The sequence below is a fragment of the Scardinius erythrophthalmus genome (genome assembly GCF_964197995.2).
Source record: "Scardinius erythrophthalmus genome assembly, chromosome: 11".
Classification (NCBI taxonomy): Eukaryota; Metazoa; Chordata; class Actinopteri; order Cypriniformes; family Leuciscidae; genus Scardinius; species Scardinius erythrophthalmus.
This window is the reverse complement of record NC_138231.1, coordinates 8,145,471-8,217,559: the sequence shown is the minus strand read 5'-3', so window position 1 is coordinate 8,217,559 and position 72,089 is coordinate 8,145,471. Positions and strand designations below refer to the sequence as shown.

General features: G+C 39.1%; 2 protein-coding genes across 7 annotated transcripts in view; one reads left to right on the top strand and one right to left on the bottom strand.

The window, feature by feature from the left end:
* The window catches only part of gopc (golgi-associated PDZ and coiled-coil motif containing), a 17,748-nt gene extending 2,221 nt beyond the window's left edge, over positions 1-15,527 (top strand). The window contains exons 2-11 of one of the 6 annotated variants that reach the window (XR_014031134.1): positions 3,342-3,506; positions 6,001-6,024; positions 9,880-10,055; positions 10,176-10,341; positions 10,835-10,930; positions 11,041-11,205; positions 12,128-12,302; positions 13,230-13,703; positions 13,830-14,186; positions 14,296-15,523. Coding sequence is in view for 2 of the 6 variants with exons in the window: in XM_081379552.1 (XP_081235678.1) it covers positions 3,342-3,506; positions 6,001-6,024; positions 9,880-10,055; positions 10,176-10,341; positions 10,835-10,930; positions 11,041-11,205; positions 12,128-12,302; positions 13,230-13,348 (1,086 nt within the window). In the remaining 4 variants the exon portion in view is untranslated. Of the gene's footprint in view, positions 1-3,341; positions 3,507-6,000; positions 6,025-9,879; positions 10,056-10,175; positions 10,342-10,834; positions 10,931-11,040; positions 11,206-12,127; positions 12,303-13,229 lie in introns of all 6 variants that reach the window. The other 5 variants (XR_014031132.1, XR_014031133.1, XR_014031131.1 and 2 more) reach the window with 5 other exon arrangements.
* Positions 15,528-16,780: 1,253 nt separating this feature from the next.
* Positions 16,781-47,178, bottom strand: dcbld1 (discoidin, CUB and LCCL domain containing 1). The gene is made up of 15 exons (XM_081378759.1): positions 46,899-47,178; positions 42,940-43,158; positions 40,454-40,597; positions 39,777-39,828; positions 39,130-39,202; positions 33,453-33,586; positions 31,137-31,177; positions 28,124-28,315; positions 25,340-25,452; positions 24,001-24,157; positions 23,827-23,919; positions 23,219-23,303; positions 22,176-22,225; positions 21,390-21,509; positions 16,781-19,068 (listed from the first exon to the last, which is right to left on the bottom strand). Exons 1-15 carry the CDS (start codon positions 46,972-46,974, stop codon positions 18,524-18,526), a joined length of 2,094 nt encoding a protein of 697 aa, XP_081234885.1. The 5' UTR covers positions 46,975-47,178; the 3' UTR covers positions 16,781-18,523.
* Positions 47,179-72,089: the final 24,911 nt, after the last annotated feature.

The window sequence follows — 72,089 nt, the reverse complement described above, 5'->3', positions numbered from 1 at the left end:
GATAATTAGTGTCATGTCTGTGTGTTGATGGTTTCAGGCTTCTCAAGAGACCAGATCGTGTCATCTGCTTTTCCCACCACTTTTCAAATCTGTTAATGGCTCTTTAGTCTTTATCAAAGCTCACAGTCCAATTTGAAAAGCAGTATTAGGCTACCTTCCACAGGGGAAAATGAATCGTCTTTGCCATGGAGGAATCTCTTGAGTCCAGGATAGAAAATTCAAAATAACATGTTTTTAATGGTGGTGACTCACAGGTATATTTGTGTGGGAGGCTGAATTTCTTTCTGAAAAGGTAGTTTAGCACACGGACCCACCTCTTCACCGGCGCAGCTGAGCAGAGCAGATAAAAACCCTGCTGTACAAGAGGAGAGTAGGATGTGACAGTGAGGATCACAGCTTCCTGTCCTTATAAAAGCACTGTGGCGAGTCTATACCATTCCATGGTATTCATTTAAATGGTAAGATACTTCAAAGTACTGCAAAGAATACCATGGTATTAACATGGTACTTATCCAAAAACCTCAGCATTGGAACGATAACTTTAACGGTAACTATAAAGGCCCTTTCACACCGGATGCGTAACGAAAAAGCGAATAGTTCGTGTGCGAATAGTTCGCATCAAAACCATTCACATCAGCCGCGACGCGAATTTGCGACGTCTGTGACGTTCAGAGAGCTTCAACATTCCAAAACTTTCGCGCGAATCGCGCCGACAGCTGAGAAAACATGGACACTTCATCATCATCATCATCATCATCATCATCCAGTCATAGTCATAGCATCCAGTGAAGACGAGCTTTTCATTTTATTTAAAAGACAGAAAAGAAGGTTTTGGGTGCACCCAATCTTACAGAACAGAAAGTCTGAAGGGGAGTATGCTTATGTGCAGTTTTTTTTTTTTTTTTGCGTCTTCAACAGTGCGTTTTGTAATGTAACTACACATTACATGTAACACACGAAGTAAGTTAAAAATCATTCGACTAGAAATATCACACAAAGAATGTATAGTATAGCCTACTAAAAGCAGCCCTAAATAGTCTCACTGCATTTTGTTACGTGTTCAAAGTAAACACGGTCTCTGTCTCTATCTTAATAGTGTTAGCTTTCTATCCCAAATGTAGTTTGGCCTGCTAGCCTACACAGCACAGGACTATCACACAACACACTCACAGTCGTGATAACCGGTTGGTTGGCAATGCTACGCCACACATTGTCTTTCAAATCGTTGTCCTTGTAGTATGTGAATTGGCTGAAGCCTATTCTGTCGCCGCAAAAGTAAAAAAAAAAAATCGACATCGAAGCGAAAAAAATAAAAGTCGTTTTTTCGCCTCAGCACATTCGCGTTCGGTGTGGAAGCGCTCATTACACAAACAGCTGATCAAAAAATAAACCCATCGCGCGAATTATTCGTGCGTCAAAATCGCGTCCAGTGTGAAAGGGCCTTAACTGTTAGCGTCCATACATCAATGCCCTAAAATATCTGTGTATTCTAAGCGCGAGCTGCTCGTATGGTGGTTTCTGATTGGCTGTCAAGGTTTTTTAACATTCATCAGCTGGGAAATGTTTTTTCCTGAAAGTGATTCCAATGATATCTTTTCTCTGTCCTGTTATCGGTATAGTTGTAGTGTGGACTCTACTATTTTTGTATTTTAAACTTTTTTTCGGAACAATATCGATATTTATAAAATCTTTATAGTTATCTTGGTGTGAATGTGCCTTAATATTGTAGTACATTTTTGTTAGTTAATATACCAACATTATGTCTCATCATGAAACTGCATTCTTAACCCATTTCACTTGCGTAATGTGACACATTGTTGAAAGAAACAGGATATTAAATGGGTATGGGCCACTGTGGTCGATTAGTCATCCAAATGTTTGTCTTATATTTATTGTTGTTTTAGTGGTGGATACTGTGCATTAGCTTCTAGAAAGTTTGCACAGCGGAAACCTTTCTAAAAATGGAAAGACTGGCAAACGCCGCCAGAGAGAAGTCTGTTGTTTCACTGGAAGATCAAGTTATGACACTTTGCTAAATTATGAGGTCAAAAAAAAAAAAAAGGAAACACGCATAGATGAGAACTTTTAGAACTTTTCAGTATTCAGTAAATAGGGTCCATTTTGATTTTATGCTACTACTCCTGTGATGTCATTTTTCCAAAGTACCCACCCAAATATCTTTACTGAACACCCTGTCTGAAGGCTGATACTGTGTAAAAGGTCTCGGCCTGCGACAATGAGCCATTTTTCTCTAGTTAAATGCTGCATCGCAAACACCAAACTCTTTTGAGGTACTTTGGTGCCTTCGTTTTGAGTCAGTTACATTACATTTTTTTATTCAAATAGAAGATATTCAGTTTTGCCTGCTGAAATGTTGTAATGTTGTAAAAGATTGGGACGGGAAGCGATGGGAATCTGAAGTATTCTGAAGGGCCATTGGGTTCAGATTCACCACTCTCGCTGCTTTCGATTTGAGTACAACGGTACTGAGTCTGACAGATAAATGAATATTCTCTGATGCATCACTGCTAAATATGAGAGTCCCTCAGCTAACGTTGGCTATTCAGTAGAGGCCGGGCACATAAATAAATCAGTGGATTTTCTACAAGAGGACTTTTATTTCTGTCCTTGATGCAGCTTCACTACTTAAGCTGCAATGCTGGAGGATTGGGGATGGGGGACGGGATCACATAATTCATTGTGGCTGTGGTTTTTAATGGGTGTGGCAGATGAGAATATGAAAATTAATGAACCATTTTGAAAAAAAAACGCTTGTTTATGTTTCGGATGAACTAAATGTCACGTGTTCTTTGTACAGATTGTTTACCATATCTGACTCAAATGCATTGTTATTTTGTTTTTCGAACCGGAAAAAAATTGTTTTTACAAACCCAATCCGAACATCATTCATACACATTTGTAATCCAATTTTTCTAATGAAATCCGAACTGGATTTCAAGTAGTTATTTTTAATTATCATTCAGGACTGAAACATCTTACACAAAGCCTTTCAATTAACTTACTATGTAACATCCTCTCTTTTTAAAATGACACCTACAAGCTAGAGTCGTTCACATGGGAAACATGGCTCAACATGTAGGAAGACATGCACTGTTTGCTAGGCCACTGTCTAGTATTTCCCTTTAAACTAGAGTCTGTTAGGATAAACATTTGTTTTCATTTTCATGTTTTTCCCTCCATTTTTGTTGATCTGTATGTCTTTACTTTTCTAGATCAGTGAAGGATCTTGCAATACTTCATATGCAGACACTGAGTCAGCGCAAGACTCAGCATGATTCTTGGATGGCTAGTTAATAATACTCTGTGTGTGTGTGCTTTAGGCTCAGCTGGTGGACTTGCGGTCGGAGCTGACGGATGTCCAGGCGGAGAAGGTCGTGGTGGAGCAGGAAGTTCATGAACAGCTTCTGCAACTCCACGCCATGCAGCTCAAACTCCAAGCCAAAGGCGGCCAGGCGGTCGACTCAGACTCTATCAAGGACAGGATGGTGGGCACAGCTTCACATTACTACAAATGTAGCAGAACTGACTGGGTTTTATATATAGATGAGTTACTAAAAAACTGCCCTGTGAGTACCTAGATAGCATTAAAAGGATAGTTCACCCAAAAATGAAAATTCTGTCATTTACTCTACTTTTTCCAAACCTGTATGAATTTCTTCTGCTGAACACAAAAGAAGATATTTTGAACAATGTCGGTAACCAAACTGTTGATGAGCCCTGTTGACTTTCATAGTATTTTTCCCCCCATACTATGGAAGTCAATGGGGTCCATCAAATGGTTGGTTACCGACATTGTTCAAAAAATCTTCTTTTGTGTTCAGCAGAAGAAATTCATACAGGTTTGGAAAAACTTGAGGGTGAGTAAATGACAGAACTTTTATTTTTGAGTGAACTATCCCTTTAAGGCCATTTGGATCTTCAACTCAGTATGTTTGCAAAAGTATGTGGACACCTGATCACTGAACATCTCATTCCAAAACTATTGGCATTTATAGGGGCTTTCACACTAAGAAGTTATAGGAACTTAGTTCTAGGAACTAGCCACCAGGATGAGAACTAAATGTTCCCCTAGGGCCGTTTTCCTGGTTGCATTTGCACCATCAGTAGGAACTCTGAAGCGATGTAATCCGTCCTTGTTGTTGTGACTTTTATTTTGACTGCGCTGAGAACACCAGAGCCTGAGCACACAGTGCTCCCATTCTCCGTCTTCGTTAGTTAATGATTTGTTCAACAGTCCTGTCTAATTCGTTATTTATTCAAAGAAAGTAAATAGTATATAAAAAAGTATTAGCGTTTGCCGTGTGGTTGATGTCCAGTGTTGCTAGCTGAGCAGAAATACATAATCATGCTTCGCTTGGTCCCCTCAAAGTCTCATTGGATTTTCTCCTTAGCGTAAAGGTTGAGCGCTCTTTCTATCACTGTTTTCCATATTTGTCGAGATAGTTCTCAGAGTAAATAAATAGGCTATAACAAATTTTTTTTTTTTAATGGCGAATGCTGGTGTTTTCATGTGTGTTCGACCAATCAGCGTACATTTACATCATTAGTAGTTCCTATTGTGCTGGTTTAGATCCTACTCTGAAGTAGGAGCTAATTTAGTTCCTCCCAGTTCCTGAGGTGCAAACACGCAAAAAAGCGTTTAGTCCTGCGTCCTGCCATTATTTCTAGGAACTATGAAAAGGTTCCTCTGGCGCGAAAGCCCCGAATGTGGAATTAGAACCATTATAATGGCCTCCACTCTTTTGGAAAGGTGTTTCATTGATGTGACACTGACTGATAGAGGAATTTGCTTCCATTGGGGTGTCAGTGGAGTCTAGCAATGATGTTTAGTGATTAAGACTAAGTAGTTGAGTGAGGTTAAGAACAGGCCAATCGAGTTCTTCCAGACCCATCTCAAAGGAGTATTACTAGACAAGCAAGGAGCCTGTTTTGCAGACAGAAATGTTGTCATAGCATTTGGCAAACAAACCACATACTATCAATGTGTGTTCTGTGCTGTAGGTTTCGTTTTCCATTCATTTGTTAGTATGTTGCCTAGATGAATATGCATATTTCCATGATACACAATATGCAAATAGCAGATAAGATTTTCTAAAGATTACACTTAACAGTGTTATACATACATACATACATACATATATACATACATACATACATATATAAATATATACATATACATTTGAAATAGATTTTATTGTCATTTTATTGTCTTTTAATCAATTGAATGTGCTCCTGCTGAATAATAAAATATAGACTAATACCATTACATAAAAAAAATCACTTTTATTAACATTCTAACTCAAGCTTTCGACGGCAGTTTGTAAGTCAACAGTGAGTATCAAAGCTGCAGACAGTGTTTGTGCCCTTCATGCTTCAGCACTCGGCTGTCCTGTTCTGTGAACTTCTGTAACTGACCTGTCATTGTTCCTAGACTTTTTCACTTCACAGCAGCATGACTAGCCGAGGGCAGAAATCTGCAGTAGCACCTCACTGCAGTACACGAGATCCAGGGGGCGGAGTTGGATCCAGATTTAAGGGGTGGAGATGGGTAGGTTTAGGAGGTATATGTAAGATGGGAGGAGTTGGATCTGGATCCAACTCCTCCCCCTGGATTTCATGTTCTGCAGTGAGGACCGTCTCGAAATCTGAGGAAACGACTTGTATGTCTGTTGAGATTACATGTCTGTATGCTTGAGTTTATCCAGCCGTCAACAACGGTAGTGACCAGAACTACTTAGCACGTGTCCACATACTTTTGTCTATGTAGCGCAGCTGTGACATGTGATGGTGTAATTGCAGTATCTTTGTATGATCAGCTGTAATGAACACTAACAGGCTCTGGTTTGGTTGGCACTCTGCTGTGTCTTCCTGACTTAACCCTGTTGATGTAAGGAGAAATGATGAAGCTTCACAACCGGCTTTCCTGTTTAACCCTGCGTCTCTAACTTTTGACCCTCTGTTTTTCTTCTCAATCTTAAGCCTGTTCCCTCAGTGGAGGACAAGGTAAGTTTCGCATTGTTTTGAATCTGTGTGTCCCATCTAACTCTTCTATTTGCCTGTCAATGCTTCTGCTGTCTGTTTCAACCATCCCTAATGAAGACCTATGTTCTCTTTGGCCGCATTTGCGCTGCAGGTCTTGATGCCCAATTCCGATTCGTTGACTATATCCGTTTTTTTTTTTTTTTTGAAGAGCCAATCAACCCGGTCTTTCTTTTAAAAGTGACCCATATCTGATATCTGCATCTTCACTATACACTTGGTGAAACAACCCAAGGTAGACATACTGACCCAGAAAAGCTTAGGCCGAAAAGGAAGTGAAAACGGTGCAATGGATGTAGATTAAATGATAGTTCAAGCTTCCTCACCATTTTTAAAGGTCTGCAAACATTGGTCTCTTAAAGCTACACTGTGTGATTTTTACCCCCATCTAGCGGTGAAATTGTATGTGACTACCCAGTGAATATTAGTTTCTGTTCCTCTCAATTCCGAGGGCGTTTTCACTCCTACGGTGGCCGTATTATTCCAAGATTAAAATGGCTTCCAGTTATCGACTTCGTCCATGACAATAATAAACAATACGTCTAAAATGAATAAAACTACAGGACAGATGTCAGGAGGTAAACGTCACCCTTGGAATCGGCTATCCCAGCATAATCAGATTAGGCTAACGTTACAATGTTTACAAAGTAAAAGCAATTAAAAATAACTAAAATTTACAGTGCCCTTTTTTTTATATAGCTTAAAAAATTGCGCCTTTAAAAGTTACTCCATTATTGACTATGGTCTTGCTGATTTGTCTGTCGCATTCAAGTTTTAATTCTCTCTTTCAAATGTGAGTACACACACACACACCACACTATCTTTCAAATCTGCCGGCACTCGCGAGCTCGCAAGTAATCTCCCCCTCGCATTCGTCACGGTGTCACTGAGTGAAAAACGCAAAAGGCGAAGCTTGAATTTACTGGTATGTCCCTCTTTGGCTAATGTAGATTCAAGATGGAGGGGCAACATGGCGACCAGCATTCCAACCAAGGGTGCAGCGATTTGTATTATTTTGAAGCACCCCCGGACGCCGCCATTGGCTAACGGAACCCCACCTGCTGTTAGCATCCCATTGACTCCCATTCATTTTGGCGTCACTTTGACAGCGAATAACTTCACATCTGAGGCGTTTAAAGACTCCATTTGTCCATTATTTATTTCTAAAGAAACACGAAAATGTATAAAAGGCTCCATTACCTTGTAGCTTACGTTATGGCCCTGTAGAAGCAGTTTTTGTAAAAGTAGGCTAACGATTGCGTCACAGCCACGCGACTCTCTGTCGCACAGTAGGAAATTACCGTATGGACAGGAGGAGAAGCTCGCGGGCAATCGGGAGGACGTCGAGGCAAAATGACAAAGTAATTAATCAGAACACCTACAAAAAGTTTCTCCTGCTCCAAGATCATGGACAGCTCCTACTCACGCTCTCCGTCTCTGCGAGTTTCGGAAGGGAATGATTCAGATTGATCTTGGCACAGCCACTAGAAGACAGACGGTTTGCTCACGTCACATCTACGTCGTCGAGCTCAGTTTGAGTCTGCGCAGTACGCTGGACCCCCAGGAAGTAAAAGTTTCTAATGGGCTTCACTTTGTCTCCGTTGAATCCAATGGGGTCGCTGTGTCCATTTCTTTTACTGTCTATGATTCCAACCCCTCACCCGTATGTACTTTCAATGGCAGATTACAAACTTAAGAGAATACTTTATTACTTGAAAGAAGTAAATATACATTAATGAGCACATATATTTTTGAAAGAACTAAGTGTTTTTTGCTAAGAATCAACTAAAAAAGTTACACAGTGTAGCTTTAAGGTGGAGAAAAAAGAGGAGAGCCCTTGTTGCAGCCTGGGCATTGAAAAGAGTCACGTGATCGCCACCGTTGCTTTTTCAATGACGTATGACTTGAATTGGCAAGGGGAATATCCGATCTGTTTAATGATCACATGAATGAGGCCTGAAACCGATCTGAGATCATCGGAATCCATGAACATTTTTCCTGCTTACACACTCGTGGGTCATATCCGATCTGTGCCACATGTGGAAAATATCGGAATTGGGTCACTTGAACCATGTAATGCAAACGCGGCCTTGTGTTGAAGATTAATTTCAAGAGGTGCACAGTATATTTGAGGCCTATACCTTATCCGTTGATAAGTAGTAGAATTACATCCTAAAATTTGAACTGATAATGTGATTTTTTTGTAATGCGCACATAAGTCATATCCAGAAAGTATTTTTGCCAAATAAATATGTAGTGTCATTCTGTGCAAATTTCTACATCTATGCAACATGTTCCAATGTGTTTGGGTTAGGGTTTAGAGCTGCACAAGTTGGGGAAAAAATTAAAATGTACATTTTCTGATAAAAGTTGTGATTAAAAAAATTCCGGGTTTGCTGTGCTTGTTTGTAGGGCTGTACAATTTGGCCAAAGTTTTGTGATTATATATAAATATTATTATTACAAAATTTAAATATGAAAATTAATAAATACAAATAAAAGAAGAAATATTGCTATTGTAATAGTTCACTTCAAAATAATAGTAATAATTAGTTTATTTTACATTTCAACTGTAAACATACAATACGAATATTTATGGCTGTATTTAATTTCTTCATTTTTAAATGTTGAACCATTGTACATTAATTTTGACAGGGAGCTTCTCTATTGTTGATAATTGCTTCCCAAGTTTCGGTAGATGGTTGGTGCACATGCCATTCCCAAATTCACATTAAAGCAACCCAAACTCAGTGCAGATACAGAGATGCGCTGAGTCCGAAATCGAATACTTCCCTACTAGATAGTATGCGAAAAACACTACTCCAAAAGAGTAGTATGTCCAAATACATAGTATTCATAAATACATAATACATAAAACAGTAGGCGAAAAGTAGCTGGATGACCTACTACTTCCACTGAGATTCTGAAGTGTGTGTTCGAATAAGTGAACACTATACTATATCCCATGAGGCCACGGGAGAGGATTTATGAATGACATTCGGAACTGACGATGGAAGGTCACATGATAATGACAACAATGTGTCCGTGCCTTTAGTTATTGGCACAAGCTGATTATTATCAGCCATAAGCTTCAGTATAGGTGCATAGCTACTGCTAGATGTTTTTGTTTTACTCCAGGGGTTGTAACAAATGAAGAGGAGCCATTCATACGCAAGTCTGTTCTATTAGCTTTCCATGATTGGCTGGATTCACGTCACAATTGGCAAACTTGTAGTAACTATGATGTTAAATCTACATTTGTTACAATTCTGAGTCTATAGTATGTGCACACATTAAGTGGTATGTTTTAAAGGAATAGTTCACCCAAAAATATATTTTTCTTAAAAAAAAACATTGCTTCACTTCAGAAGGCATTTAATAACCTGCTGGAGTCGTATGGATTACTGTTACTGTTACTGTGGAGCTTCAAAAACTGCATTACAAATCTAGGATATTGTCTAATTTAAATCTGATTGTGTTCGGCTGAAAGAAGAAAGTCTTGTAGGAGTACATGTAGGATGGCTTGAGGGTGAGTAAATTATGGGAGAATTAAAATTTTTGGGTGAACTATTCTTTTAACTAGTGTGTTTGTCTGGTGATCTCACTTCACCTGTGTGTTATTTGTACTGTTGTGAAGTTGTTGTTTTTGTGGTCATTGTGGTGACGTAGGTCCTCTTGGGCAGCACGTTGACAGTGGTTTGATGTTACTCTGCTGGGATGACTTACCTCAGTATACACACATGGTCAGACCACCAGCACACCACAGAGTATGGGTGCTCAACTGCTCACCTCTTGTCTTTGTTGGATTACATTTCACAGGAGAAGGAACTGGAGGCCAGTAAGAAAGAAAAAGTGAAGGAGGCTAAGTTGGAGGCAGAGGTGAAGATGCTGAAGAAAGAGAATGAGGCCCTCCGCAGGCACATTGCGGTCCTACAGGCTGAGGTGTATGGAGCCAGACTGGCGGCAAAGTACTTGGACAAGGAGCTGGCTGGGAGGTAAGGGACAGCATTGTTCTTCTGTTCGGGTTGACCACTGTGTGGGTTTCATGTGGCGATATCTTGCACACAAAGAGCCGAAGTGGTTGGTAAGAGGAGTGCTTTTTTTTTATTATTCAGGGTGCAGCAGATCCAGTTGCTCGGGCGAGACATGAAAGGACCAGCTCATGACAAACTGTGGAACCAGCTTGAAGCGGAGATTCACCTGCACCGCCACAAAACAGTGATCCGAGCCTGCAGGGGGCGCAATGATCCCAAGAAGCCCTTGCCATCACCTGTGGGGCATGTAAGACAGAACATTCATTTCGTTTACAAGTTGGCGATATTGCATACACAAGGCGAGCTAGTTAAATCAGAGTAAACTTTGAATATTCAAGAGAATAATTTGCCTGTAGTGTATTATTTATACCTAAAATCAAAATCAGAAGTTAATAATGTAATTTCTTGTGTTGTAATTACATTCTTATTTATTTTTATCTTTTAAAATAAGAAATAAAATGTATTATATATAAAAAATTAAGCCTATTTTAAGCAGTTAAGATTTTATTAAGATATATTTGAAATATATTAAATATAAAATTAACATTTTTCATATTTAAATATTAAAAGTCAATGAAATAAGCTTATTTATTTATTTATTTATTTATTTATTTATTATAATTATTATTATTATTATTATTATTATTATTATCATCATAATTATTTATTTTTTTAATTTTGAGATTAACTTTTCCATGTGATTCACCCTTAGTGTGTTCTCTATATATTTACCTCTCCAGGAAACAGATTCTCTGAAAAAGACTCAAGGAGTCGGCCCGATACGCAAAGTGGTTCTGAGCAAAGAAGATCATGAAGGACTTGGCATCTCCATTACTGTGAGTTCAACCTTTGATCCTTTTGATAGTGAAATAGGCATGATTTTATTTAATGTTTGTTCCAAACTCAAAGTCCCGATTTAATGTTTGCATTCCTGAAATTAATACAGGGTGGGAAAGAGCACGGTGTTCCCATCCTCATCTCCGAAATCCACCCCACCCAGCCTGCAGAGCGCTGCGGAGGACTGCATGTGGGAGATGCCATCTTAGCCGTCAACAACATCAACCTGAGAGATGCAAAGCACAAAGAGGCCGTCACCATCCTCTCACAGCAGGTGAGACACACACACACACACACACACACACACACACACACACACACACACACACACACACACACACACACACACACACACACACACACACACACACACACACACACACACACAGACTCTCTTTCGGTTCAGTTTGCAGCCTGACGAGGGGCCTGTCTGATCAGGCTTAGCGTGTGACCTATAACTTATCATGAGAACCATGTTTCAATCCCATTCTCAATTGAGTTATTTAATTGGGCTTGTAAGGTGTTATGAAGGATTTGAAGAGAACATGCTGCGTTAAAGGAATAGTTCACCCAAAAATGACACATTAACACACCATCATGTTGTTCCAAACACATTTGACTTTCTTTTTTCTGTTGAACACAAAAGGTGGCCACTCTTTTCAGTTCAATGTAAGGGAATGAGGACTTGGGTCTGTCAAGCTCTAAAATGACAACAAAATCCACCATTTATATGACTCAAGTCTTCTGAAATCACATGATAGTTTTGTGTGAGCAACCAACTGTTATATTTACTCACTTAAAGGGATAGTTCACCCAAAAAATGTAAGTTGTGTTATCATTTACTCACCCTCAAGTTGTTCCAAATGTTCCAAAATTCTTTCTTCTGTTGAACACAGAAGAAGATATTTTGAAGAATGTTGGTAACCAAACAGCTGATGGACCCCATTGACTTCCATAGTATTTTTTTCTCCATACTATGGAAGTCAATAGGGTCCATCAACTGTTTGGTTACCGACATTCTTCAAAATATCTTCTTTTGTGGCCAACAGAAGAAAGAATCTCACACAGCTTTGGAACAACTTGAGGGTGAGTAAATGATGACAACCTTTTTGGGTGAACTACCCCTTTAAGAAACATGCATACAGACACCCACACTTCCAGACAATAACACATTTGGGGGGGGGGTTTCTCTGCAGAGGGGGGAAATCGAGTTTGAGGTGGTTTACGTGGCTCCAGAAGTGGACTCTGATGACGAGAACGTGGAGTATGAAGATGACAGCGGACACCGCTACCGTCTGTACCTGGACGAGCTGGAAGAGGGATCAGGAGCCAATCACAACAATGGCACTGCTGACCCCGCCTCTCTACAAGGCAAGTCCATTGAATTCATTCATTTTCTTCATGGCAAATGGGCCAAAACTGAACAACAATTAGTTTTACAGCATTTATTAATACATGTAAATGTATAAATATTCTATTATTCATTGTCAGTTCATGTTTGTTTATAAAACATTCATATTTTAATCTGTCAGTTTATAAATATACTATTGTGCTATCTCAACTCATACTATTGTTTATTGTCAGTTCATGTTTGTTCATAATATATTTATATTTTTGATCTTTGATGCTGATAAGGCAATAAGTAATTATTATATAAATTAATAAATAAATGATACTATAATAATAAAGTTGATTTAAAATAAATCTTGAAAGATTAAAATGTATAGTTAATATTAACATAGATGAATAAATACCGTAATATTATTATTATTATAAAAAAATATTATATAAAAATATACAGTACTGGTCAAAAGTTTGAGGTTGGTAAGATTTAATAATGTTTTTGAAAGAAGTCTTCTGCCCACCAAGGCTATTTATTTGATCAAAAATACAGTAAAATCAAGTTTTATTTTGGAATATATTTAAAAATGTTACATTTTGCTCCTGTGATGTTTTGAATTTTCAGCATCATTACTCCAGTCTTTATTGTCACATGATCCTTCAGAAATCATTCTTATAGGCTTATTTGGTATTCTTTTCCAGGATTCTCTGATGAAATCAAAGTTTAAAAGAACAGCATTTATTTATTCTTTTGTAACATTATAAATGTCTTTACTGTCACTTTTCATCAATTTAAAGCATCCTTGCTGAATAAAAGTATGAATTTCTTCAAATAAATCAAATAAACTTTTGAACAGCAGTGTATGCAATCCTATTGTTACAGTCTCATTCGTTAATGGTTTAAAGAAAATTGTGCAGTTTATCTAAACTGGCCATCCGTTTTCTTTCTCCTTCCAGCTGTAGGGAAGCACTTAGTGAACAACAGAACAGAGAATGGAGATACCGGCTTGTCCAGTGAAAGCCCTTCAGACGACAAGATCTCCAAGACAGCAGAGTCCGCGGAGAGCTCCTCTTAGATCTCCAGCCTACGAGAAGAGAGAGGACGGAGAGCTGAAAGAGATTAAGACTGCACATGTATAATATGTAACATACGAGATTCTTCTTGTTTTATGCCGTACGGAGAACAGACTGCTTCGACGTCCACTGGAGATGGATGAACCACTGAGAAACACTGAGAGAAGAGGAACTAATATTACTCGGTGGCCACAAAGGATTGCTTGCGAATGTACGTCACCATGTTGGTTTATAGTTGTAAAGAAACACTTGACGGGACAAAATGGCGATCTACGTGGATGACTAAAGCGATCGGATGGAATTATATGGTGTAAGAGTTTCGATTCTTGACTTCCTCTTTTGTGCAACCCTCCATAGGTGAGCCGAATCTGAGCTCGGATGTAGAGCTTCTACTTTAACGATTCACGTTTCCTCTCTAGTACTGTATGCTCAAAGTGTATGTTCATGTAAAACATTGTTTTTAACCTTTCTCTTTGAACCTAGTGTGAGCTGGTGCTGCTCTAAATCAAAGGCGAACAGGATGATGATGTTACTTCCTGTTTTGCGCAAAGGGTGGACATTAAGTGACGGGAGAGAAACAACACAGCGTGTCGTAATAACAGTGCACATCCACGTGTGATTTACGTTTCTTTGCTTTCCACACATACAGCAGTGGACAAGTTTAAATGTGCCATTTGATTGATCTAGAATGAGTTTCATAGGAGAGATATCCAGGTCATATTTTCATATTTAACACCCCCATATAAATTCTCATCACTGTAACATGCAAATTTTTAATTCAGGAAAACTTTACCCTCAAAGTTCAGAAGTTGCTGTCAAATCAATTAATCATGATTAATCGCATCTAACATAAAAGTATGTGTTTATATAAAATATTATATATATACACAGTATAAAGGCACACAAATATTTACAAACTTTTTTGATGCGATTAATCACAATTAATCAGTTTCACAGCACTTATATACATTAACGTTTGCATACGAGTAACTTTTGTAATGTGAAAAAAATTGTGAGCTACTGACAATTGGGGAAAAAGGGTGAATGTGCTTATTTCTCATAATAACAATATTAATTAATTGCCCTAAAATCAAACCTCTTTTCCTTTATTTAAAGAAAATGACCTATATTTTTAGTTTTTATTTTAGAGTGAAATATGACTTGGACCTTTCTTGGTTGTTTTTTTTAATGAGATGTACCCATCTGCAGAAGTATTTGTGAGTGTCTTTGCTGAACAATGTCTTGATAGTGCCATTGGAACCTACTGTATTAACGGTGTCTTTAGAAAAGATACTGATATTATCTGGTTAGGGAAGTGGACTTGCATTTTTACACAGCAATGTAGCATAGCGTTATTTAATCCAAGCCAATCTTTATATCCTGTCAAACACATAAAAGGGTACAGAATCAAGAACAACTATTCAGTCTCAGAATGCCTCAAATCATTACTGTATAAATGACTAGAAGAGGTTCCTATAATCATCAGTGTTGCTTTCCTATCATTGAGTTATTTAACATATCACTTTCTTCTCTCAATAGCATCTTCAGCTTCAGCCATCTAATGCTCCAGTCTAAATGTCTGTACACTGATTACTATATATTTAACTGAAACATGGGCTGCATAGCAATAAAACAATTCCCAAACACGTGCTTTACTCTGTTGAAAGGGAAAATGCTTTAACAAGGTGGTTAGATGGTCTACGGTTTTCAGCAAGGAAGCATAGCTTGAGTGTTAAATATTAAATACTCATAAGTATTTGCTTATATCACACATTTAGTCTAATATTAATCATCCAAGTATATTGGTCGCAGGTGTGTATAGCTGTTATGCAGATGAGGGCAGTCGGGACAATCTTATCAGTATGTGGGCTGGTTTAGTGGACTCGTGTTACCTTCATTTTCTTGTTACCGATTAGTTGATCTGGGAGATGATGCTTTCCACACTGCCAGTGCATGGCATAGGACAGATGCAACTTTGACCTGAAGAAACATCTCCCCTCTTTTTAGCCAATTCTTTTTTTCTTTCTGCCCTTCTGGTTTGTGATTTAATTTTCTGTTAACTGTTTTTCCGGTGTCATAGGAAATGTGCTTCAGAAACATTGGAGTTTGGGAATAAATGTTTCACATGTAGTTAATATATGAAGTGAAATGTTTCAATAAACTTAAATTAATTGCCCAGAGCATTGTGTTTTGTTGAGGTGTTGGTTACCGGGCGTTATTATTACAGATGAGTTGCAGTACCTCATTTGAACACGAGGGGGCAGTACGGCTCGACAACAAATTCACAGCATAAAGTTTTTTCAAACTTGGGTTTACTAGATTATTCATCATTTTTTAGAAAATCATATTAAAATGTATGAAATATGATACATCAGGCTTTTGAGGAATGGATATTAGTATCTCTCAATCATTATGTTTCATTGCTTTAGGCCTTTATGTTTAATTGCTTTAGGCCTATATGTTTAGCCCTCCCGCAATAAAAACTACAGAACTTTCATAAAACTAAGCATTTAATTATCATTTTACCATATTATTGGAAAATGTAGTGACAACTGATATTTATGTATGTAGTCCTATGCAGTTTCCTCCTCGAGTATGAGCTGAGCTCCATATTCTCTTAGATTAAATTATGATACTTAAACAAAACTAAAAAAAACATATATATATATTTTTTTTACAATCTATGGCCTAAACCCATTGAAACAGATTAAACCACGTGACCACAAGATCAAAGGTTGTCGCAACCTATTTTTTACAGTCTATGGTCGCAACTCTCTTTCAACGCAATGGCTCATGTTTTTAACGAAGACTCGGCTCATTAATATTATCATATGACTGGGCGTTTCGGCAAGGTAATGAAAGCAACGTGATATCGACCTTATTCATATTCATAACCTAGCAGGATTCGTTTTTTTTCTACGCGCAGGTGCAGGTGTAAACGGATCACGCACCCTGGCGTGAACTAGGCCTACTATCATCAGCCCACACAAAGTTCGGCTTCAAACAAAGACCTCACACACACAAAACACAAAGCTGTTTTACTAGTTTATGGCTCCAATAATATTTCATGCAGATGAATAGCATTTTATAGCCTAATGTAACAATTAAAATTATGGTTAAGAGCTGCTCTTTCCACCTGTTTGATTGCATGCGCATCTATACCAGTAGGTCGGGCCAGCGATTCTCTAATGTTACACACTTTGGGTGGAATGTGATACAGTGCGCCTGAACGGTAGATTTAAACAGCAGGGTCACCATCAGCTGCTGCCCCATAACTAACACCCCACCGTCACATTCCTGATCACTCTCCCACTGGGACACCTCTTGTGTGACATGCTTTCACCAAAAACTTACATAATCGTGTTGATTGCTCCCATTTTTTAAAAGACATTCACATATTTTAAGGCAAAAGACCATCACAGGACAGACTAAAATGCTGGTTCTTTTAATCAGGGTTTAGACGAGCACAAACAAAGAACTGAGATTCTCAGTGGCAAAGCACTTCAGCTCACCAGCATGGCCAGATCCTCATGGGCATATCAAACATTAACCATCAAGCACATCCCCCAAAACATTTCACAGAAATTAAGACCTGTCAGTAATCTTTCACAAGGATTGTCCTTTAAACAGCAGCAACTCCCAGATCTTTTGGATGCTTAAAAGGAAAGTTCACTCAAAATGAAAATGCCGCCATCATTTACTCCAAACCAGACTTTATCTCTTCCGTGGAACACAAAAGGGAAATGTTGAAGCTTTAAAAAAAAAAAAAAAAAAAAGACGTTTTATGAGAGCTTGAGAGACTCTCCCTTCAATTTTATTGGAAATGCTTTCTTGATAATTTCTCCTCATGTGTTCCACAGAAGAAAAAGTCATATGGCTTAGGAATAAAATGAGAATGAATAAACAATTTTTGGGTGAACTAAATCATTGACAGCACAAAGTGACATCTCATTTAGCTTTTTAGCTAAATACACATTTCAAAACTGTACATACATATGCATACAGACAATCCAAATAAAAACAGGATCTGATAAGAAATTTTAGTCTGTTATTGCTCAATTTGCACATGGAACAAGGGGCGTCCAAAACCACGAAATCAACATCAATATTCAGCATGGAAAAATGATTAGATCATCTGAGATTCAACATTGCTAATTGCACACAGCAGAATGAGACGGAAAACAATCCAAAATGGCTGAATCTAACAACCCTTAGACCCAGTATAGATTAAAAACAAGCAGGATGTCAAAATCAGATCATCATTTCACTTGCATTATGGGAACAAGCCATTTTTTCTTTCATAAACAAAGTTTGCTTCCATTTTAGATTGCGTTAGGCTTTTTAAAATAGTATTTTCACCTCATTTCATGTGTTTTGATTGGTGTAGCGCTAGTTCAGACATTTAGGTCACCTTTTATGAGAAGGACCAAAGTAACTGCACAGGAACTTTGAAGTTCCCAAAGATCTCCTACTTGCACCAGGAGAGCTTCTGATCTGCTTGCTATAACATCTTATTTTCTACCTGTAGACCTTTGCTGATTTTCAAACAGCTTTGTATCGTCACAATGTTGGTAGTACAGCATCTGTAAATGAATGGTGTATACTCTTTCTCCATGTTACCTTCACCCAGATCCCCCCATTTGTCCGCCAAAAGTCCAGAAGACAATGCAAAAAGTGTCAAAAGTCTTGATTTGCAGACAAATAAACAGGTATTTCATGGTGCAGGACACATGGAGAAAGAGCACACACTGGTCATTTACATATATTACCGACTTTAACATATATTACCGACATCATAATACAAAGCTGGTTGAAAATCTGTGAAGAGAAGAGCATAAGAATGGTCACATTGTAGTATACATGAAAATCTGGCGTACATTCACAGTTTGTGTCTGAGTAGGGAACAAAATCTCTGCATATTGCATTTGATTGAAAATAAAACTGGAAAAAACAGGACAATTAAAAATAAAAATAAAATCATCATTCGTCAAGACAAAGTATCTCACATATACAAAAAAAACCCCGTTAAATTACACAAACTGATCACGGCCTCCGCTGTCCTTTACAACTGCAGAAATACAAAAACAAGGAGTCCCTCATACACAAATAAGTTAAGAAGAGTCTGGAGGTGATTTTGTTGAGTCAGGTAAATCAGGAACATCACAGTATGGTGGTTCTCAGCTTCCCTCTGAGCTGCTGCCCTCCGGGTCGGGTCTGAGTCCAGAGAAGGGCAGTCTGACGCAGTCTCTCGGAGTGGAATAGCACTCCTGCTCTGGGGACTTAATCTGGGGTCTTTGGTACGCCGAGCAACTCCCGTTCTTCACGACGGGCTTCTGGATTTTAGGGCTGTCGTAGATGTCCTCTGGGTAATTCCCCCTGTCTAGTTTGACTTGGGGAGTCTGGTAGCCCCCAGCCAGTCCTCCGATCACTTTCCTACAATTACTGCCCTCTACTGCTCGAAACGACGGGCTTTTGTTCAGTACCACCCCTGGGACGCTGTAGCTGGGGTCTTTGCGGAAGGTGTGGCGCTCGATGATGGGCGTGGCGTACTCTGGCTCCTGATTGGTCAGTGGCAAGGCGTACTGGATGCCCGTCTGCAGTTGGTCGTAGTGAGAAGTAGCCTCGCTGTCCTTGTCTTTGTCATCGGTGTCCATGGGCCTAAACGTCGAGCCTTTTCGAGACACGGTGTCCGTGCCAAGCATGAGTGGCTGCTGGTATTCGTCTTGAGAAAAAGAAGAGAGGAATAGTTAGTACTGGAATAGTTACCCTAAAAATGCCTCAACGTTCATTTTATTTGGCTGTGTTATTTTAGTATTATTAATATACTATTTTAGTACTTAATTTTTAGAAATGTTATGTGCTTTTGTCATTTCTATTAGTTTTCTTTAAAAAAAAAAATTATATATATATATATCATTATTTGTATTTAAAATAAGAAAATGAGAAATTTTGCATTGGCCACTAGCTGAAAAATAAGTTTAAAACTAAATTAAGTAAAATGAAAACAAAAAAAACATATGTAGACATAAAAAAAATAGTTAAAACCAAAATTTTACTAAAATTAAAATGAAAACAGAAAATACAAATATATTCTAAATCTAATCTAAAATATTAACAAAAACTATAACAAAATATCAATGATACTAAAAGTAACACTTTTTTTTCAGTTTAAAATGACGCTGTTTATTGTTCCATACTCTTTACAATGAAACTCAGTAGGGTCCAATGTTGTTCTGGACCCCATTTTATAGATGAAAACAGTTCTTTAAAATATATTAAAATATATTATTTTGTGTTCCACAGATGAAAGAAAGTCATACAGGTTTGGAATGATATGAGGGTGAGAAAATAAACTTCAATTTTTGAGTGAACTATCCCTTTAAGCTTGCTCCATGCCACCATAAACCATGTTTTTCTGTTCTTTGGTTTATTGTCTAGCTATCCTGAAACATACCTGGCTAACCAATAAGCCATGATCATAAATATGGGACCATAAACTCTTATGGCATCAAACATAAAAGAAAATGTTATAGCAAAAAGGAAATCAATGAAACCGTTTCAGTATTTGCTCAAAGGGACTCCAAGTTAAGCGGCAGGCTTGAAATCGGAGCGCCTGTAATCTGTCTGACGTCTTGCACAAACCTTGAATCATCAATAATTACAGCCTTGGAGGAGAGTAGGGGGAAAACTGACAATTAAATATCAGCGAGCGTTTCCATCTGGCAAGCATTCAGGCTGTTACAACTATTTCAATAAGGTTTTTTTTACTCCCTTGGCACATTGGAGGATGAAAAATGGCCTCACAAGTTGAACTCCTTTATAATCAGCCAATAAAAAACTCAGCTGGAGAAAGTGTGCCGTCTCCTCTCAGACTTCAGCTGCGGCCAGAAAAGCGAAACACTCTTTGAGTCCATATTTCCAATTGAACACAATATCCTAACAGAGCATGACAAGCAATAAAACAAATCGATATATCAAATCTCTTATTTTAAATAATTTTGCTCAGACTATGACAAGCAAACTGTGCTATGAGATATTTTATTGGTCACTTGGGTTCTATTACAGTCCCGTCTCAGATGCTTGTTAGGGAGTTTTAACATTTAACTGACTAGAAACTGACTAGTAGAAACTAGAAACAGTTAATATTGTGAAATATTATTACAATTTTTAAAAAAAAACTTTAAAATATATGTTAAAATGTAATTTATTCCTGTGATGTCAAAGATGAATTTTCAGTATCATTACTCCAGTCTTTAGTGTCACATGATCCTTCAGAAATCATTCTAATACGCTGATTTGCTGCTCAAGAAACATTTATTATACTATCAATGTTGAAATCAATGTTGAAGTCGTGCTGCTTAATATTTTTGTGGTAACTGTGATTACTTTTTTCAGGATTCTTTAATGAATAAAGAAAAAGAATAGCATTTATTTGAAATCAGAATCTTTTGTAAGATAGAATGTCTTTAGTGTCACTTTTGATCAATTTAATGAATGAATAAAAGTATGAAATGTGACCCTGGACCACAAAAGCCAGTCACATGGGTCAATTTTTTTAAATTGAGATTTATACATCATCTAACAGCTGAATATATAAGCTTTCCATTGATGTATGGTTTGTTAGGATAGGACAATATTTGGCCGAGATACAACTATTTGAAAATCTGGAATCTGAGAACATTAAGAAAATCGCCTTTAAAGTTGTCCATTTATGTTCGTGATTGCGCTGCATTCACTCACAAAAATAAATGTTTTATATATTTACGGTAGGAAATTTACACAACATCTTCATACTTAATATCCTAATGATTTTTGGCATAAAAGAAAAATCGATAATTTTGACCCATACAATGTATTGTTGGCTATTGCCACAAATATACCCGTGCGACTTGTGACTGGTTTTGTGAACCAGGGTCACAAATGTGCAACAGTCTTCCAGCAGCTTCCTCAACACATGTCCGATCATCAGAGAGGACAGAAAACATGCTTGATACTGGATGGGACACTGTGTAAGAAACTAAATCAAATTCGGTCAATCTTTACCTGCCATTTCCCTGGTTACCAGGTCCAGCTTCTGGATGGGCTCTTTCTCAGAGCTGTATTTGATGGTGAACTCAGTGGACTGGTGTCTGGCGAACGGCTGTTTTATCTGTCTCCAACAGCCTGTAGACAAGAATCATTTATCTGTCAGCCAGTCTCTGAAAGATGGTTTTATCTCAGAGCGAGTCCAGCAGCTAAGCCTTAAATTATACATGTCTGAAAGGGCAGAACACAACATATATATAGGGAAGGGATCCGTCATGGTGACTTAAGAACATTTTTTAAGACTTGGAGAATAATAAAGGTTAAAAAACACATGGTGCAGTCACGTTTTATTAATGCAAAGGTGTGCATTGCATGATTTTCTGCATTTTATGTTATTCTGAAACCAATGTTAAAGGAAAAGTTCACCCAGCAACTAATATTTTGACATTATTTACTCACCTTCAAGCTGTTATAAATCTGTACGACTATTTCTTGGGTGGAACACAAAACGAGCTGCTCTTTTTCATACAACTAAAAAAATATGTGGAGACCAGTGGCTCCAAAAACAAAAGCACCATAAAAGCAGCCCATGTGCCCTATTCCAGATCTTCTGAAGTTATTAGATAGCTTTATTTATAAAAAGAGACATACAATCATAGATGATCACAACAAACAAAGTCTGTTTGATATACAAAGCTATCATACTGTTCGATTGTATGGAAAACAGCAGTTTAAAATGTTCTAATTTTGGATGAAATATTCCTTTAAGTGTTCAGGCCAGTTGAGTTAAAGCGAATGTTTTACCTGTATGATGCGTCTCTGCAGAGCCGTACGTGTTCTCCTTTGTCTTCTTACTGTGGGACAGTGAAAAACATCAGCGTCAGAGACACAGGTAGCAGATTCTAGAGTCTCTCCCCACCTTCATCACTCTTAAACAAGAGAAGATGCCTTGCTATTCCCTTGAAACATGTCCATAAGAGGTTTTCATTCATCCATCCTCATTTCCCCACAATGCCCCTGTCCCTGAGCTCTCTCTCGGGAGACTAATGCAGCTGGCACATCTCCTGACACTGACCTTTGACCCTCAACCCTGAGTCTCCCTATTCTTTACGGATCTAAATATCGCTGCAATGTGTTGCTGTGGAATCACAACATGCTCACTCATATCAGCTTACACTCGCTCTTTTATTGACACCAGTGGCTGTGGAATCTATTAGGGCAGGCTGGGAATCACTGGTGTGCGCACATCCGCGATACCGAGACTGTCTGTTGTGTTTGATAACAGACGGTACCTGAACTGAGATAAGCCTGCTGTGCTCCAATAAATCTTACCATATCTGACCCTACCTCCCTCTCAAGTCAGACACAACACGGAAAATACCGACAAAATAGTCATAACTTTCATCATTAGGTCAGTTTTGATTTCAGGTTGACTTTTAAAGAACATTTTACTTTGTTTATGCACATTTCTGGTCTTACAGTGCACAAGTTTTTTTGTAAACTTCTTGTTGACACAGGTAGATCATAACAGAGGTCATTTACATCCCGAAAAGCTTAAAAAGCCATATAGATGCATGCACAATTCTGCGGAGATGACGAGTCAGCATCGTCAACTTCATCACTGCAACCGAAAAAAACTAGTTCATTAATAAATGTAATTATTAAACTGTTAAGAGTCTCCCTGCTGTTTTTTCACGGCACATTCATAATAATTACTTTTGCCGGTGCGCTGTGGCAAGCTTTATACGTGCGCTGATAATGATATGTAGGCAATTAAAGGCTCATTATTATCCCTTGAAAATATATATCAATATGGCAACTAAAAATAAACTATAAAATTGACTTACTTGTATAGCATTTTAACCAAGCAGATTCCCGCCAGGATCAGGACCACAAGAAGAATGGTGGGCACAATTATCACAACCAAATGAACTACAAAGAGAAGAAAATATGAGATGTACAAGTCAGGGATGAGGAAGAACAAAAAAAAAAAAAGATCCTTTGTATAATATATGATAGAACAAAATAATAGACTGAAAACTACAACAAAACAGTACAAATATAAAAATTAAGATATTCTATTGTAGTTTTTGTTAATATTTTGAATAAGAATTTAAAGTTTGTAGTTCATTTTAGTAACTGTAGTTTTGTAAAACTATGTCTAGATTTTCTTTAAGTTTAAGTTTATTTTAGTACTTTAACTTAAACTAAAAAATGAGAAATGTTGCCTCGACAATGAGCTGAAATAAAATAAGTTAATATTTTTTATGATGTGTTTACGGGTTTAGTCAACGATAATAACCCTGAGGTAGATAAGGGCAACCAATATACTGAGAGAAAAACAATTGTCGAAATTTGAATAAGGTTAGGGAGGAAATATGGCACATTCTCAGACATTTGTCCAGTACTTCTGTATTAATCAACGAGTGATTAGAGTGCGTTCTTAAAACCGTACCAAGATTAGCCTGAGAGGGCACTGGTTTGGTCATGTCATTGAGAATGGGCTGTGTAGGCTGGGCGTCCAGTGTCACCTGAGACGACGAATTCACTACATGAGGAAAAACTGAGGTTTAGTGCACATTTAATATGAATAATGAAATTGTAAAGCCTTTGTGTGTCTGACACGCACCTGGGATGGGTTTAACATAAGGACAGCCCAGTAGCTGCACTCTCATGGCAATTATTCTGTGCCACTGTTGAGGTACGACACGAATGCTTCGTGCCACGATGGAGGGATGGAAGGTGTTGCGCGTTTGGTGGAGGCTGTCAGTATTTCCTTCAAAAATCTAAGGTGAAATACAACACTGCAACATTAAAAACGTGAATGATACACACTGTAGAACTGCACGATTCTGGAGAAATTAAGAATCACGTTTTTTTTTTTGGTTTCAAACAGAGATCAAGATCCTCCTACAATTCTGAAAAGACAACTAAACAAAATAACATGTAAATTAGGTTGTGACAAATGCTGCAGTCTATTTAAAATGAATAATTGAATGATTCAATGACTCACTCATAAATACTTCATTGTTTCATTACTAAATGAATCAGGGTTTCTTGAATCTCTTTTTTGAATGATTCAATCACTGTTTATTTTAACAGTCACTTGTCGCCACCTAGTGGCAAAACGATGTAATCCTTATTTGAAGCGCCATCAATGTTACTTTCAAAAGGTGATTTGCTCTTTTATGATCTCTTCCATACACCGTGTTTATATCTGAACTATAAACATGTATCCCCGTTCTTCTGTGATAATATGAATATTTGTAACAGAAATAACTATACTGTGTGGTTGAAAAGCTGTTTCATACATAAACATGACATCTGCTCTCTCTGGCTCAGCGCAGACGCAGATCTGAATGTTCTGGTGTGATTTTGTCAGTTTTAATAGACCCAGGCGAATCGTTGTCGTTTAGGAATGAACTGCGTGGATGTTTAAATTGAAATCATGATCTTTTGAATGATAACTCGTGCAGCTCTAATACAAAAAAAAATCTAAATTGACATTATTGACTCTTCATAAATGTCTCTGGTCTCATTGTGATTCATTATTTATTCAAAAGAAAATTCATACATTTTTTGCAGCTGAAGTAATATTTTTGATGCCATTTGGCCAGAGATACACATTATGCAATTTATTTATATTTATATATATATATATATATATATATATATATATATATATATATATATATATATATATATATATATATATATATATATATATATATATATATATATATATTTATATTTATATATATATATATATATATATATATATATATATATATTATATATATATATATATATATATATATATATATATATATATATATATAATTATATATATATATATATATATAATTTCCAACTATTTCCTTTCCAAGTACCTTATAGCAGAAGTTAAAATGCCATTTATGGTTGTATTAAATGTATGATGGTGGAGTGATATAAATACAAAGTCTTACCATATCATCAGAGTTATTGTACTGGACAAATGTCCGCCAGCGGTTCCTCTCCTTGTACTCGATCTTGTAGTTTTTCACAAAATATTCGATGGTCAAGCCTTTTGTCAGAATGCCTATGAAACAAAAACATGACCCCGAATTATCTCGTTTGAAAAGCACAAAAAACTAGCGTTCAGTTAAATGTCTAGTCACACAGCTTTTCTCCTCAAATGCTCCAGAGGTCATTCTCCTGATACAGTGATGCAAGCGCTCAGCCAGCTGAGGAATGTGACAGCATGTAGACTAAAGACTTCGCTTCAGAGTGCGGCCCGTCATCTGCATCACAGTGGAAACCTGCGGTCGGCCTCTTTCGGTTACAAAACACATTCCTGAGGGAAACACTCAAGTGGCATGTTCCCAGCAGACACAGAAACACCAACTGAAGACCCCGAGCTCTGTTATTACTTCCTAACATTAACTACATCACAGACGCGAGGACACCACCGTGATCATAAGAGCAATTCAAAGTGTGAAGCTGTGAGATTGAAGTGTGATGACATGAAAGTTGAGAAAGGAAGTTACTCATCATCAGAGAAAAGCTTGAAGAGTTCAAAGAGATTATAGTCACTATATAAAGAAGCAAAGGTAAAGGATCAAAGCTACAAAACGAAAGAACCATTTTTAAGACAGTGATGCCCCTTCTTGTGGTCAAAGAGGGATATACTGAAAACTAAACAAGCAGTTAAAGTGGAGTATAAAATGCATAATTGCGGTTCTAAATTGTAATTCTCCCACTTCCTTGTGAAAAATAACTACTCAAGATCAGACATTCGACGCTGGTGAGAAGTGTCAATTGATGTTATTTCTAAAATGGCACCTACTAAAGTAACATTCCATTGGTTGTTTTGGAGAATTACAAGTTGTCTGGAATACAGCATGACTGAAGCGTTTTGTGTTGAGAAGTCGGATAATTTCAGTATATCCCATTCTGAATACCAGTTTTATCACCAAAATCCTACAGATTTAGGATTTTGACAAAGTTTGGGGTCGGTAAGATTAATGTTTTTGAAATAAATCCCTTATGCTCACCAAGCATTTGTTTATTTGATCAAAAATACAGTAAAATTGTTAAATACTAATGTGCTTTTAAAAATATTTTAAAATGTAATTTATTCCTGTGATGCAAAGCAGAATTTTCAGCATCATTACTCCAGGCTTCAGTGTCACATGATCCTTCAGAAATCATTCTAATTTGCTGATTTGGGGAAGCAATAATATATTTTTTGGAACCCATGACACATTTTTTTCAGGATTCTTTGATGAATAGAAAGTTCAAAAGAACAGCATTTAATTGAAATAGAAATCTTTTGTAACATTTTAAATGTCTTTACTGTCACATCCTTGCTGAGTAATGATTAGTAATAATTTCATTCAAAAGAAAAAATCGTACTAATCCCAAACTTTTGAATGACACTGTGCATTACAGTAATTTTACCATGTTCAAGGGTGGTCCTAATAGCTCCCCTTAACCGTGGTAAAATGGCTTTTTGTGGCTCATTGCTTGCATTAACCATACTCTCAACAGCAATGTATTTATCTTGAGGAAAAAAAACATGAATTTTTCATGCTTGTTGACAAAAGCTCTCTTAGAAAGCATTGTGTGAATGCAGAGCGGTGAACCCCACAGATAAAGACATGCTTTTTCTCTAGTTTTATTTAGCCTCACAAATGTACGCCATCGCCACAATGATAACAGTGCTTCCTCTTTTAAGACGGGCCGGTTTCACTCAGGGTCATCATGTCCGAAAGCGCAGATTCCCTACAGGAGACAAAGTGAGCATTCTTTTGCTCCTTGAGCTGTATGAAATTAACTCGGTTGTGCTGTCTACAAACAGTCATGCTCAAAATAAACGCATGTCCGGCGTGTTCCTAAATTTAAATGTGTTTTTGTAAGAGGGTTTGTATGTGTGATGAATGGACACAGAGAGGGCCTTTCTGCTTTTAAGCAATACCAGGAACTGTTATGCAGATACCAGTTAGTTGTTGGGGGGGGGGGGGGGGGTGTTGTCGGCGCTCATGTGCTCTGGGTGTGTAATGCTCCTCGGCACTCCAGAGCCGATCACGAGAAAGACCTTTTGTGTGGATAATTACACCACTTAACACCCTCTGGAAACATTGGGTCTTTCGGACATGTTTGTGTGCGTGTGTTGGGATCTGAAGGTGTGTTCAAGCCATGTCGTAATTATGGAAATTATGAGATTGACTAAAAAAAGCACTCGCATCCTCACTTAACTCTTTCCCCACCATTCAAGTGTTAGGTAGAGCTGGGCAATATGGCCAAAAGTATTAGCACAAATATATTTCCATATCATACAATATCAATATTTATGCATAAAGGACCCGGAATGCATAAAGCTAGAAATGTTTATTTTTTAAAGCAGAAGCTCTGTTCTTTCTTTTGATATATTTACTATATGTGATATATTGACGCTGACGGGCAACTTTTTTAGTAAATGCTGGTGAGGACAAAATTAATTTTGGAGAGCTCTGACTTGTACCACGTGACCACTGTACCACCTGACCACTGTATAACGTCACGGGTTGTCATCTTGTAATTAATTATGACATACAGCCTATTCAATTTTGTGCATTTCGTGCACATTCAATTATGTCCCATCATGCAAGAAATCAAACCTGCACATTGAGGAGGTGTCAAAGAGGAAGCTGGCACAGTCAGGTGACCCATAGATGAACAATCTCATAAATAAGTAAATGAGATCAGGTTATGAAAGTTACAAGTATTACCCGTGATTCTCCTCTTTTCTCCAAGATCAATCTGTAGCCACTGTGGATGGTTACGGTTGAGGTCATCAGAGATACCCCGTTGGGTGCTGCTAGGGGACCAGTCGACTTCAGACCCATCGGAAGAGATGTTGTGTGATGACAAGCTTGTAGAAGAGCCCACTGGATGAAGAAGAACTGTCTGTTTGCTGCAATCTGTAGGAGAGAGAGAGCACTGTAGTCAAGAACACATTTCAAATTAAGCATTTACACTATTTTTCAAAAGTTTGGGGGTCTTTAAGATTTTTTTGAAAGAAATTAACAATTGTATTTATCAAGGATGCATTAAACAAAGATTCATGAAAAAAATATGTGAAAGTCATGAAAATCACAACTGTTTTTAACATTGGTGATAATAATAATAATATTTTTTTCTTGAGCAGCATTTTATAATGATTTCTGAAGGATCATGTGACACTGAAGACTGGAGAAACAATGCTAAAAATTCAGCTTTACATCACAGGAATAAATTACATTTTAAAATATATTTAAATAGAAAACAGTTACTTAAATAACAATGTTACTGTGTTTCTGATCAAATAAATGCATCAAAAATTGTTAGCCTAAAATACTTCTTTCAAAAACATAAAAAATAAATAAAATACCAACCCCAAACTTTTGAATGGTAGTGTAAGTGTCAGATATCTTGGTGATGGTAACATATTAATGAATTCCAAAAAAAAAAAAACTTTGATAATATAAGACAACAACAAACAAACAAACAAAAATTCATTAAGAACATGAAAAGAGTCATGTTAGTTATAGTTGTGTCTAGTGCTTTCTTTTGACATAATAAAACGCACATGTGGAGCAAAAACTCAGTTACGTGTACATTGACTCAACAGGAAGCCCTGAGCTCTTAAAATACCCACCATGTGTACAGTTAAATGGAGACGTATGTGCTATGAACACAACAATATTACAATAAAAGAGGGGGGGAAGGCTCCCACTTCCTTTAAAGAGAGAAAAACAGGGCCAATACATCCTGTTGCTTAACCCTGATTTGGCTAACACTATCACATTCCACACATTTAGCATATGTGGGCAGAGGAAACTCAGGAAGGGGACAAGGAGAATCCCAGCAGGAGGTCGGAAAAGATCCTCCGATTGAAGTTTCTGCATACTCATAGGTACAGTGGGATCCAAAAGTCTGTGAACACTAGAGAAAATGCTTCTGTTTTTCTTTTCAAATGTTTTAATTCTTTTTTATTATTACCTAGAAATAGCAAGGAAACTTAAATATTGTATAATAGGCCTAATATCAATGTTTCTTTGTTCAAAATTCTAAAACTCTTTACTTCCAGTTTTAAACAGGATTTTCAATCTCAGAACTTCAACAGTTTCTGAACTTCACTGTACACACGTTTGAGTGTTTAGCAAGACGCATAACGTCATAAAATTGATACCTCAGCTCCCTTGTCACATACTTTTTGTGAGTGTTAGCATCTAGCTAGGGGGTTAGTGAGGGTAGCGTAGCAGTCATTGCTGGGTGCACGGCTGTGCTTTAAGATAATTGGATTAATGGGAATCAATTGATACGCATCGACTGGTGTCCACAAATCTATCAACGCCTATCCTCGGGAACTCATGCAATACATCAACAACGCACACTGAACACAGGTCCACTTCTGACCAGAAGAGATTAGGGTCACATCGATCAGTTAAGATACTTCCATAAATCTATAACAACAACTGACTAAAGCTTGTGTGTGTATCACTAAAGCAAACAGTAACCAGACAATGTATCCAGGTTGTCAGAACGAAATAATGTAGCGGACTACTCTAGTAATGAGAGAAGGTTAATGGGTTTGACAAAATACAGATTTTAGGGTCCCTTTTTATTGATTACAATTTAGAATTTAAAAAAGTTGCATCCCACAGGAAGATGATTTTGAATTGACCGAAATGCAGGCATGCAACAGTCACACAACAGTGGAGCTGCATTAGTCCAAGGAGTTATTTTAACTAATCCTGAGGAATTAATGTATTTTGTGAACATAATAAAAAACTGGATATCTCTGGATTTACAAATCCTTGGGAACTTTTGGAATAATGCAAGTACACAAATGCATTAAATATATCACATTGTGCAAGTGGTTTTTGAATATTTTATTACAGAAATCGTACCTATTGTACCTTTAAATTAATCCACGTGACTCCAGTGAATTTAACTCAATTTTATGAAGCAGCGCGAGTGATTTGATTGCGCAAAAACACAATGTACCATTTAATTTACAAAATATTATTCTCCAACGCACATTCACGCAACAATGTCTGCTCTCGTGTCAACACAACACGCATGCAATGTGGTGCCATCGTGAATGCGAGTAGGAGATTAATATTTTGTAAATAAAGTGTTTGCACAAAAAAAAAAAACGTAATTTACTAAAGCACAAGCGTCGCTTCATAAAACTGAGGTTAAACAACTGGAGTCACATGGATTACTTTAATAATGTATTTTCTAACATTCTGGAGCTTGAAACTTGTAATTGTGTAAGCTGTCAACAGAAAGCTCTCAGATTTCATTAAAAAGATCTTCATGTGTTGGCGCATGCATACAATATAGCATCCGGCGTGTGAATTTGATTCATCAGCGCGTCCGCACAGGTAAATGACAACCGGTCTGTGCCGAGCTCAAACAGCCAGAGAAAAACAAACTCAGGAGATAAGATATTCCCACGCCTTCCATTCACCCTGATACAGAGCAAACAGGGCTTTGCATATCCGAACTGGTAAAAAAAAAAAAAAAAAAAAAACCTGTTAGGCTGCCACATAGTGATTAGGCTAACTTCCTTTTTTGCAGAGGTGCAAATATACCAGTCAAACAAAACTGTAACACACAGCGGCAGCAGGAATTAACAGCAGGTGGCGAAAACCAATCAATGTCACCACGGTCCAGGAAATAATAGGATTAATCCCACACCAGTATGTGGACTCAGTTCACATCACCACTGAACCATAAAACAAAAGTGCTTACCGTTTGTCACAAACGTGAAGAGGGTTTCAGACAATGAGCCACTGAAAGACAAGGAAAAACACAGATATCAGTGAGCACTGAGCGTTTTAGACACAAAAGATCATTATTACAGAGATTAATTAAGGCCCTGTCATGTGAAAGTAACGCCTACAGAGGCCAAGAGGGAGATTCCCAATTTCAGAGGATCTCCCTCACTGGATCCCGCATCTCCCCCTCTGACAGGAGAATTGGGGTACATCTGGGCCGGTGAAAAGAGCAGTGTGGTGGTAATTATAGGGGAACAGGCTGGGAAATTGCATCTCTGTCAGCCATTACTTAAAAACCTGTCATTTTCACAGGCTTCCTGGATGTGAATACTTTTTTATTACTTTTATGGCAGTTCAGCAAACTGTTTCAGAGTTCAGGGTACAAAGCGGTTTACGACAGTGTGAACGAACTGAAATGGGATATATAGCGGATGCTGTGCCAACAACAACAACAAGTCTGAAGCCTGGAAATACAAGCAATAAACTGCTGGCGACAGAAATATAATCTAATAAAATCAACGACAAAATGAATCAAATGCTGATATCAGAGTCGACAGATTGAAATAACTGTTTAAAAAGCGCACGCAATAAAACATACGAAAGCCTGATATCAAAACCCTAGCAATGTAATTACAGGAACTGATATTGATGGTTGTTATTCAGTTACGTAAAGGCAGACCCTGAAAACTGTTACATCATTAGCATAATCATCTTAGAGTGCAAATTATGGATTTAGTTTGACTAATCAATTGGTTTAAGAAATTAATGGCCGGATCCGGCGGACTGCGGTAAACCTCGGGATAAACAGAGAGACTAATATTAGCGTAGACGCCATTCTTCTTATGATGTAACGAGTACATCAGGATTTAAGGGAATGTTCCTGGTTCCGGCTGACCTAATCTTTGCAGCCTAACATTGAATTATACAAGTTTATAATGTGTTATGTCTGCTAGGTCAAAGAGAGGTGTTTTTAGTCTAGCTTTGAACTGACAGAGTGTGTCTGCTTCCCGGACAATGGTAGGAAGACTGTTCCAGAGTTTTGGTGCTAAATAGGAAAAGGATCTACCGCCAGCAGTCGATTTTGATATTCTAGGTATTATCAACAGACCGCCATTTTGAGATCGCAATAGACGTGAAGGACTATAATGCGTTAAATCTTTATAGATGGTGCAGAAATCAAAAGCTTGTATTATAATTTCTGCGTCCATTGCAAATTGCGCTGTTTTTACTTCCATTTTGTTTTCCCAGATCAGTACGTCGACCTTGGGATGTTTCACCAAGTGTATAAGTGTAAATCGGATATGAGTCACTTTTGAAAGATGATGCAAGTTAGTCATCAAAAAAATCGAATATAGTGAACAAATTGGAATTGGGCATCAAGATCTGCAGTGTAAAGGCGGCCTTAGCTTAGTTTTAGGGAGCCATGGCCTAGCACAAGCACAGGACATATTAAACCATACTGGTCATTTGGCTGACACCAGTTTGAGTCTGACCTGCTCATTTCATGATCCCCCTTTTCTTCCTCTCCTGTTTTCACCTAGTACTTTTCCTTATAAAAATTTATAAAAGTGCCTTATAAAAGAAAGAATGTAGTTATCTGGATAGCATGGATTTGTTGTGTTAAGGTTTCAAATGGATCATAGGAAGTATCTCTGGCTCTAGAGAGCTGCCCGTTGTCCTCTTAATAAATCACTCCTCAATGGCCACTTCAAACCCTCCTCAGAGACTATAACGAGAGGCAATCTCGATTTCTTTCTCAACCTGCCCCCAATTCCCTGGTGACAAATCTGTAAAAGACCAGCAGTCCAGACAGTGTTCCTGACATTAGGTACTACCTAAACCGTCCATCACGCTAAAGAAGGCAGGAATCGCCACTTAATAATAACTGCTGCACGGCTAGAGAACAGACCAAGGTCACATTCAGCCACAGCCGTTATAGTTGAAGCACCAGACTAAGACATGTTATGACTTGTCAGGGGAATTTGTAAGACAGACTATTTAAATTTTTCTAACTGTAATCTAACCGTTTTCCCTGGCAAATTTACAACAACAAACAAACATGTTGACAGAAATGCACTTAAGATGGATGATCTATGAGGCAACAGTTGCGTTTTGCCCCATAGACTTCCAAAGTAAATGCACAATTGTCAACTTTTTTTTCTTTTCATGTACAAGGAAAGCCCACATGCTGATGTCAAACCCACCTAAAAATATAAAGGCAATCATGATAAAATCTGAGGCTTCAAGCTTCTATCATAAAGAAACAACAGAAACCACTGCAGTAACTCACTCTTTTGACTGGATGCCGTTAGCTCTGACCGCAGGGTAGTGACTGAGCCCTCGGCGCTCCTCCACTGTGATTGGTCCTCCAAACTGGTCCATGATGACCCCAGCATGCACTGCTGCTTTACACAAAACTGATGTCTGAAATGGAAAGTACAGAGAGCACTCAGACAGACACAATAATGAAGGGATAGACCGAGACTGGCCTGCAAGACTTAACATGCATGTTTTCTATTATAATATAATTTAAAATATAATTTATTTCTGTGATCAAAGCTGAATTCAGGCATTGCTCCAGTCTTCAGTGTCACATGATCCTTCAAAAATCATTCTGAATGATTCAGAAATCATCTGTGTGATATTCATTTCATTGACAAGATTAATAGTGCATTGATGTTGTGAACAGTGTCAGCTACAGTACCATAAAACACAAATCTGAACACTATTAGCACAGACATTAATTCAGTTTGCTCTGGTATTTCATAATTATTAAGACAGACCACCATTGAACATTAAGCATGCATGTTTCTAGTCACAACATAGATTAATTTAAAATTTCTGACAGTGGTGGGCTTTATAATTTCGTCGTGAGGCAGCAATTACAGTAATTGTAGCAGCCAGTGGAAATGTTTAGCATTCCTCAGCTACTGGCGCTAATGCTAGCGCTTTGTCACAGTAAATGCCTATGCATGAATAACCTTTCTAAAGTCCCTTTTATTTAACAGGCTAAGCCAGGTAACAGCCATAGTGGGATAAAGGATCTTTCAACACTGTAAAACTGTAATATTAAGCTTTGACCCTGACAGAGTCAAACATTTTGGAATGTGTATATCTGGAATTTTTCACTTGCTTATCTGCAATATGACAAAAAACATCCCGTGTTCACATTAAGAACATAATTAAGCAGATTTTTGTGACGTTTATGGTCAATCTGCCAAGATGTTTTTCAGAAACGATCATTGATTGTCATTCAAAATAACAATCATTCATCAAATAATTTGTAATAATAATAATAACAAACAACATCTATCATTTCATCCCCTATATGAAGATAAAATGAATTACAAAAATACTGCCGAGAAAAAAAAAGGCCACTTAAAAAAGCTTGAGTAAAATGACAGACTATGGCATCAAGACAGAGAAGAGCGTACAGTCTCTAAGGTGGTTAGATGCTCTAACACTGAGCCCATTAGCCACTTGCAAATCATTACTGTGATGAGGTTACAAAAGACGTATTGCGAGTTATCAGCAGAAACAGCTGCTCTGCATTCAGACTGAGATGCTTCATTAACCTGAACATGCCTCCTCCAGACAGGGCCATAAATACAGCCCTATCTAACTGCTGCAGTCTCTACCTTTGATTTATGACACATTAAAGTTGTGCTGTCCCATGCAAAACTCACTACCGCAATGCAACACACTCATTTGATGAGTTGCTATGTGATTGGCTAGTAAGAAACCACACAGAGCACCCAAGCAAAGTAAAAAAAAAAGCCCTACCACAAGTCTACGGGTGCATCTCAGTCAGCTCCCTAGCTTCCTAGGTCGTGAACCAGTATCTCGTGCACACTAATTGTAAGGACAGGACCTTGACTACACATTGAAAGTTGGCTCACATGATTTATGTTTCAAGCTTCAGAACTTCCATTAAGGGAACATAGTGAGCATCGATGCTCCCTGGATTTCATGGTGCATTGTGTGAGACTTATTAGGGAGTGAACATTTCAGTGCACTGAGAGAATTTTACGATTGAGACGGCCCTTAAAATGGCCGACTTCCTGATCAAAGCTGATTAAGACGCACCCTTAGATATTCAATTCCACCTTCAAAATAAGCCTAAACAATCTTTTTAAATATTTTAACACTGGTGAGTGAGTGAGCAAGAGAGTGTATATAAATACAAATAATCAAAGCTAAAGCTGCCTTTACACTATTTCCGACATTCGCATGCAATAATTGCTTTTTTTTACCTAGTGGAAGTAGCATGTCATGAAGATGTATTTACACTTATGATGAATATATGAACATATCCACACAAGACAAATGACCGCCAATATGTCTAAAAGACATATGGTTGTTTTTCTAGGGCTAAATCAATGTAAAATTTGTTGCATACAAAGTTATCCAGAACCACACATTTTACAGAAATAGTGTTTCAAAGAATGTTTTAGAGGAAAAATACTGGTAATTCTCACTCAGCGCTTAGTTTTGGTTAGACTAAGTTATATCCGGTCTGGTAGTTGCATATAGTCTAGTAGTCTTGCGTAGCAAGAGCCTCAGCTGATGGCAGAAGGTCTGGACTCCATCGCATCTTTCATTGGCCAAGGACCACCCAGAGGCCATCTGACTGACATGTAAAGCAACCAATCACAGTTCGTTTTGTTCTGCGTCATGTTTAGGGGCGTGACAATGTAAAGTTGATGACCCTATAATAACCCTATAATGACAGCTGGCTTGCTTCTTCCATTTGGGGGTTCGGAGTCACAGCATCTTTGTTTCCAGGTGGACCATTAAAGAACATGACACAAATGTCTCCCGGACATCCTGTAGTATTCAACCAATCAGATGACGACTTGGAAAATCCTGAAGTGTTTCCAGTTAAGTGTGCCATATGCATCAGCCAATGGTCCATGGGCATGACATCTGAGACTAACACTCCAGCCACCAAAGCCAAAATATTTAAACATCTGGAGCTCAAATTGGAACCAGAAAATCTTCATAGTCATACGTATATGATCCAACCTACACACAGTTCTGCCATCAGTCAGAGATAGCGGAAAGGCGGCTTAAGTACGCAATGCGAAATAGTAGTGATGCTGGCCTTAGCAACTGAGCAAGCGCACGTTTTATTCATTGATTTGGTTATTTGTATGCTTGTTTATTAACTGACTCTACGGTGCTGTCATTCATATGTAGCTTCTTTATGCAAATACAAAGTCCTCATTCTTAATCGTCCTTTGAAAGACCTTTGCATACTGGCTAATTCATTGAGAGAACATGAGCTTGAATCAAATCTCCTCACTCACAGCATGAAGCCACGAAGCCTTTCAGTTTTTACACAACAATCAATGAAACTTCCTGCTGACAACAAAACCATTCAAAAGTTTGGGGTCGTAACTTTTTTGTAATGTTTTTGAAAGAAGTCTCAGCAAGGCTGTAATTGTTTAATAAAAAAAAAAAATAAAAAAAAAAAATAAATAAATAAATATATATATATATATATATATATATATATATATATATATATATATATATATATATATATATATATATATATATATATATATATATATATATATATATATATATATATATATATATATATATATATATATAAAATAAAATAACAGTAATATTGTGAAATATTATATTAAAATGTAAACTGTTTACTATCTTAAACTACAATTTCTTCACTAACAGGAAGAGAGTTTTCACTTATTTGCAAGTAGAGGGTGGCACTATCTGTTCAAACAGATTTCATTCAGATGATTCATTCAGTCTTACAAAGTATTGACGAACCTAGAACTGAGATTAAGGTGGCAAAATAATGAATAAATGTGTGTGTGTGTGTGTGTGTGTGTTGAAGTGACTGCTGAATGGCTTTAGTGGGCAGATCCACACCCTCACTGTGGTGGCATTATCTGCCTGTAATCCCAGAGTCCACTGCTCCACCCGATCTACACAAAAGCCAATGTGAAGTAATCAATCGCTCAGGCTCTTTCTAAAGCCCTTCACACTCGCATATCAAAGCAGATGGCAGCAGGGTGGAAATGCGTGCCCTTGTCTTCCATTGTCGGTTAAGACCCTGTTGTGTGAGTATTGAGCCTGCAGCCGTGTGTCTGTTGTCTTTCTTGAAAATCTGTGATCCGTGACAGGGGTTAGGACAACTTAAAGCAGAGAGCGTTCCTCCTACCACCACTTTAGTCAGTGGAAATGTATCATTAGTAAAATACAATACAGAGAGATAGTCACGCTCTGATACTCTGGACTTTTCCCACAACCACAATGTGCATTTTGTGGTTTCTTTTGTGTTTTACATCTTTTAGTCTATTCCTGTTCTATTTACTCACTGCTGTTCAAAATCTTGGGATCGGTAAGATTTTGGATGTTTTTAAAAGAAGTCTCTTATGCTCTTCAAGGATGCATTTATTTGATTAAAAATACAAACAGTAATATTGCTAAATATTATGACAATTTAAAATAATCATTTTTATTTGAATATATTTAAAATATAATTTATTTCTGTGGTGCAAAGCTGAATTTTCAGCATCATTACTCCAGCCTTCAGTGTCACATGATCCTTCAGAAATCATTCTAATATGCCGATTTGCTGCTCACAAAAAAAAAACATTCATTACTATTATCAATGTTGAATACAGTTGTGGACACAAATTTTTTAGGATTCTTTTATGACTAGAAAGTTTGATTTTATTTAACGAAACAAAAGTCTTTACCGCCACTTTTGATTAATTTAATGTGTCCTTGCTGAATAAAAGTATGAATTTCTTTCAAAAAACCTTTATTATTGTTTTAAGTATTAAACTTTTTAATTACTACAAACTATAAGTATATATCAAAAATGTATTTCTCCGATCATAACTACATTGTAGATATTTTTTTCTTATTTTTACGTGATTGTTGGGGTCCAGAACTCTGAGACCACCTGTAAATGAACAAAATTAAGTATTTTGCAGATTTGTGACATCGACAAGTCAGATTTTCTTATATGATTTTCTACAAAATGCACTTTGGACCATTCTCAAACCACATAGTCATATTCAAATAACATAAAAAAAACCTGCATCAAATGCAAAATAAAAGCATTTTCACTTGTGGTCTCAGACTTTTGTACCTGACAGTATTTTTGCTACTGCAACACAACAGTTTCCCTTCTCACAATGATCCGCAAGGTTTGTTCTACTCTACTTTTGTTTTTTAAGAGGTTAAGCTACGCACATGCAACAAACATTCGATTTAAATGAAAAGGCCTTTTTTTTTTATCACCCTCACAAATTCAACGCAACCAGAACTTGCAGTGACACATAGAGCTCGACCAGCTTAGCTTTCACAAACAGGAAGAGATTTTACCACAATGCAAATCCTTCAGAAAAGCCCTTAACATCTTGAGTTATAGCTCAAAGCCCAAGCACATGATTCATTCCACATCAAACTAGCCGTTGCTGCTCGGCCAATCCCTCAAGTAACCCAAAGCTCTGACCCCGATTCGCTGGAGAGGTATGAACAATTACATAAACGCCTTTCATTCAGAGTTCACTGCCCACTAAGTGACCAGGGAGAACAATGGAGCCAGCACAAATGATCTGTCACTGCGTATCCTTGGGGTATCCACACATTCATACACACAAGTCCTGTCACAACAAATGCCTGACAGACAATGGGACGAGCCATTAGTGCATTCCACCCCCGACTGCCGGCCCGCTGAACGTTCCCTGTGAAGGCCCTAGAGGCCTGAGCACCTGTGGGAAAATCTGCTTAGAGCAGCCGCTTTTCTTGGCTGAGTTGTTGCGTCTGAAACCTGTTTGGGAAGCACCCCGCTGAGCATCTGCTTGGATGCAAGTCGGCCTTGTAAATAACCCCTCAGCTTGGCTAATGCTCTTCTGCGGATGCGAAATGAGCTGCAGCATGCCACCCACACCTGAGGAAAACAATGATACGCTACTCACATGTCTGTAGCCCAGGGAAATGTCCCCAGACACGTCTCCCGTCACCGCTGCACATCCGGCCGGACAGTACGTCCTACACAGGGCGAGAACAAAGACAAATATCTGCTTACAGCATGTCAGTTAATTATAGATGACGGCTATAGATAAAGCAATGGATAGTGTGTTGATAATAGCTGAGTGAGGAACTAAAATTATAAGCACTAATGCGATGAGATACAGTCTGGAAAACTGTGACTACTGCCCAGGGTTTATTTTGTAATGTCTTGTGGCTTGGATATATTTCAAAGGAATAGTTTCAGATATGTCTGGGCAATATATACAAAATATTCACTATATATATATATATATATATATATATATATATATATATATATATATATATATATATATATATATATATATATATATATATATATATATATATATATATATATATATATATATATATATATATATATATATATATATATATATTTATTTATTTAATTATATTCATACATTCACAATGCTATTCTGACTATTTAAATGCCATTTTTTTTTTTTTTTTACCATACAGTCAAAAGAGAAAAAAAAATTAAGCTATATCAACAACTTGTGTAAGTTTAACTTTTTAAGCCGTCTATATCCCAACACACACTCACTCTCACCTGTACTTTGATGCTGGGAAATGACTGCCTTTGTCCAAGCATGTCAGCAGCTCTGAGGAGGAAAGCAGAGGAGGACACACAATGAGGGTAAAAATGGAGCAGATGATAAGTCTCCACAAAGGAAACAGGCCCTCCGACTCAACAAAAACAAGAACAACAGGACATAAGCATCACAACAGGATGACAGACCTACTTCCTGCACCTCCATGTCTGGGATGGAAACATATACATAGATATAAACCGCACTCATGCTCACATGACAAAGTCACAGACTATGACCCCAGACTGTCAAGCACATTTTATAAACCAAGGCTGAATTTAAACTTATATTTTTATGTTTCTGTGTTAAATTTAGGCCTCACCAAGTGCCAAATTAGAGTAAAAATTGGTGTTGGCATTCATTGCAGGATATGCCCTGTGACAGAACTTTCATTTTTGGATCAACTTCTAATATTGCTTTTTTAATATTGTTCAAACTTGTCTTGTAAAGAAACATCCGTAAAAGATCTGCAAGCATCCAGAGGAGGGAAGGGGGCAAGCCACAGCATGGGCCCACTGCGGTTAACATGAGGGTCGGCCAAGAGACAAGAAGAATATTGGATTCCAGAGAGCTGAAGCTAAACATGTACAAAGTTGTGTTAAGAAGACACACACATTTCCTTTTAAATTAAAGATACCTTTGTGGTTTTCTGTGGAGTATGACAGCAGGAATCCTCTTCCAGAGATGTGCTGGCTGCTACGAAAGCGGACAGTCAGTTCGCTGGAGTCTGTGGGAATCTGTGTAGGCTTGGGCATCGGACCTCCGCAGTACTCCCAGTACACTAGGTGAAATGGAAGGAAATGTATTATTAATTAATAAAAGATTAGGAATTAGAATCATACTGAGATATTAGCAGTGAGGTACAAGTCAGACCAAAATTAACACCAGTCAACTTGTAAAAAATATTGTAAGAGTAAAAAAAAAACAGCGAGTTGGCCGATACATTTTATAAATTTTTTATATAAATAAACGTATATAAATAAATATATACTTGCACAAATGTAACCGTCAAATGTCAAAGTAAATAAAAAATGTTTTTTATAGCAAACTTTTTTTAGCAAAAATGTGAAAAATAAATAATCAGGCACGGTTCTGAAGCTAACTCTGAATGTCTTCTCAATCAACAGTCTCTAGTCTTCATAAAAGAAAGGTATAGAAGTCGTTTATGAAACCAAAAATACAGAAATTGTGTTTTTTAGGAAAATTTACGACATGATCTAATGACTGAAGGATGACACGTCCCAACACAGATGAGTTTCTGATAAGCTCTGATGAAAATCAAAACACTTTAACCTATAAAACATTATGACCGAACGCACCAAAGGGTCAACACACTAAGAAGTGTGAATGACACAAGTGTCAAACTCTGCACCAACACAAAGCATGTCTCTCAACTGCTGTTTAAGAATCGCTCAGAGAGGAATTCCAGTCGTTCCACTGCAGGACGCTTTGATCAGTGAATGTGGCTGAGGCTCGACTCTGACACCATGACAGCGTTTGTGGTTACAAGGGTTGGCAGGGGAGGAACCAGACATAGTGTGGGAAGATGCATGTCCTCCAGGCTCTTCTTCTGATGCTGTTAATTAACTCAATGCTTCTGGCTTCAATAAAAACACCCACTGCTCTGGTTTATCAGAACAACATTTCAATGTAGATAGGAAAATTATATCTCCAAAGTTAATAATCTATGGGTGCACAAAAAGAAAGGCAATAAATCTTTTCTGGGCAGGATGACCAAAGGGGACCTGAAAGATGATAGGCTAATAAAACAGAACAGCCCATTCACTTTGAGTGAAGCGCTACAATATCCTTTTCCCTCCCCATCCATAATTAACAAAACAGTAGGTGGGTAATTTCATTCACATAGTGGTACAGATGTAACCTGGGGTTATATATGGATTTTGGAGAGATCAGTTAAAGCATCACTGTTCTCACCAAAATCCATATATAACCCCAGGTTACATCTGTACCACAGTGTAAGTGAAATTACCCACTACTGATGAATTTTTCACTTCTACCAGGGTCTGCCTTTTTTAAAGCATTTTTAAACTTTAAAGGAATTCAGAATGTTGGAATGGATAAAAAAAAAAAAACACTGGCAAATACAGGAAATTGAATTAATTAAAAAACTGGTAATCATTTTTATTCATTTTTATCAAAGGTACCAAAATTCCATTCTGGAAGATTTTTGCACAATTTAACCCTTGGGTATAACCAATGGTCATATTTTGGCAACCGTTTAGACATTTACCTAATCTAATTCAAGAAAATATTTCATAAATGACTGACTTCTGAATTGTCTCGTTACCTTATTAATTGAAATGCATTTGTACTTGAAAAACTTGCAAAGCTATTCATTTCTTTTTGAATAGGAATAGTGCATAAGTACAGAATCTGTGCACATTTCCTTTTCAAAAAGAAATGAAGCAGAGTTCATCTGCAATTACACTTATGGCAATAAATTGCAAAATCAGCAAGCTCATTCGAAAAGAAAGATATTAGAAAGGGGAGATAACAAGTGACATTATCCTTAAGGAAACAGGCAGAATTGCCAACATTTCACCATAATCTCTAAAACATCCTCTGACACACTGGCCTCTGTGGTTTCCTCTTGCTTTACAGTAAATTTATCAATGTGTGACTGGTGCCGACTCATGGCAATGCTCTGATTTAAAGTGCTTTACTCATGTTTACTCACAGTAATGTGATCTAGAGGAGTTTAAACTGACTCAAGAGCATGTGCTCAACTATATCACAATATGGTTGCACAAAATGTTACAACTAGACTTAAATTGTTTCCTACAGGATTCTGTTTCTGCCCAAAACAGCAATATTGTCTCAAACAACGGGTCAGATTGGGGTAGGACTAGATCTGTTTATCCAACCAATAGAGGTTTGAGAAACCTGTTTGAATACCATCATCATGTTTGGTGCCAAACTTCACCTTTAAATTCAAATACAGCTGCCAAAAAGCAATATACAAACAAAACTTAGACAACAGAAACCACTTACTCCATCATACTTTCCATTAATCAATCAAGGAAACCCTGATGCAGGGAAATCACAAGATAATGGCATAATGCAAGCAGCATGTTCATCGCATAAATGATTGAAACAGCTTACCATTTTCCGCCCCATATGATCCTTTTAGAACCTTTAAATAGTCTGACTCGCAGTCCTTCTTCTCCATGTTCAGGTCTCCAAACTTGAGGATGATCGTGTGGCCGATGGGTACACGGATCTGCCATTCACACCAGGAGTTGTTGGGGTAAGTTCCTGGGTAGTTCTTGGAGGAGAGGACACCACTCTCGTGGCCCAGGACATAATGACCACAGCCATCATCTGTAAAAAGTAATATGAGATTTCCAGACCCAGGAAGAACAAGACTAACATTTTAATGTTCAGTACTTTTAAGTCTCTTATGTTCACTATTTTTGCAATTCAGTTTGGTACCAATAATGGCACACACAAAAAAAACACCTTACAAGTTTTTAAAGCTTATTCCCAAATTTTAAAAGACAATATTATATTCATACAAGCCTCAGACCCGTTCTCTCTTGAAGATCAAACAGCAATCCAGCCTGATATGTAATGGCAAGACAGACTCCAAGTGCACATAATTGTCTGATTCTTTTGCAACAAAAGACTGCATGAACTCAACAAGCCAATGCATGTCAACCTAACATAAACCAAGTTTAATTAAAGTTTAATTAACTCATTGTTTCAACATGCATGCATACCCTTAAGACAAGTCAAAGCACCAGAAGAAACCTCTAAAAGTTTTGTAATTAGAAGAAAGACAATACATCACATTTAGAGAGGGAATACGATTTCTAAATACGAGTAATGGAAGATTGTTTCTGCCACTTAATCAAAAAAGCCAAAGGTAATTTCGACTTTCATTTCACAATTCAGATTTTTTTCCCTCACAACTGTGAGTTTATATCTCACAATTCTGACTCACAATTGCTAGTTTAGATCGCACGAATGAATTTCGTAATTGTCAGTTTGCATCTCGCAATTCAGACTTTTTACCTCAGAATTCTCAGTTTACATCTAGTAATTCAGACTGAGTTTATATTAAAAAAGTCTGAATTGTGAGATATAAACTAAGAATTGCGAGAAAAAGTCAGAATTGTGAGATAAAAAGTCACAACACCTTTCATATTTTTTATTCCATGGCGAAGACATGCGTCCATAGATCAGTGACAAAGGTGGTGTTAGAAAATGTCAGCTGCCGGACACAAGTCTCGTGGATGATCCCAGGGTGAAGAGCTCCCACGCTGGGGGGTTAGAGCATGTATATGCGCATTTGTGCATGTATTGTCAAGACTACTGTTCGCTGATATGTTATGGCTCCGTTATGTCACAGTCTCCCATGGTAAAGGCACTCACACCTGTGATGGCACCACCAACTCCTCCTTTCCCTCCAGACAGCTGAGTCTCCAGCAGCCACTCAGGAACTTGGCGCTGATGTATGCATATAACAAACTCAGAGACCCCAGAGTTTTGTGACATTGAAGGCATTCTTAAATGACACAAGGAATGAAACAGGACTAACGCTATAAATAGCACCAGTGTTTTTCTAAGGGAACATTCGCCCACACTAACCCAAAAATGCTTTCTTTGACCTCAGCTGGTACTACGTCAGTGCTAAATACTCGCGGACACACAGTGGCCTTTGTGGTGGCGTCTGAACTCCATCCAGATGTAGGGCTGGGTCGTGCTGGGTCGTTTTTTGGATGGACGGAAACCTCAGGGCAGGTGTAGAGGGATGACAGCACGTTAATCATGGCCATGCAAACAAACTAAGCTACAACGACTTCACATTAAAAGAATATTTTGGCTTATTTATTAAGAATTTCAGCAAAGAAATAGATGTCAAAAATAATATTTATTCAAAATGACCAAAAGCGGTTGTAGCTCACTTTTGCATTCATTCCAATGGGGAAAAACATGGTGGAGCATCTGAAACCAGTCCTTTCAACATGTTGAGGAACACCTGGCAATCGTCTGCCCCAGGGTGGAGCACAGACATTCACAACAGAGAGAGTTCTGCATGTACAGACAATCCGACTGTCTCCTAACATGCACCAGCTATGGGTTCACTTGTAGGATATTCAATTTACACTCTTACACTTTTAAGATACACTTAAAGTGTTCTAAAAGGGGGTTTTGTGATGCCATAGAAGAACTATTTTTAGATTCCGCAAATTACATTTTAGTGAACAGTTCTTAAAATAACTCTAGTCTAAAGAACATTTTAATAATCTGATGAAACTTTTTTCCAATCTTAAGAACCTTTTGTGCAATGGAAAGATTCCATGGATGTTAAATGTTCTTCATGGAAGCGTTAATGCCAGTAAAATAACCATTATGTTTAAGAGTGTACAATCAAAAACACTGTGCTTAGCAAGAATACTGCCACAAAGTAATAACTCTTGGATAAACAATACAAAAAGAAGGACCACATTAAGGGGAGTGATACTATGCAGTACACCGAACTGAAGTGTTTCACCCTTGACTGAAACACTTAAATGAATAGTTCCCTCAAAAATAAAGATTTGGTCATTATTTAGTCACTCCCATCTTCTATAGAAAACAAAATGAGAATTGTACTTAATGCCCTTATCCATGCAGTTAGTCCTTGTGAAGACTTCAAACAAAATTCAGAAGGTAGCAAAAGTGAGTGAATTACTTCATTAAAGGGATAGTTCACACAACAATTAATGTCATCATTTTCTCACCTTCATGTCTGTCCAAACCAGTAAGACTTTCGTTCACTTTCGGAACACAAATTAAGATCTTTTTGAAGAAATCTTAGAGCTTCCTGACCCTCCATTGATTGACAGTTGATTCACATCAGTTAAGGTAAATGGAAGCTCAAGCATGTTCGCTTGACGTGCAAGAACCAATGAAGTCAAGCAAGCTCGGTTGAGCTTCATTTGTGCGTGCTGAGCAATGTTTATATGAGAATAAAAGCCTAAATTCAATCTGTTCATCAAATAAAGTGATCGTGTCTCTTCAGAAAATTTGGACTAAACTCCTCAATTCATATGGATTAGTTTTACGATCTCTTTATTAACTTTTTGACACATCAAAGTAGTAGTTGCATAGCTGTCTATGGAGGGACAGAAAACTTTCAGATTTAAGTAAAAATATATTTTTTCTTCATATCAAAATATTAATTTGTGAGTCATATGAATGTTTTTTTTTTATGTTTTCACATTCCTGACAACCTCAATCCCTACTTTAAGCAATTGTATGCAAAAGTGCAACCATTAAAACTTCTCGATTTGTGTTACACAGAAAAAGTAATAAAAGTTCTTTCTTTAATAATTATTTTTTGTCTGAACTGTTCCTTTAATTACCAAATATTTCTCCACTCCAGTGTTATCGTCTCTGTAATGCGTGCACTGTATGCTGAATTAAAAAGTCCTAAAGGAATATCCCAGCAGTGTTAAAAGACCTCTGTTATCTCTACAGTACTAAAATCCTTGACAAAAGATACATGTTTTTACACAATGCAGATCAGATGCTGCTTTGACCATCCAGAGACACTTTGACTAACACACATACAGTCCCGCTGTGAGAGTGATTCGAGGGAAAGTTGTCCTTATGGACATGTTGTGTCAGCGCTGCATGTGCTATACAATCAGCACATTTTCTAATGAGCCAAATTTGACATCAAAAAATCGTATCCACCGTCCATATCTAAAGTTTAAGGATATCAACTTTCTTCTATGAGAAACACATGCAACACGAAACTAATCTTAAACACATAAATTGTAAGCATACTTGTAGCGCGTGTTGTATATGTATTTGAATCCATTGGAATTTAATGTTTAGGACTCAGAAGGAAACGCACTGCGCTCAAGAGTTAACAGGATCTGAGGCTCATGTGACAAAGTTTGAAACATTATAACTCCCCAGGAGCAACTGTACGTTTACTTACGATGATATACTACAACCATAAATCCATGTTGCACACAAACACAAACAATCCTCCAGCGGGAACCTCTGACGCCTCAGCAAACAGACTCTTTTGTTTCCGATCATCTGCCGTGTTTTTGTTCACTTACCCGGTTTCTCTGCGAGCACGAGCGGGTGAATTGAATATAAGAGTATCAGTCCATGCAGTGCTGTGTGTCCAGACATCTCCACTCGAAACCGCTGTGAATGAGAGGAAAACGCGAGGGCGCATTGGAGAAGCTTCACGAAAGCATGTTTACCGGGGGAAACTCGCGTACGTGTGTGTCCGTGCGGATCACCAAACGCCTTGAATGAACTCTTCTTCCGCGTTTCTCCCACAGGCGGCACCAAGCGGTTACTAGACCAGTCTGACGGGTCTGTCTTGTGTCCTGCTGTTAGTATGGGAGCCTACCAGCCTAGTATAGATACTGAGTATGGAACAGATACAAAGTGATACTGGATAGAAAGAGCATTTTTTTCAACTTCGGCCAATTTTATATCTCAAGGCTAGACTTTTTATTAAACTATTAGATTTCATAGTTTTTCTTTTTGTTATAACCTGTCAAATTAAAATTGCCTTTATTTTTCATGTTTATTTTTCATTCATTTAAGCTATTTATTTATTATCGGAAGCGACTTGTAAGTCAAATGTAACAACCAGCGATTCATCTTGAGAAATGCTAGCAATGCAAAGTAATTTCTTCATTATTTTTTTCAGAGTTTTCTAATAATATTAAATAGTATTTTATAATAATAAAACAATTATATATGATAAAATATAATAACATGAATATTTAATATAATAATAATAATAATAATAATAATAAATTGTATTTATTATTTTTTATAAAAAAAAATGCAGACCTATAATTTAATAGCTTTGCTACTTTTTAAATGCTTTTCAAATTTAGATATTGTTTTTTCCTTGTGCCAGACCCAGCGTTCTAATCGTGAAATATGACAATGATAAAATATTACATTTACAAAACTGATCTAAACAAAGAAAGAAATATTACATTCAATATTTATTGTATGGAAATTATCTATATTTTTCCCCTCAATTTCTCACTCTATGTCGTCATTTACGCCACAAACCACTAATACGGTTTTTCAAAAGTTAGTGTAGCCTACTAAGAAGAGATGTATCTTGTGGAGATATCATGTATCTTGTGGAGAAAACAAAGAAAAAGCAAGGTAAATATATAATTTTTTTTATCGTACATCACCTCCCAAATCGTGCTTTAATTTGGACAAATAATGCACATTTTGTCAAATAAGTGTGAAAATATTATTTAATTGTGTTTATTAAGGATGCATAAAGTTCTAGCTATGACATTAGCCATAGCAATATAAAATGGCCACCCATTTTATTAAACATCTTTATAATGACATTTGTTAAAGAAAAAAATACCCACAGTGGCAGTTCTCTTGTGATGAGTGTATATTTATAGACATTGTTAAGCGGAGAACAAATAAACAAATGAGACACTGTTCTAGGAAAGTTTCTAAACATTAATCTGAACAAAACTATGTTGTATGTTGCAGTAATGTCAGGCAGTGACCGGTGGATTTCCAGTAACATATGGCCATTCTCACAGCATATGACACTTCATCTGTGCCAGGAGAGTACAGGCCTGGTTTTAACTTACTGGGCCATAAAGTTTTATTACTGTCATTATGAAAAACCCCGCAGACAGTCACCGCGCAAAGATCATGTTAACGATAATGCAGTAAAAAGGCTCATTTTTGCATGTGCATCTGATAGGCTGATAGCACAGCAAATGTAACAAAATAGACTGATATATATATATATATATATATATATATATATATATATATATATATATATATATATATATATATATATATATATATATATATATATATATAACACTAACACAAATAATATATATATATAAAACATTTTATATGTGCTATTATGATAGCTTAAGCTATTGCGCTCTCTGCTGGAGAGATATCACACAATCTACAAGCCAGTACAGGTGTTTGTTTTCTTTTTTATATTCATGTTTAAAACATTTTTTTCAATCTAAAAAAACAAAAACATTAATCTTTAGTCTCTTTCACACCGTTTCCAGTACACAACAGCAGTATTTTCTTTTCAGTACCAGTTTAACTGTGTATTTAACTATGTAGGCCTATATATATATATAAGGGTCATCCTTTAATTAAAAATATAATCTTGTAAATTCATTTCTATTATTTGTGTTAGTAATGTTTTAATAACAAAGAGTCACAGTCATCACAGCATGTTTTTTTTTGTTTTTTTTTTGAGAATAATGAGTTTTTCTAAAATAAAAATAAAAAAAATGTTTATTGGTTATGATGGAAATGAGAATCCTCTATCTTGCAATTTTATAGCATTTCATAAAAAACCTGTAAAACACCTAAACAAATCATAGTTTGATCTCTAAACTGACCAGAAATGTTATATAATGGATGTTTACTGAAACACTGAACACTATAATTTGCATATATTTTCCATCCAGTGAAAACTATTGTAAAACACTAGATGGTGCTGTTGGCTATGTTTATTTGACAACTAAACAATCTTCTGAAATCATCTAATGGCTCAAGGCAGTTAACTTTAGAGTATCAATATGCTCGAAAGTAATTGTAAACAGTGCACTAGTGAGGTTTGACTGTCTGTTCTGTCGTAATAAAAATGTACATAACTGTGCCAAATATGATTTATTATTAATGTTGTTGTTGTTAGCTTACACAGATGAATGCAGTTGTAACTGATAGAGATACATACAGATTACAAAATTATCTGCAATATAAATGTGAGTAATGGCTCATCATTTTGGCACCTGTATTGCCATAAGCACAAGTGCAGCTCATAACTGAATCATCTCAGACAGATGGTTTGAATGAAGACGTGTAATGCTATACAGAGGCTGAAGAACATTATGTCTCATTCGCACTTGGGTTACTACACCTGTTTGAAGACTACCCATATAATTGTTAACAGAGCAGATACTACAGATATTACTGTGAATTATAAAAAAAAAAAAAAAAAAAAAAAAAATAAGTTCTTAAAATGCATTAAAGTCTTTCTTTCTTGATTGAGTTTGGTTTAAAATGAGCAAAATGAAAATGTTCATTTTATAAGAACAAAAATGTGGTTGATATTAGACGAATCAAACACTCAAGAAAAACAGTGATTCATTTGGGATTATTTCTGCACAATGACCTGAACCTAAAAATCTAAATAAAACAGCAACAAATTAATCAATTAATTATAATGTCATATTAATAATAATAAAGAATGTAATATTAATGCACTCATGAAACAGGTTCAGTAGTGACCTAGCTTGAAAAAAAAGGCATCTAGGGCCAACATCATCTGCCTAATTAAAATAATACTGTCAACATATTTTAAGTTATAGAAAGCTTTTTTCTTTATCAATATTTCATTTTAAAAGTTCAAATTAAATAATCATGCTCCCTTTAATGATAACAGGGGGTTTCTGTTTCCCTGCTGCTAACACACTCCGCAAGTAACATACAATAACACCAAACTGGTTTATTTCAATACGCTCCTGCAGAGTTCAACAGCTCAATCACTGTCTGACTTCTTACATTTCTTTCATTTCTGCAGAGAAATCATTCAGGACCGCCGTGCTTGAGGATGACATCATGAACAAACGCTGTATATGAGATTTATTTATCAATGACAAGAAATCCGAGAGTCTCTGAAACCACAGGTTAGTGTTTCACCTCATAGCTCACATATACTACTTCAAAGATGAAGCTTAACTTTGCATGGGGTTTCTACTCATTGGCATCACATTCCTCACCTATGATTCATTTAACACAATCAGCTGCCTTGTTTATCCCTGGTGTTAGGATGAATTTTGGTCGATCACAAGTAGACAAGGGAGGCACATTCCCGTTTACACCTGGGGTGGTTCTCATTTCTTATTTGTGCATCCTAGTTTCCTTTCCTCGCTTCCTTTCCTCGCGTCTTAGCTCCACCCCCTGTGTGTCCTCGCTCATGACTCCTCAGGAAGCTTCTCCACTCCTCGTTCCTCGCCTTCTCGCGGTGCAATTAAAGAATTGAGATGTCCTTCAAGATGGCTAACTTTGATCGGTTTCCAGGTCACAGGCTGGAGGAGCGAGGAAACGAGGAAGTATCATTTTGAGTGTTGAGAAGTACCCCTGGTGTTTTATGCTTCCCTAACCTGCTATTGGAATTATCGTAAATGTGAGTTTCCTAGTTAAAAATTGGACATGAAAGCCCTCTCAAGTCGTATTTACCACTGGGAAGCTCGGGGATCATTTTGATACCCAAGTTCCCGAGTTGGGCGGGCCATAAACTTTAAATATGGCGGAAGGGAGAACGATTGCTGATGTGACTGCTATTCTTCATTGTTTTTTTCCGCAAAAGCTACTGTACATCACCTTGTCTTGTTGTTAAATTAGTACATATTTAGATGTCTGTTGTATTACTCAGTGAAATTAGCCTGTATTTGACCGAAATTCCAGAATTGTCAGCAAGCTGATTTGATAGATAGTGCAGGTGAATGCTTAAATTGTTGTCAATGAATAGGGATGTCAAATAAATGTCAAATAAACCTGGTTTCCTCCATGATTCCTGTTCTTTTCGACAACAAAGCACTAGAATGAGACGAGCTCATAATCACAACTTGGGAATTGGGAAGTAGGAAATTTCCAATAACACGTGACGGCAGCATTAATCCGTCGCTTTTCCACTTTCAACCGCTTCTCTCCTGATTTCTTCGAGGTGGGTGGGGAAATCTATGGGCTTTTTCAGATGATCTAATGGACGAAATAATTCCATAAAGCTTGCATAATTTACATATGAACACGAAAGGAGACGACAGAAAAACATAATGAGAGCAGCAGCTTTGTGAGTGTGTGTTAGAAATCAGGAATGGTGAGAGAATATTGTGCTTGGTACGTTTTTCATCTTCAAACCAAATTTAGGTCTTCAGCCGACAAAGTTTAAATCCCGGCCAGCACGCTTCCCGGTCAGTAGGCGATCTTTCATGGCTGTTCGAACGCATTCGACCACATAAGCGTTTACACTCCGAAAGTGTCACGGTTCATAAATTCATTGTTTCCTTCTTGTCTCGTGTAACTGTTGTTTTGTGTGTCTGGGTGTGTGAGAGTGGGCGTTACCACTCATTCCGGTAGATCAGCGATCCAGCTGATCTCATTCATCGCTCCAGCTGCAGCTCATTCACGCACCTTTAAAACCTCACCGCACTTTCCTCTCATTGTCAGATCATTGTTTGATGTCTCCCGTGTGTGATCCTGTTCCCGTTGACGTTCCTGTTCGTGTTCCCGTTCCTGTTTCTTGTTCACCTGGATTTCGTCTTCACTTGGGTCATCACGTCTGCATCACTTCACTCCACGGACACTTCGCTGACCATCCAGTCCCTGTGTCATCAGTTGCTCACCCACTACCGGACTTTCATTCCTCTCATCAATAAACTGAGTTTTTTACTTGCATCATTGCTTCTGTCTTTTGTGACCATGACAGAACGATCTGACCAAGCCATGGAAGCAGCAAGTAATCGATCATCACTCGAGACATTTGTCAATACCAGCATACAGCGAATGGATCATCAGGAAAAGAATCTCAACGACACAGCAAGAGCAGTTCAAGCGCCGGTGACACAGGTGTCCGAGCTCACCCAGCAACTACAACTCCTGCGAAGTCCCGCTGCGCCACCCACACTGGCCGTTCCCCCCACACCACCGGAGAATGCTTCCCAGTCAGAGCCGCGCCTTCCTGTACCTGAGTCTTATGCAGGTGAGCCTAATTTTTGCAGGGCATTTTTGACCCGCTGTTCGATGCATTTCTCACTGCAACCTAGGACCTTCTCCAGCGAATCGGCCAAGGTGGCATTTGTGCTCACGCTCTTGACTGGGAAGGCAGCACTTTGGGGAACGGTGGTGTGGGAGAATCAAGACCCATGCTGCACCTCGTTCCAGACACTCTCCGCCGAGATGAAGAGGGTATTCGGCCCGCATTTTAGCAGAGCTCAAACAAGGAGAGAGGTCAGTCTCTGACTATTCTATTGAATTCAGGACTCTGGCGGTAGAGTGTCAATGGAACGAGGTGGCGCAGTGGGACATGTTCCTGCATGGGCTGGCTGACTGCATCCAGAAGGAGATCTACGCCCTGGACCCGAAGGAGCCGAGTATCAACGGTCCAGCGGCGGGGATGCGGTCAGGCCCGTCTACAATCACGAGCCCATGCAGGTCGGGCGAGCTCGGCTTACTCGGGAGGAGAAGGAGAGGTGGAGATCCCAAGGGCTCTGTCTGTACTGCGGGGCATCAGGACATTTCGCTTTCAGCTGTCCAGTAAAAGGGCAGGCCCGGCAGTAAATATGAGGCTACTGTCGGGTGGGATCTCCGCCGAGAAGACCTCATCTACATCTACGCTCCTCCCAGTAAGACTAAGATGGTCAGCCCACGAGCACGACTGTCAAGCACTGGTGGATTCCGGGGCCGAAGGTAACTTTATGGACTACTCTTTTGCACACAGATTCCAAGTTCCCCTCCTACCACTCACTCGCAAGATTGAAGTTCACGCACTCAAAGGCCAAGATCTACCAAACATTTCACTCACCACCGGACCTGTCACGCTCGTCACATCAGGCAACCATACTGAAACCCTGTCATTCTACATACTGGACTCCCCTCTCACACCCATTGTCCTAGGTCATCCCTGGCTCATCAACCACAACCCCAAGATAGACTGGCAGCAGCGTACAGTGTTGGAATGGAGCACTAAGTGTCATGAGTCCTGTCTTGTCTCTGCTTGTCCGTCTGTTTCTGTCTCTGTGTTTCAGGAGGAGGCAGTGGATTTATCTAACGTGCCCGCGGAGTACCAGGACCTGAAAGAAGTGTTCAGTAAGTCTCGGGCAGCTTCTCTTCCTCAGCACCGTCCCTATGACTGTGCAATAGATTTACTGCCAGGAAAATCTCCGCCTAAAGGCAAGTTATATTCGCTTTCTGTTCCAGAGAGGGGGGCCATGGAGAAATATATTTCTGATTCACTAGCAACGGGGTTCATCCGTCCTTCCTCTTCTCCAGCGGGGGCGGGGTTCTTTTTTGTGGGGAAGAAGGACGGATCGCTGCGACCTTGTATTGATTGAATGGGCTTTTTGTCAAGGCAGAGAAATGCGATTTTCATGCACAGTCTGTTTCTTTCCTAGGTTACATTGTGTCGTCTGAGGGAATACGGATGGATCCTGAGAAGGTTAAGGCTGTGGTGGAATGGCCAACTCCAGATTCCCGTAAGGCCCTACAGCGGTTTCTGGGGTTCGCCAATTTCTACCGGCGGTTTATTCGCAACTTCAGCCAACTAGCCTCGCCTCTGACTGCCTTGACCTCCCCCAGAACTACGTTCAGGTGGTCAGACGCAGCTGAGGCTGCGTTTGCCAAACTTAAGAGTCGCTTTGTTTCGGCGCCCATCCTGATTACCCCTGATCCATCACGTCAGTTAGTGGTGGAGGTTGATGCGTCAGAGGTGGGGGTAGGTGCAGTGATCTCTCAGCGTTCTCCCACAGACGATAGAATGCACCCATGCGCGTTTTTGTCCCATCGTTTGTCCCCTGCCGAATGCAATTATTACATTGGTAACAGAGAATTGTTGGCGGTCAAGTTAGCGTTGAAGGAATGGCGCCACTGGTTAGAAGGGTCGGGGGTACCTTTTATCGTCTGGACAGACCACAAGAATTTGGAATACATTAAGACTGCCAAAAGATTGAACTCCAGGCAGGCTCGGTGGGCACTTTTTTTCGGACGTTTTGATTTTACACTCTCGTACCACCCAGGTTCCAAGAACATCAAACCCGACTCTTTATCGCACATTTTTGACCGTTCCGAACGCCTGTCTACTCCCGAGTGCATTTTACCCGAGAATCTATTTGTCTCCACACTCGTATGGGAGGTCGAATCGAAGGTCAAGAAGGGGTAACGCCCCCGGCCGGTTGCCCACCGAACCGCTTATTTGTACCGGAGGGATTACGGTCCGACGTTATTCAGTGGGGGCATTGTTCCAACGTGGCTTGTCATCCAGGAGTTAGTTGTACCAAGTTTTTGGTCAAGCAACGATTCTGGTGGCCACTCATGGCTCGTGACGTTCACAGTTTTGTTTTGGCCTGCTCTGTTTGTGCCACTGGTAAGACTTCCAATCGACCCCCAGATGGGTTACTCCAACCGCTGCCTGTCCCTTCGAGACCCTGGTCCCACATTTCGCTAGATTTTGTCACCGCCCTCCCACCCTCCCAGGGTAACACGGTAGTTTTGACCGTGGTAGACCGGTTCTCGAAGGCGGCCCATTTCATTCCCTTGCCCAAATTACCCTCAGCCGAGGAGACAGCGTTGACCGTCGTTAATCACGTCTTTCGCTTACATGGCCTCCCGACAGACGTGGTTTCCGACGGAGGACCCCAATTTGTGTCCAAATTTTGGCAATAGTTTTGTAATTTATTGGGGGCGACTGATCGCTACCGGTCTAGGCCTCCCATATACGTCGCTGGTCAAAAAGTGTGGCTTTCTACCAAGAACATTCCTCTCTGCTCCGTTTCTAATAAACTTGCTCCTAAATTTATCGGCCCGTTCACTGTCACCAAGATCATTAGTCCGGTGGCAGTCCGCCTCAACCTCCCTCCAGTGTACAGGAGAATTCACCCCGTGTTTCATGTATCCAAAATCAAACCCGTGTTTTATTCTCGAATTAATCCGCCAGCCCCGGTTCCCCCACCGCCGCGACTCGTAGACGGGGAACCCACATATTCGGTAAATCGTATTCTGGACACAAGGTGGAGGGGGCGCGGAGTCCAGTACTTGGTGGACTGGGAAGGTTACGGTCCGGAGGAGAGAAGTTGGGTACCTGCCAGAGACATCCTGGATCACTCCCTTATTGATGATTACAATCGGCAGGTAAGGGAGTCTGGGGACGCCAGGAGGCGTTCCTAGGAGGGGGGGGGGGGTACTGTCACGGTTCATAAATTCATTGTTTCCTTCTTGTCTCGTGTAACTGTTGTTTTGTGTGTCTGGGTGTGTGAGACTGGGCGTTATTACTCATTCCGGTAGATCAGCGATCCAGCTGATCTCATTCATCGCTCCAGCTGCAGCTCATTCACGCACCTTTAAAACCTCACCGAACTTTCCTCTCATTGTCAGATCGTTGTTTGATGTCTCCCGTGTGTGATCCTGTTCCCGTCGACGTTCCTGTTCGTGTTCTCGTTCCTGTTTCTTGTTCACCTGGATTTCGTCTTCACTTGGGTCATCACGTCTGCATCACTTCACTTCACGGACACTTCGCTGACCATCCAGTCCCTGTGTCATCAGTTGCTCACCCACTACCGGACTTTCATTCCTCTCATCAATAAACTGAGTTTTTTACTTGCATCATTGCTTCTGTCTTTTGTGACCATGACAGAAAGCAATGCGGTCGAATGCGTTTTTGACTACCTCTGGAAGTGGTTGAAAGAAGACATGCTCAAAACGTTTTACAACTGTAGGCCTATTTTGAGTTGTCCTCTTGTGATCGGATTGATGAAAAGATGTAAATGGAATATTACTGGGATGGACGTCTTACTGTATAGATTTTAAATTGTATAGGCTAGAATGCGTTTTAAAGTGACAATGAAAGAAAGAGTCTTATGTGGCAGCAAAAAATGCAAAACACAGAGGCAGAAAAGTAAAAAGTGAAGGAAACTGAATGTGTTTGCCATTGGAGTATTTGATATGCATTTTTCCTTTAATTAATAAGTAGATTGCTGGAATACCTGAGAGATTTCATCGCTATAACAAAGAAACAATGTGAGACCTTGGTAGCCCCTTTTTACATGAAGGATAGGCTATTGACTACACTTTTAAACCGATGCCGTATTGCAATTCAGGTTATAGGAGCGTGTAGTGATGTTAAGTGCTTGACGATGGGCCAAAAAACACTCCTCCTTTTTTGTAAAAGAGATATTTAGAAGAATGAGGCACATTTTACTGAAGAAAGGCAAGGTTACATTTCCTTGTTCAACGGAACCGCTTTTCAACGCAAGCTTTTTTATGTTTATGTAGTGTCGTTCCAGTCATTTGGAGATGGCAAATGAAGTGTAGCCTACCATCATTTTAGACAAAACGAGCCACGGTATAGGTTGAGAAATTGAAGTGACCTTGTATTTGACTTCCATGTTTTAGGATGAAATAAAATCCTTCATGCCTTTTTAACCGTTTTGGTTTATTCACATTTTAAGCTTGCATAGACTATTTTTAATGCACATAGGGCACGCTTTCTCTAATGTGAATTGATTTTATGGAACATCTTCTCACTTAATGAATATTAAACAAATATACCAAGGCCTTTTGCAATGCAAAGCTTCAGCTTTTTGAATTTACTTGCATTGTGTTCATTTTCCAAAACGTATTTTAAGCATTAATTAAAAAATAACATAAAGCATCAAGGCAAAGTCCTAAAAACCAAGCCTTATAGTTCCATTCATCCTCATATGAGGTCTTTTTGTATGTTTTATTGAAGAAGAAAAATCTTCAAAGTAACCGGATGTTCAAGGAAGATAACAGATTCCTGACCAAACTGTTTCAAATCATACGAGAGCGAGTATTTAGGGTCCCTTTTCTCTATTAATTGTCTTTCAAAGTTGCTGCTTCATAATGGACTTCGAGATGAGGTTTCAAAGACATCAGGAACACTTTTGGAAAGAGAATTTGAGGTGATGGAACTCGCTTTCATGCTCTCTAAAACCCATAGACTCCATTTTGTGAAACCAAGAACATGCTGTGGCGCTTTGTAAAAATCACTATACCTTCATCTGGTTCAAGGTTTTTGAGGGATAATAGCTATTCTAGGCCAACAAAGGTAATGTACGTACATGTACGGATAAATCGTGTCTGAGTCGAAACTGGTTTAGGTTGACAATGTCAGACACTTATTCCGAGACTGGACTGAAAGGATGAATGTGAGAAGGAATTCCAAGGATACTGTGCTTACACTTCTGTTCTGACATCTCTTAATATCCATAATTGTTATAAATCCTTAGGAAGCATTAGGAACAAAAACATACATTGCCTCTTTTGACTTTTGGCAAATCAATGAAATGGTTGTTTATAGAAATTTGGTTTGATTTCAGCTGAGTGATAAATAAGTTCAAACTATAAATTGAAAAATAAATTGAATAAAAGTGAATGTGTAGGTTATTTGTTGCTCTCAAGGTGCTTTGGGTAAAAAACATCAAAACATCATTGTGAAGGTAAAGCCAAAGGTGATGTTCAATTACAGCAGGTTGGGGCATGTTTTCTTTTCAACTTTGATTCAAGCTGGATGGAATTTTTATTAGTTTTTCTCAGTCGCTTTGGTACGTTTCTCAGATCGCAACTGAAATTCTCAAACCTATCAGTTCAACCTCCACACTGTCTAGTCATTTGTGCGCCACATCATAAAAGCAATTTCTTCATGCTTTTGAACAAGTTGCAAATGGTTTGGTACATTCATGCATTTGATTATGTACAGATGTCTGCTGTTTCCTTCATTATCAATTGCTCATGTCATGTTACTCAAAATGTATTATATTGGTTCTCTGTTGAATAGTCGTACCCCTCAAAACGTCTAGGCATTAGTTCATTATAAGCCATTAAATACTAAATGGCTGAGCTAGTTGTCATAATGTTTCAAGTATATTGTCTATACATTTCTATTAGACTTTTTTTGTAAATGTGTCCTAAATTGATGCATTGCGCAGGTGAAACTTGAATTTCACTAGCAGGGAAATCTAAATCATTAGATCAACCAATGATCACTCTAAAATAACTCAAAGATACATCTCATGAAGCTTCATTTAGCATAGACAGAGCTTCCCTGACTGATAAAAGTACCACTCAAATCCAAATATGTCAGCCCTATTAAAAACTGTTGTTTATCATATTTAAAAAAGTCCACTTTTTGCAGTGATGCAGTCAGTCCACATGGATTCCCCTGAATTCAACAGCTTGTGCACTGCTTGGAGTCTGAAGGTCATAATTCGAATTTGTACATCCATTAGTCCATGTTCACCTTCATTAACTGGTAAAAGAAAGCACAGCTGTCTTTGTCGGGTGGTATCCAGCCCAAAAAAAGTCAATTAATCTCTTTTGAATCTCACAAACAAGATAATTTGATGGGTTTATTACAATCATTTGATGCCAGATCGGGGCAACTAAGATACAGCAACCTGTATGATAGTTTAGGTAACACCCACTTCCATCTTGGCAATTTTTCACACACTCTTCCCACCATACCCTCCCAGTTCTTTTCCTGATATCTTTCCTTCCATAGATATACCCCTAGAAATGTCAGCCATTCCTTTCCCCATTTAACTCCACACAGGAGTACTAGAGGAGGCTTCTATTGCCAAATCCTTATAATAAATCCTTCACTTTTATTCCAGTTGACCTTTGCAGATGACACCTTTTCTTAAATGTTTAGGCTTTATTTTAACCCTTAAACTGTCAGCGTTGCTTGCAGCAGAGATGAAACGGGATCTAAGTGCAGCAGTCTTTATATAGAAATAAACTCAAATCTGCACAAAACAGAATCTCAGGAACAGAACAACCAAATAAACACAATGTAGAACTGACAATGAACTGAAAAAAACACAAGGGCTTAAATAAACAGCAAACAAGAGGGGCTTATAAACTAAACACACCTGAACAGAACTAAACCAATCAGTAATCATGGAGACATACAGGCAGAGGACGGAGGAAGACTGAACTAATTAACAACCTAGAAAAATCAATCTAGGAACAAAAACATGAACAGAACAGAACAAAAACAAACTCTAAACATGAACAAATAAACTCAAAACTTTGCATAAACGGATACCTTATGTATTTAGTGACCCGGAACTACCCTCCTCGTATATTTTTTAAGGTTAGACATCAACCTTCTTAGTATTCCTCAATCAATTCATTATAAAAAAAATATATATATATATATATGTAGGAGATAAAATATTTATCCCTGATAAAAGATAAATAAAAAAACAATTCCAAAAGCTTTGAGAGTGTTAAACACTCCAGTTTAACTGTCCTCCAGTTTTTTAAAAGACCAAGGTTGCCTTTTTTGAGTAGTAAAGAAAGTACAACTCTTAAACAACTATTTGGTAACTCCTTATTTTCAAAAGAAGCTTTACAGACCTCCTTGGAAATAACAGTTACTCTTCTCACCCATGAAACACTCACACACCTATGGCAAGCCGTTTTAACATTTAATCCTTAATACTAGTATCTATTTTCATGCTACTAGTACTTATTTTTTAGATACTATCTATTCCATTAAGTACTAGTGCTTATTCTTTAGGAACTATCAACGCATTCTCATCCTAGGGCGTCATATACTGACGCTTTTGACATTTCGTCTACATGGAACGCACATGGCACCCTTTTGCGTCAATATGACACGCACAGAGCTTTGTTCCGTTATGCGTAGGTTTAGGTCTGGGGTAGGGTTAGGGTTAGACCGCTAGGAGGTGCCTTCTGGCCCATATCTATCTGCGTCTCATATTGACGCTAAAGGGTGCCATTTGCGTTCGATGTAGACGTCCATGAAGGGGAACAGGAATAGGGGGTGAAAGCTTAGCCGGCGACCAGGGCGAAGCAGATAGTCCATAGGGTGGCCAGGGCGAAGCAGATGACCCATCGGGCGGCCAGGACGGAGCAGATAGTCCATCGGGCGGCCACGGCGGAGACTTCCGTTCAGGTGGCCAAGGCGGAACAGACAGTCCATCGGGCGGCCAGGGCGGAGACGACCCCTTGGGTGGCCACGGCGGACAGGACCCCTCGGGCGGCCATGGAACAGGAACCCGCTCAGGAAGAGACACAGACACCGGCTCAGGAACAGACACAGACACCGGCTCAGGAACAGACACAGACACCGGCTCAGGCTCAGGAACAGACACCGGCTCAGGCTCAGGAACAGACACCGGCTCAGGCTCAGGAACAGACACAGGCTCGGCGGCGGTCATCTTGTCTGGAAACACAGGCTCGGCGGTGGCCATCTTGTCCGGAGACACAGGCTCAGCGGCGGCCATCTTGTCCGGAGACACTGGCTTGGCAGACGTGGCCTGAACGGTCTCTGGATCGGCAGACGGGACCTGAACGGTCTGAACAGTCTCTGGATCTGCAGATGGGACCTGAACAGTCTCTGGATCGGCAGACGGGACCTGAACAGTCTCTGGATCGGCAGACGGGACCTGAACAGTCTCTGGATCGGCAGACGGGACCTGAACAGTCTCTGGATCGGCAGATGTGCTGTGTCTCCTCCATGCATGTCGTACTGCCACTGCATAAAAAAGGAAGACAGCCCTCTTTGCCGTGGCAGGACTGATGGTGGGCAGCTCCGAGACGATCTCCGAGATGACAGCGGGCTGCACGGGAACGATCTCTGAGATGACAGCGGGCTGCACGGGAACGATCTCCGAGATGACAGCGGGCTGCACGGGAACGATCTCTAGGATGACAGCGGGCTGCACGGGGATGACCTCCGGGACGACATTGGGCTGCACGGGGACAACCTCCTGGACGACAGCGGCCTGCACTGGCACGGCCTCCAAGACAACAGTGGGCTGCACGGGGACGCCACCGGGATGACAGCAGGCTGCACTGGGATGACCTCCGGGACGACATTGGGCTGCACGGGGACGACCTCCTGGACGAAAGCGGGCTGCACGGGCACGGCCTCCAAGACAACAGTGGGCTGCACGGGGACGGCCAGCGGGACGACAGCGGACTGCACGGGGACAGCCTTTGGTTCACTGGGGAGGAAGAAAGTCTTCCTCCTCCGCCGTTTTTTATGGCGAGGTGCAGGCTCCGGGCTGGACAAGACCAGCGGCAAAGGGAGCTCTGGGCTGTTGACTGCCATGGCCTCCTCAGTCTGACGGGCCCACAATGCCAGGCACTGAAAAATGTTCATACGAGGGGGAGTGTCTTCAACCTGCGAACTCCCCCTCTGCTGCCTCCTCTCCCTCTCGGCGGTTGGGGAAGATCCACGAAAGTCCATACTGCTGAATCTATTTGTTGACGGAGTCGTTCTGTCACGGGAACACACGGGAAAACAGGAAGATCCATTAGCAGTATTTATTAAAGGGCAATCCAATTCATAGTCGTCCATGCAAGGATCAAAATCCAAGTAATCTGAATCGTAGTCATCCATGCCAGGGTCAAAATCCATTTTAGCAGTCCAATAAACAAAAAAAAGAGGAACAATAAACAAGAACAGGCGAAAACAGACTTCAGAAGTGTAAGACATTAAACAACGACTCCGTGACAAACACTAAACAGGCAGGGTATATATACACACAGAAACTAACAATGATAATGGGGAACAGCTAAGTGCAATGATGATGGGGAACAGCTAAGTGCAATGATGATGGGGAACAGCTGGGTGCAATGATAAGAGATGGGTACAGACAAGGATTGTGGGGAATGCAGTTCATAATGTGGATGACACCGTGGGAAAGAGGACCTCTAGTGGACACCCAGGGAACACAAACCAGACACTGTGACAAGACGAAATGTCAAAAGCGTCAGTATATGATGCCTTGGGATGAGAACGGGCTGGAACTATAGTGCCTATTCTTTAGATTCTAGTACCTTTTTAAAAGATACTAGTAGTTATTCATTAGATACTAGTTCTTATTTTTTTAGAGACTGGTACTCATTTGTTAGATATTAGTACCTATTAAATAGACACTATACTTATGAATTAGATTCTAGTGCCTATTAAATTGGTACTAGTATTTATTTATTAGATACTTATACTTATTCATTAGTTACTAGTCCTTATTATTAGATACTATTCATTACTAGTACTTATTTCGATAGTGACTAGTAACTATTCTTTTGTTACTAGTAAAACATTTAACATTTTTGCCATTGACTTTTTTATGTACATCTGTCATTCAGATATCAGCTATTCAGTTCTGACTAGTATGTATTCCAACTGTGACTAGTACGTATTGATTAGATCAATATATGATGAATGAATAACTACTAGTATCTAATATATAAGTACTAGTCACAATTGGAATACATACTAGTCAGAACTGAATACTTGATATCTGAATGACAGGTCCCCATAGAAGTCAATGGCAAAAAAAAATAAAAAAAATAGTTACAAGTAACAAAGAAATAGTTACTAGTCACTATTGAAAAGAGTACTAGTATCGATTTAATAAGTACTTGTAACTTATGAATAAGTATATCATAAATACGTACTAATACCAATTTAATAGTGTCACAGTGTCTGTTGTGTCTGGGTGTCCATTAGAGGTCCCTTCCTTCCTGTCTCCATTCATCCTGGAACCACATTTCCCATAATCCTTGTTTGTTTCCATCACTTGTGATTACACCCAGCTGTTCCCATTTATGTTGTTAGTGTCTGTGCATAAATACCCTGTTTGTGTTAGTTCATGTTACGGAGTCATTATTGTATGGCACTCGTCAATGCTAAGGTCTGTTTTTGTTGTTGTTCTTGCTAGTTTTGTGTATTCGTTATCTGACTGATTAAATGGTTTTCGACACTGGCATGGATGACTATGATTCTGATTATTTGGACTTTGACTCTTGCATGGATGACGATTATTTGGATTGCCCTGATTACCATGTTGCTGCGGTTGGATCCACCCATTTATCCACTAGCGATCGTGACAGAATGACTCCGTCCACAAATGGATCCAGCAGCATGAACATTCTGGAGGCTTTTGCGTTTGTGGTCCGTCAAAGGGAGGAGGCCATGACGCTCAGGTTTCCTAAAGACCTTTCGTCCGACGACAGAGAGTCTTTTCGGGGACCCGTGGAGCTGGCAGAGGAGGAAGTACTAGAGGTTATCCCTGGACCCAGTCTCTACTTCGGTCTTCCTTCGACCATGGTTCAATGATACGCAGCCCAGAACACCCTTCGCCGCGGGTCCTGTCCCGTCCTGAACCTGCACCTCGCCAGAAGGGACGACGGAGGAGGAAGACTTCCTCCGTGACAGTTCCGGTGGTCCCTGTTCCGGTGGTCCCTGCTCCGGTGGTCCCTGTTCCGGTGGTCCCTGTTCCGGTGGTCCCGAGTCCGGTGGTCCCGAGTCCGGTGGATCCAGTTCCGGTGGTCCGGAGACGGAGGAGGAGGAGAAAGGCCTCCTTAGCGACCTGTCTGGTGGTTCTTAACCCAGAGACCATCCCGGAGGTGACTGCCATCCCTGACGCGCCGCCCAGACCGCCCGAACAGCCCGCTGTCTCCCTGGAGGTCGTCCTCGAACAGCCCGCTGTCTCCCTGGAGGTCGTCCCCGAACGGCCCGCTGTCTCCCTGGAGGTCGTCCCCGAACAGCCTGCTGTCTTCCCGGAGGATGTCCCAGAACTCCCCATCATCAGTCCTGCCATGGCCAGGAAGGCTGTGTTCATTTTTTATGTAGTGGCAGTTCTGCAGGCATGGAGGAAGCAGATGAGTTCTGCTGATCCTGAGACTGTTCATGTCACGCCTGTTGACCCAGAGACTGTTCAGTCCATGTCTGCCGATTCAGAGACTGTGGTCACGTCTGCCGAGCCTGTTCACGTCACGTCTGCCGAACCTGTGTCTTCGGACAAGATGGCCGCCGCCGAGTCTGTTCACGTCACGCCTGCCGAGCCTGTGTCTTCGGACAAGATGGCCGCCGCCGAGACTGTTCACGTCACGTCTGCCGAGCCTGTGTCTTCGGAGAAGATGACCACCGTCGAACCTGTGTCTTCAGACAAGATGGCCGCCGCAGAGCCGGTGGTATCTGTTCCTGAGCCGGTGGTGTCTGTTCCAGTTCCTGAGCCGGTGGTGTCTGTTCCAGTTCCTGAGCCGGTGGTGTCTGTTCCAGTTCCTGAGCCGGTGGTGTCTGTTCCTGTGCCATGGCCGCCTGAAGGGTCGTCTCCTCCCTGGCCGCCCGAGGGGTCGTCTCCTCCCTGGCCGCCCGAGGGGTCGTCTCCGCCGTGGCCGCCCGAAGGGAAGTCTCTGCCGTGGCCGCCCGAGGGGAAGTCTTTGCCATAGCCACCCGAAGGATCGTTTCCGCCGTGGACACCTGATGAGTCGTCTTCCCCGTGGTCGCTCGAGGGGACGTCTCCGCCCTGGCCGCCCGATGGACTACCTGCTCCACCCTGGCCACCTGAAGGGTCGTCTCCGCCCAGACTGCCCGAGGGACTATCTGTTCCGCCCTGGTCGCCTGAAGGGTCGTCTCCGCCCAGGCCGCCCGATGAACTGTCATCCCCTGTGTCCATTCCCTCCCATGGTCCTGGCCCTCCGTCCCTCCCCCTGATCCCCCACAGTTCCACCTCCCTCCTGGACTTTTTGTCGAGTTTTGTTTGCTGTCGTGGAGCGTCTGGTAGCCGCTCCGTAGAGGGGGGGTTATGTCACAGTGTCTGTTGTGTTTCCACTGGGTGTCCACTAGAGGTCCCTTCCTTCCTGTCTCCATTCATCCTGGAACCACATTTCCCATAATCCTTGTTTGTTCCCATCACTTGTGATTACACCCAGCTGTTCCCATTTATGTTGTTAGTGTCTGTGCATAAATACCCTGTTTGTGTTAGTTCATGTTACGGAGTCATTATTGTATGTCACTCGTCAACGTTAAGGTCTGTTTTTGTTGTTGTTCTTGCTAGTTTTGTGTATTCGTTATCTGACTGATTAAATGGTTTTCGACACTGGCATGGATGACTACGATTCTGATTATTTGGACTTTGACTCTTGCATGGATGACGATTATTTGGATTGCCCTGATTACCATGTTGCTGCGGTTGGATCCACCCATTTCTCCACTAGCGATCGTGACAAATAGGTACTAGAATCTAATGAATAAGTTCTAACTAATGAATAAGCACTAGTATCTAATAAATAAGTACTAGTACCAATTTAATAGGCACTATAATCTAATGAATAACTACTAGTATATTTTAAAAAGGTATTAGTATCTAAAGAGTAGACACTAGATAATGAATAAGTACTAGTACTTAGTGGAATAGATTAGCCTAGAAATCTAGACGCACCCTAGCGGCAGCAAAATGTATTTCGCAGCCAGGTACGTCTAGCAACTCTCAATAAACCTTCTCGCTGCAAAAACCCAGATTGGGTCAGGCCAATCACGTTGCGTATAGAGTAGGTGGGGGCGGGCTTAACATACACGACAGAGTTGCAACGGTTACCTGGCTGCTACTTGAAAACAAAGAATGGCGGCTGCTGATGGAGAACAACGGTCTTTCGAATCGGCTTTGGCCGCGACACTGGAGGACTTGGAGTTAAGTTTTTCTTTGAGAAAAGAGCAAAGAACGGCACTTAAGTCATTCTTAAAAAAAGGAAGATGTGTTTGTCGTTTTGCCGGCCAGATATGGCAAAAGTTGAATCTATCAACTAAGCTCCGCTGTTGGGCAAACGCTCTGGTTGGTTGAAGCGCTGTCCTATTGCGTGCAGAGGGAATTTGAAAGACAGCCGTTTATCCCGCCCCTCGGATTGAGCCGCGACTATGGTGAGTTTCCAGACCTAACATCTTGATGTAGGTCTGGCTTGCCAGGCTAGGAATAGATACTAGTATCTAAAAAATCAGTACTAGTAGCATGAAAATGGAGACTAGTAGGTTTTAAGGATTAAATGTTAAAACGGCTTGCCATACACACCCCGATCTCCAGACATGCAACATACACGAGAGAGAGAGAGAGAGAGAGCGAGAGAGAGAGAGAGAGAGAGAGAGAGAGAGAGAGAGGAATATTACTGTAAGAACTGTCATACATTCAGCAGATCTGTGACATTGGCATGATCATAAAATAGTAATCTTCTCATGTTAAGGTGAAAATGATGGCCTATAGAATGACAATTCTTGGACCCCAATTGACTGGAGAATTTGGAGAGCTCCAGTGTGTCCCGTCCCTGTAAGAGACAACACATCTCCCTTCAGTGCAGCACAGCTGTCTGTGTGGAAAGAGAATACCCAGCAGCACCGTAACCCGTCACATCAATCTCTGCCCGCTTGACAGGCGCTATGCCCACCTGTTCGTGGGCACTGCTTTCCTGGCCACAGCTTGGGGCTACGTGTGTGACAGTCAGAGGTCTGGCTGCTTGTGCTTTTCAAGCCTTAGATTACGCTTGTGCACATTTATGACATAGGCTACTGTTTATGTCACAATCTTTTGCATTTAATATCCAAATGACATGACATTTCAAGCAGTAACAGCAGTGTGATAGACTTGCTTTACTACATCTAAATCTATTCTGTAGTTAAGTTTTCAAGTTTTTAATGTTGTTTATATGTCTATGTGACGTTTTTAATGTGCTTTAAGACAACCCATGTGCAAATTCATAATTCAACACCATTGCTGAGTATTTTCTCCTTAAAACTGCAGTGAACCAAAGACAGTCTCAAAAACGCGGTTTGAAATCGCTGGTGTTTCTGACATCACAAACCACCTTTGCAATTACGTCACGTGCGGGTGGGTTTTAGCATATCATTAACTGGGAAGTGTCAAGAGAAGCAAGGTTATTTTTCTATTGATGTTTAGCAATATAGCGGGTGGATTATGATGTATATTACAATGTTACGATGAGCTCTATGCCTTTCTCCACTTAAATTTCTACGATGTTCAAAGTGTTTCTGAGGATGCTGATTTTTTGAAGGCAGCTGTCTGACTGTGAGATGGTGAACGGGAACATGGTTTGTGTAACATTAATATTATTAGCTGTTTGATAACGCAAGTCAGTCCAAAGTCTAACAATATAATTTACCGCCATGTGTGCCGTCATAAATAGTGATACATAAAACAAATTACCATTCTGATACATCGCCTTATAGACGGCCCTGTATAATTCACTCTTCCTCTTCTTCTTCAGAATCAGTTTCTAGTTCAAACATAAATGGCTGCCAACTCTCACGCATTTGACACTGTTCTCACGCTCTCACGCCACACATCTATTGTCTCACTCGCCGACAGACAAGACAGAGCAGGCTACTTTTGATATGGAACAAAGTCTCAGCTTTCAAATTCTGTCAATTTAAAGACAAAATTCAAACGATAAATACTGTTTTTGCGCTCTTAAATATGGCGTGACAGATAGCTGTAGCGCCTTAGTTCAATCGGTAAGTGAACCGATCTGTCTTGCTCTTTATAACTAGTTATAGCACCAAATAAACATGAATGAACATCAGAAGGTATGTTGAAAGATACAGTAAGTACACCTTACTGAATTTGCTTCATGCCTCATAAATTCATTAAATGAGTGCTTCAACCATAGTTATTACACTTTTACTATAAAAAATGGTTAATTTCCCTAAAGGTATGGCACGTTATGGAAGGTAAGTTAGCTAGAAAAATGAACTTTTTTTGCTAAATATGCACTGTTACATTTATTATACATTTATTATATTTTTACTCTTATATCATTAAAAAATATTGTAACATTATTATAAAACCGCATTATATTAATTGTATAAGAGTGTGTTGTTAATTTTAACCTTTAAAAATCATACCAGCTGACAGGTTTCCTTGTATGTTTACTGTATAGTATAGTCCAAGATGGTGTGGAGGCAGGGCTAATTTGCATATTCATGGTTCCACATATACTAAATGAAGCAAGGGTGTAGAGTTACATTCGAGCTATTTAAAGGCATCAAGAAATTGTTTACATAGGGAAACATTTTTTAAATATGTCATTTCAAAGATGAGTTTTAATAGATCTCTGACATGCAAGACTTTTATTATCTCACTGAATGCAAAGTACACATAATTAAGATGTGAAATGGATCTTTCATCACTTCGTATGCATTCAATCTGATTTGATCATTTTGATGGGTTTTAAGCTAAATCTTTTGATTTACTTGCATCATCTCTTCTCAAGATAATCACCCCAACAAATTAGATTTTAATGTGCATTCAGCACAGATCTGATGAAATATCTTTGAATTCTATGCTAATATAGTAATATTAGTCATCAAGACTTGACGTATAAATAACACATGCAAAAACTGCTGTGGAAGTGTGACCGTCTGAAAGACTGGGATCAGTCTGACAGATCGCATGCACTACCATGACCTGATCATGAACTTAGCTGACATGCAATCAACAATATAGACTTGTTTCAATATATTCACAGTCAACAATTAAACAGTTAGTTAAACTGATGTACTCAATTAAAGTGTGTTTATTGTCATTATGCTCTATATGATGTAAGGTGTAGAAGAAATATCATATAAGTATTATATAATCTTGGAATACAGAATGGAATATTTCTAAGGATCATGTGACACTGAAGACTGGAGTAATGACGCTGAAAACTCAGCTTTTCCAATAGGAACAAATGACTTATATTCAAATAGAAAACATTTTAAATAGTAAAAATATTTCACAATATTATATTGTTTTTACTGTATATTTGATCTATTAAATGCAGACTTGGTGAACATAAGAGACTTCTTTCTAAAACATTAAAAAGACCCTAAACTTTTGAACGGTAGTGTATATATTATTTAATTCAGTAATTAAAATTGTTCTGTTTTCCAAAATTTTTTTTGATTTTTCTATGTTGCCACCTTTACTGTTTTACTGTTTACATTTCTCTGTAAAACCATTCAATAGCTTCTAACAGGATATTTTTTGTTGTGACATGTTTTCACAAAAGTTCAACATGTGTTAAATTAACTGTATCTTTTGTATCGCCAATAATGGTGAAGATATTGCTTTTTATAGCTTTTATATAGAAATTACTTTTTTTATGTGTCTATACGGTCGGACATTGAAAATAAAGCCAGCATAATAAATATTTTCAATATAGTAAAAAAGTGTGACAACACAATCAAACATCACTATTGAGCTGTTTCATTATCTTCATTTTTATTTGCATGTTTGCTGAAGTGAAACCAGTGTTATTTTAGTTTTATTATTGTTTATATAGTTTTTTATAAGTTATAATTTATATTTTAAGTCATAAGTTATGTTCATTTTAGTTTAACTTTTAATAATGTTTATATACTGTATATATTTATATATATATAATTACAGAGCCCCTAAAAGGACTTGGTAAAGGAAAAAACTATGAGATGGGAGGAAAAATTATTTGTCAATGCTTTTGCATTCTTTAGTGAATGCCTGCGTTCCCCCAAACTTTGCATTCCCTTGCAACAAACGCAAAAGTTTTGCGAGCGGACGCAAAGTTTCTCGAGGGAATGCAAAAAAAGCATTGAAATATATTTTATCCTCCCATCTCATATTTTTTCCATTGCCATGTTCCTTTAGGCCGGGGATCCATAAATATTGCTGTTTAGGTTTAATTTTATTTTTAGTTGGTTTTTATTTTTTATTTAGCTCCAGTCAATAATAGTGCTTCAGCTTAAACTTATTTCAGTTTATTGCCAAAGCAACATTTGTCATTTTCATTTATATTTTATTTTATTTTATTTCAGCTTTATTTCAGTTAACAGAAACATTTCTTATAGTTTTAGGTAAGGATAATAACCATGAGTCAAAACACACCATTAAACAGGTCAAATTAATTTATAATCAAAATCATATAATCACAATCGTATAATCACTCTGTTGAACCAGTAACCTTTTCAAGTTAAGCTGCTCAAACCATAGTTCAGTTTCACACTCTACAAATCAATTCTCATCCTAGATCTTTCCCCCATCCCTTTCCCCTTCAGTTGCTGCTTTCAACTTAATGTATCTGAGGTCCATTAGTAGCCCCCCAGACCTCTCCACCTCCCCCCATCCCGTAAAGCCCCTGCACCCTTAAGGCACAGCCCTAATGGCAGGGGTGGTTGGAAGTGAGCTCTTAACGGATCCAGCGCAGGAAGTCAGCGGCTCTCATGTTACCTGGCCAGGTAAGACAATGTTTGTTTACTTTTATCATTGCAAGTCCGGAGGTCATGGGACATGAAGAAGTGCTGAAGCATTAGAAGGTGGAGGCTTGTTGATGTTGAAAAGACTGACACTCAATCCAGAGTTCCAGAGTTTAGGACACTGAGGCAAACACATTCCCAAAAGCAGTCATATATCTGGACTGAGAGTGGTTCAGCTATACAGTATATTAGATCCTCTGATCTTCTCACTTTGTCCCTAAACAAAACAAACATGCATGTCTGCAATGGCAAACCAAAAGTTGTAATTCTCTGAACAAAAGTGAATGAAGACCATGTAGATGTTGAGAGCCACACTCTGTTTTTAATTAATCATCAGGTTACCGGTCACATTGGTGGCAAGCTGAGTGGATCATAATATATTTAGTTCATATATCATACCATTAATAACCACTTTTGCAATGACCTTCAACCCTGAAACATGGATGTCAACATGATTCTCAAAGCTTAATAGATAGCCTACCACTAAAAGTGCAGCATGTTCCTCCAGACACGTGTCCGGCCTACAGTATACGGCAGTCGGTAACAGCATCGCTTCCCCCAAGTTGAGTTACTCTTGAAGTCACTGAGATTAACACAGAGAACCTGACGTGTGAGATGGCAGCTACCCAAGCGTGATCTGAGCAGCCTTGATCCATAAAAAGACCCAAGGCCCTGTGTACGAACACACAGGAGGTGGTCCTGAAATAGGAATAACCACATGAGCACTGTTTACGCTTCCATTTTTTAAATGTTCTGGAATGTTCTGTTCCTTTAATCAGTGCGCAACACACTTTAAACGTGACCGAATATATGGCGTGAAACTATTTTGCTTGTTTTATGAGAAAATGTCTTGCTTGATGGGAAGTAATTGTTCAATGATTGACTCTTCATTCACACACAGACATGTTCTGTCCATTTGTCTGTCGTCATCTGCAGGTAAAAGCGGGTATTTGGGACTTGAGGTTATTTGATATATCTGATCCTGGTATGGTGAAAAAACGGTAACTTTAAACTGGCATATTATTCTGTGCTTTGGTAATATTTTCACTGTATAAATGACATGACATTAAATTAGCCACAGAGAGCCATAAACAAAACTCAGTAAAGTCACTCTACTGTATGTTTTGCTTTCAGACTGTTTTGGCAGTAGAAACTTAAAAAGGTCCATATTTCCAATCAGTAGCTGTAGAAGTGACAAAACACTCGCACATTCTCAAATTAGTTAATGTAAGCTGGCAATGGATTTGTTGATGCTTGTATTTCAGCAGTGAGCTTTGGGTCTGACCAAATGTCCTGTGTTTACATTTGTTCTCACATTCATTTAAAGTCTATTGCGGGGCACGCACTGCCAGGGGATGACGTGAGTTTATGGAGCAGGAAATGTTAGCAAACCTCACCACAGTTGTGGAAGTCACCCGCTGAA

What these genes read in the sequence shown, in the direction of transcription:
- dcbld1 (XM_081378759.1), bottom strand. Translation starts at nt 46,974, where the DNA reads ATGTCTGGACACACAGCACTGCATGGACTGATACTCTTATATTCAATT. An exon ending in ATCATATGGGGCGGAAAATG is followed by an intron (nt 40,598 to 42,939) that starts GTAAGCTGTTTC and finishes CATTTCACCTAG; the next exon opens with TGTACTGGGAGTACTGCGGA. An exon ending in TTCCCAGCATCAAAGTACAG is followed by an intron (nt 39,203 to 39,776) that starts GTGAGAGTGAGT and finishes CGCCCTGTGTAG; the next exon opens with GACGTACTGTCCGGCCGGAT.